At 36.0% G+C, this 60948-nt stretch overlaps 3 protein-coding genes and 1 pseudogene across 3 annotated transcripts in view; 2 read left to right on the top strand and 2 right to left on the bottom strand.

Annotated features, from left to right (window-relative positions):
• Positions 1-1773: 1773 nt before the first annotated feature.
• Positions 1774-11415, top strand: LOC125245258 (annotated as a pseudogene).
• Positions 11416-22985: 11570 nt separating this feature from the next.
• On the top strand, positions 22986-27175 carry ponzr5 (plac8 onzin related protein 5). Its single transcript, XM_048155829.1, has 4 exons — positions 22986-23163; positions 24956-25067; positions 25635-25789; positions 25878-27175. The coding sequence occupies exons 2-4, from the start codon at positions 24974-24976 to the stop codon at positions 25998-26000; spliced, it is 372 nt and encodes a 123-aa protein (XP_048011786.1). The 5' UTR covers positions 22986-23163; positions 24956-24973; the 3' UTR covers positions 26001-27175.
• A 27579-nt stretch (positions 27176-54754) lies between these two features.
• On the bottom strand, positions 54755-57517 carry LOC125245287. Its single transcript, XM_048155824.1, has 4 exons — positions 56348-57517; positions 56145-56232; positions 55641-56036; positions 54755-55226 (listed from the first exon to the last, which is right to left on the bottom strand). The coding sequence occupies exons 1-4, from the start codon at positions 56492-56494 to the stop codon at positions 55210-55212; spliced, it is 648 nt and encodes a 215-aa protein (XP_048011781.1). The 5' UTR covers positions 56495-57517; the 3' UTR covers positions 54755-55209.
• A 3399-nt stretch (positions 57518-60916) lies between these two features.
• LOC125244472 (gremlin-2-like) overlaps positions 60917-60948 on the bottom strand; it is a 532-nt gene continuing 500 nt past the window's right edge. Inside the window, exon 1 of the mRNA XM_048154550.1 lies at positions 60917-60948. This exon is cut by the window's right edge and continues 500 nt beyond it. Coding sequence (XP_048010507.1) covers positions 60917-60948 — 32 coding nt within the window.

The raw sequence follows: 60948 nt of genomic DNA, 5'->3' as shown, positions 1-60948 counted from the left end.
CTTCAATGCTTCATGAGGCTTCATCTCGCCATCACTACTTACCAGCATATGCTGGAGATGAGGAGGTTGTGGACATGAGCAGCCGGGCACACACTTCGGTGATAATGGTGGAGCATGGAAGGAGACCAGGGAATGAAGATGCTGGAGACACAGATGATCAGGGCGATGCTGGAGACACAGAGGATCAGACCAGACAAAGTGCCAGAGTGAAGTGTGTGCTTAAATGCTGCTTGTGCGATGAGGTGATGATGATCAGGTGCGAGTGATTGCTGAGCATGAGCAGGTGAGCAGAAGGAGGGATGATGGGAAATGAAGTTCGGGGAAGGTGAGAGAGATGGTGGCTGTGACACTGGGTACCTGCAGTGGAAGACCGAAGCCCGGTTCCCAATTGGGTTCCGGCTCCAGCACTAGCCCCAGTGGAAAAGTGGTATCAGTTATTAATATTTTAATGGTTCTCTATTTGCATGTGTTTTTAATTTATTTGTATGAAAGCCTGGCCAAAAATTATATACGCACAATTTGGCATGTTCCAATGCATTATCACAAATAAAATAATTGACTTCAAACACAACTAAGCAGTATATTTATCTTTAACATATTTTTATAATATTTGAATAAAGGGTGAAGATGTCAATCTTATTACTGTATTCGAATATAATTTTATTGAAAAATGTTCAAATTTGGGATAGGAGAAAAAAATATTTTTCAAAGCTTTTCTGTTCTCTCACAAAACCCACTGTGAGATCTGACAAACACTTCCTGTTTATTTACCTGCTGGCAGTGGTTCGGAAAGCTCTATACGTTTACAATGGAGCAGTTCATAGATACGAGACCGGTGTGGCACTCAGGTGACACTCATTATCAATCATGCCACTGTCCTGCTTGCCACACTGACACTCTCCGGCGTATGGTTCTTGTGCTCACTCCCAGAGGTTTTGCAACTCAGGGCACAGGTAGAGACATGGCTATTAGTTCCTCAGTACGTTCCTCTTTTAAAAATATTCTTTGCCACCCAAGCTTATCAGATGCAAAGTCTAGAGTGTTGTGTGTACACAAGTGATAGTGGTTGATCTCACAAAATCACCTGTTCAACCAGTCCATCCATTACAGCTTGACAGTGTACTTAAAAAAACTAGCAGCTGGGAACAGGCAAACTCCAAAAAACCTTGTGTGTCATTTAGACATTTGTAACAGTTTATTTTTTAATAACACCACCACAAGGTATGCTCTACTATATGGCATTATGGCAAGTTGTCAAAAACAACCAGAAAGAATCATATTTCCTTCCTTGTTCATCACTTAAAAATGTATGTCAAGTATATTGATTTCACTGTAAATATTCTGATAATCCGAGACTCCAAACTTTGATTAAATGTATGAAAACATGACTCACAGCAAAAATAATCCCTATTTATCATTTAAAAGACTAAATATTTAATGATACTCAAAGTGAAAACATTCACAAGGTATTAATGTCAGAATTAAATATAAGTTATGATAGTAATTTCTTCACAATTGTGACATCTGAGTGAAACAGCTTCTGGATCAAGAACAAATGAAGGGCGGGGCTTGATTTTGTCCATGGGGAATTGATTGGATGGTTGTGGTTTGTTATTGGTGGATCTCATGTGAGTGACAGGTTGCCCCGCCCTCACGCCGGTAAACACATCATCAGAGAAGAGATGTCGCTGCAAGAGGGAGGGAATGTTATTTTGATTCAAGATTACAAGCACACATGAATTTAACAAAATGATGTGCATGAATAAATCATTTATAATAAATACTGCGATATTCAATAATAAAAAAAAAGATTTGGCAAATTTGATTTCATTGTGACTTTAAGGAACAATAATTCTGTCTTACTTCTCTCTAACTTACAGTGTTTCTGAGACTGATTAAACACAATGTGTGTGGAAACACCCATGAAAACCAGAAACTTAGCAGGAATGAGGCTCTTCAGGACCAGGAATGAGGAAGCTGCTTTACAGACATGCCTGTTTTGCACACGTCACTCAAACACAGAACCAGGAAACAGGAATCACATGAGTTTAGAGAAAGAGAAACTTAAGTGTAGTTGAGCTGTTGTGTGTTTGTGTATCTGTGTTCATGCAGTAAAATGGCAGAAGCCAGAATTTCTCAGGATGAGTTCATGTGTCCAGTGTGTCTGGATCTCCTGAAGGATCCAGTGACCATCCACTGTGGACACAGTTACTGTAAGATCTGTATTACAGGCTGCTGGGATCAGGAGGATGAGACGAGAGTCTACAGCTGCCCTCAGTGCAGACAGACCTTCAGTCCAAGACCTGCTTTAGCTAAAAACACCATTCTGGCTGAAATGGTGGAGAAACTGAAGAAGATTAAACTTCCTGCTGACTGTTACGCTGGAGCTGGAGATGTGCAGTGTGACGTCTGTACTGGAAGAAAACACAAAGCCGTCAAGTCCTGTCTGGTGTGTCTGAACTCTTACTGTCAGAATCACCTTGAACAACATGAGAGTTGGTTTAAAGGAAAGAGACACAATCTGACTGAAGCCACTGGACGACTGCAGGAGATGATCTGCCCGAAACACGACAAGATCCTTGAGGTTTTCTGCCGCACTGATCAGAAGTGTATTTGTCTGCTGTGTACGATGGATGAACATAAAAACCACAACACTGTATCAGCTGCAGCACAGAGGACAGAGAAACAGGTATGAACTTAAAGAGTCCCATTATGATTATTTACAGGATTATAATTTTGTTTATGGGGTCTACTAGAATACATTTAAATTACGTTTAAATCGTTTAATGTCTGTTTACACCCTCTGTCTGAGCACTGTTTTAGTAAACTGTTTTAGTTTCAGTTTCTTTAAAACCTGTCTTCCAAAAATCACAGTCTGCTCTGATTGGTCAGCCGGTCCCAGTAGGTTGTGATTGGTCTACTGCTTAGCTTGTGTGTGAGGAATGTAACACACTTTACCATAACCAGCGATGGGGAGGTGGAGGAATGCTGGAAGAATTGTATCCTATACCCTGTTGTCACTGGGACGGCACAATGACTGATGATTAATATTCTCTCATAATGATGATTGACAGGACTGAATGATTAGGCTTCTTAATAGGACCCCTTTAAACCAGATGTTCACATTCATCATTTACAATTGTTATTCCAAACTGGAGTGACTTTCTTTTCTGAGGAACACAAAGGATTGTATTTTAAGCCTTTCAAGTTGTTTGGGAGGGTTTAAAGAAAAACCTTCTCGCTCATGCAGAAATAATCTCCAGCATATTCAGTCGTCAGACAAGACTGGAACTTCAAACTAAAAAAGAGCTTTGGGTTGGTTTGGTGCCAGATGGGTTTGGTGCACACAGGGATAAAAAGTACCCCATGCCCACGGTTAAATATACTGCTGGATCTTTAATGTTGTGGGCCTATTTTTCTGCTGGAGGTCTTGGACATCTTGTTCAGATTCATGGTATCACGGATTCTATCAAATACCAACAGATAAAAATCAAAACCTGACCGCTTCTGCTAGAAATCCAATAATGGGCTGTGGTTAGATCTTCCATCAGGACAATGATCCAAAACAAACATCAAAACCAACACAAAAATGTGTCACTGAGCACATAATGAAGCTTCTGCCATGGCCATCCCAGTCCCCTGACCTGAACCCTAAAGAAAATGAGTGGAGTGAACTGAAGAGAAGAAGCACCAACATGGAGCTGGAACCTGAAGGATGTGGAGAGATTCTGCATGAAGGAATGGTCTCTGATCTCTTGTCAGGTGTTCTCCAAACTCATCAGGCATTATAGGGGAAGACTCAGAGCTGTTACCTTGGGAAATGGATGTTGCAATAACTGGGTTTTGAAATTGCAGATGAAAATAACATGGATAACACTGAATAAAGATCTTTTTGTCAGGTTATATACTGATTATTATTCATTGGGTGCCAATAATTGTGGCCAACATGTTTTAGAGAAAAACATTTATTTCATGAGCTTTTTCCCCCATTTTCAATTGTTTTACTTCGATGAAAGATTAGAATATTGTGAATTTTTTAATGAAAGATGAAAAGGATAAACAATGCAGATTTATTTTAATTTATTTAATTTAATTTCCAACTGTTTCAGGGAGAAATGTAGCAGCAGGTTGATCTGCCAGCAGTGTGTCTTTCACAAGTAGACTCTCCTCATGTGTTTGCATAGTGATGCATTTAAAAGTTAATGACAAATATATCATTACAAAAGTTCACAATGCTGTTGCAGATGAAAAATAACATGGATAACATTGAATAAAGATCTTTTGTCAGGTTATATACTGATTATATATGTGTTATTACTCACTCAAACATATTTATCTAAACCTTTCTACTTAACCATCAGACTCGTCCATCCACCATGTTTGTAGTTTTTTAACACTTTTTATTCATGTTTTTTAATTATAATCAAATCCACATCCATCACACAGTGGGTTGTGGTCAATATTATCCATTAGAGTTTGCGCTGATCTTCACTTTGGACTCTAAACAGTAATAGTAGATCATCCTCTTTGGAATAATCATACTACGATTTGGGACACAGTAATTCTAATTTTGAATATTATTTAGGACCATAGTATGCAAATTGAGACAAAACATAAATCTTCTTAAGTGATAGGAAAAGTAAAATATGTTTGCATGTTTAGTCATGTGAAATGCATGAGCCAGTGAGGTTTAATGTTATTGACGTGTCGCCATATTTGATTTGGGCTCTAGAAACAGAGACATTATTCAGAATATCTTCTTTTGTGTTCTGCAAGAGAAAATCATACAAGTTTAGAAAGACATGAGGATGAGTAAACAATGAAAGAATTTACATTTCTGGGTGAACTATCCCTATAAAACTAGACATTGACGAAATAATACTGACACTTATGACTGAACCTATAATCTTATCATGAAAGATCTTTAACCCTCAATCTCAGCACTTCACTGATACTGGATTCATATCTGTTTACTTGATGATTTATGTGATGTTTCTCCTGTCATTGGTTTGTCCTTTAGCACCAGCTGAAGGAGACGCAGAGGTTGTTCCAGCAGAGGATCCAGCAGAGAGAGAAAGATCTTCAGCAGCTGAGAGAGGCTGTGGAGTCTCATAAGGTGAGTCTGGAGAAGAAGAGAAGTTTGAGAAGTCTCAGTCAGACTCACTGAAGCCACTGTGTGATTGTGATGTGTGTCCTAACAGCGCTCTGCACAGATAGCAGTGGAGGACAGTGAGAGGATCTTCACTGAGCTCATCCTCTCCATTGAGAGAAGCCGCTCTGAGGCCACACAGCGGATCAGAGATCAGGAAAAGACTGCAGTGAGTCGAGCTGAAGGACGACTGGAGCGACTGGAGCAGGAGATCAATGATCTGAGGAGGAGAGACGCTGAGCTGGAGCAGCTTTCACACACACAGGATCACATCCATTTCCTGCAGGTAACAGAGATCTAGAAGAACAGGATCATAGTGGACTTGAGCAAGAGACTCACAGAGAAACATTTCATGAGAGCAGAATGAGCCGTTGACTGAAGTGTTGATCTGTGTGTTCGGTTATTATATAATCATCAGTCAGACTCTCATCTGATCTTCTTCTTTTGAAAGAAACGCACTTACAAATGCAGTTCAGCTCTGGAAATCTCTTAATCTCTTAAATTATATTAACTTTCAGAAAAAAGTTTCCTGAGTTTCCAGACGACAACAGTTCAAAACGTCACTAATATTTTAAATATTTAGTCCTCAAACAGGAAGTAAGGCTGTATTTTACCTCTGCTTTAGCGTATTTAAACCACACAAAACCTGACCTTGGGATCGTGTCCTAAGAGTCCTTGTGAATTTCAGAGCCACTAACTGCTCAAAAGTTATAAATAATGGTCAATCTACTCGTTGATTTTGAGCTGCTTTTCCTGATCAAATCTACTCAACCCTGTCATGTGACTCCATTGATGCTCTTGATCTGTTACATTCATGTTATTGGCAGATGTTTGATCATCAAGTGTTTTCCTGTTCACATATAGTGTAAGTGTCAAACACTAGATCTTACAGCTCTAACGTGATATAATGAACATGAGAAGAATGAATCTGATTCTGTGAAAGTGCTGGATTGAGGAGAGTTACTAAAGATCAACAAGAGCTGCTTAAATCTGACAGTAGTACAGGTTATTGGATGAAGTGTGGAGGTGATGAGCTTTGATTTCTGTTTTCTGTAGAGTTTCCAGTCTCTCTCAGCTCCTCCTGAATCTACAGATGTAAATGACGATCCCTTCAGTTCTCTCTCCTCTTTTGATGTTGTGAGAGAATCTGTCCGTCAGCTGAGAGACAAACTGGAGGATTTCTGCAAAGAGGAGCTGAAGAAGATCTCTGACAGAGGTAAAGTCCTGGAGATTCATCTGCTCTCAGAAATGATCCTCCATCATCTCATATCATGTAGAAGATCATATTAGAAATGTCTTAGGAACGGATGCAGGGATCATTTTCTCTTGACATGATAATCACACTCTTCATGTCTGTTGATTTCCACAGTCACTTTCACCAACATTGTTCCCAGAACCAGGAACGACTTCCTACAATGTAAGTCACTGAGAAAACAAGCAGAGAAACTCACTGAGTGTGTTTTTGTTCTTCCTGTAGAAAGAGAAAGAAAACATGACAGAAGAGTTTTATGAGTTTTAATGTCAATTAGTGTTTCTTAACGGGGCGTTCAGAAAACATCAGCGGTCACTGAAATCAATATCTTCAAAAGGTGTTGAGGAGTTTAAGCACATAAAAACCAACTACTTACAAGATGAAACTTGTTATTTCTTGCAAAATAAATTTTGGTAACACTTAAAGCCCTTATGTATAATGCATTTTAAATTTATTTATAATGTATATAATCTTTTCATAAATAATTATAACCAAAGTTAAAAGGCATTATAATATTTGCAGATTCTGAAATTGGTTGTTTGTCATGTGTTTTAAAGGCAGGGTAGGTAAGAAATTTTGTTCCAAATTTGTTTAAACTTTCTATATATATACATGCATAATTAAAATGTAAGAACTCTGATAAAAAGAGTATAAAAATCGAGTGACTCTAGACCGTTTAATCTGTATTAAACACAGCTCATTATTTCCATCCGGGACGAAACATAGGATTGGCTTAGGCGGCTGTCACTCTCTCGCAACCATGGCAACCACCCTTTTGCCACACATGACCTGCCCACTTGCGCGCGCACGTTTGATTTGGGGAATCCAAGAGGCATGGATCCTAGGAGAAACAGCAAGCTAAATTCACAGTACCGGCCTATGCAGTTAGTGAAGGCAAACCAGGCAAAAAAGGAAGACAGTAACAGTACAAGAAAAGGCAATGAACAAAAAGTCTTTGGATAAACAAAGAAATAAAACGCGAGTTAATATCGGCGTGGCTCTCCAGCGATGGCGAGAACTGAGGGAACTCAAGGGGCTGAAAAGTGACTCCTTGATGGCTTTATTTCTGCTGGACAGGTAAATCTTTCTTTTTGTATTTTGATCATACATATTTTTTTTGTTTATTTTTTCATGAAGCATGTGTCATTAGCACACGTGCTGCGTAATATAGCTAACATAACATTACTTAGCGAGCCGTAGTAGAGACGATAAATAATGATAGCTATAGTGTTGAATTGTGCATAATTTTACCCTCTGTCTAACTATTTTACCATGTTCACCTGTAAGTTTACCTGCACGTTTTTTTCGCCTTTGTTTTGTTTTTATATTCTCTACCTATGTTTACTGATGTCTTTATCTTGTATCTGTGTGTGTCGTACACACTTTGTTGTATGTGTGTGTTATTATTTTGTGTCTGCAATGCAGTTGTGAGTTGATATTTGAGTGTATGTTACTCTGTTGATCTGTAGAACAACGTATATGTTATGAATCTTACACGAAATTCATCTTCATCACAGTGTAAATGATGGTAATGGAAAAACGTGTATCATGCAACCTGTTTTTAGCTTTGCCTTATAGATAACTAGCTCGTTAGCAAATCAAAAAATATATATTTTAAACTTTACCAATATCATTATGCTAGCTTGATAGTGAGTACTAAAATACATCTTGTTTGTTTATCTTCATAATTATAAAGTTATTTTTATTACATGTGATTCTGACATGATGTCACTACATGCACTGTGCTCCTTCCTCTCCGCTCGTCTCAGGTAAATAATGCGTCTTCCAGCTCAGTGGTCGGAGTCGCACGTTCATGCGTTTTGGGGGCGTGGCTTTGGAAGGAGCCCAGAAGGGAGGGAGTGGAGTGAATGGAAATAATGAGCTGTCTTTAAAACAGTCGTGAGAGGTCTACAGACACTCGATTTTTATACTTTCTTTTTCAGAGTACTTACATTTTAATTATGTATTGATATATAAATAAAGTTTAAACAAATTTTGAAAAAAAGTTTTTTATACATTTTTTTGCCTACCCTGCCTTTAATGCATTATACTTTCTAAAAGTCACCAATGAAATCCAGCTAATTGAGTAATCCACATATAAAGAACAGACCCAGAATAAACGGTGTTTCATTTCCATCATTACGACTATTTACTTCAGTGTTTCTGTCAGCTTTCTACGGTGACCGGGAGGGGACATGTTCGGTTCACTTAGTTTTGTCGTGGCCACGACATATTATCACGTTCCCACGAGTTTATATGTCGTGGCTACAAGATATTATTTCGTGGGAACGTGATAATAAGTCGTGGCCACGAGATCGTTTTGTCAAGGTAACGACATCCTTATGTCGTGGCCACGCGATGTAAAGTCGTGGCCTCGAGATCATATGGTGAGGCAACGAGATATTTTTCTCGTGGCCACGACTTCATTATGTTGAGGGAACGACATCTATTTCTCGTGGCCATGAGTTAGGCCTACATGTGTAAACAACGCGCGCTACCATAGCAACCTGAACTATCAGAAATGGATAAGATTATAATACTATTTATTTTTAATTAAGAAAAAGCTCGGAATTAATAAGTGATTATTAACATGTTGCCCATTGTGTTGTGTGCGATGCCTACAGCAGAATTCTAATGAAGTTTATCAATAAATATTAGAATATGCCGTGTATATTTTTATCACATCCAACAGTCTTTTAAATCCATTCACTTATTGTTAATTTTTTTTATTTCATATTTTTACATCATTTATTATTATTATTAGGCTATCATTATCAGTTAAATGTTTTTTTATTCATTGTTATGTAGCCCTGTTTGCTTTATTTTCCCCTTTTCGTGTATCCTTTCTGTAGGCCTATATTATGTTGTTAGCTATATTTTGTAAATACTTTAAATGCCAGATCATGCCAATAAAATGTGACTTTATGACTGTATTGTAGCCGTGAATATAGGATAAATGAGCGTCTGTTATCATTTGTAGACCCTCGTGCCCATCACACCATTTGAATGAAGTTCGAATAATTTATTATTATTAATTGGTTGTTAAAAGAATATTTAAGCTAAAAAAAAAATAAAATCCATTCAGTATAGCCTAGACAAAAACTTAATTTTGTTCATCATTTTATTTAGGTTTAATAGGCATATTAATAATAATAATACTAATTATTATTATTATTATTATTATAAAGACACGATCAGAAGGCTGTGAGATGGGATGGATAAATGTTCATTATCATTAAATAAAGTTTGTTATCAAATTGATAATAACAAACTTCATTTGAATGCTATAGTGGCAACATCTCGCGCAATATTATAGCTTACATTGCGCGCATTCAAATAATAATAATTTCTTACTTCCGCACTTATTTTATCATTCTTAATTCCAGGTTGCTATGGTAGCGCGCGTTGTTTACACATGTAACTCGTGGCCACGAGAAATAGATGTCGTTCCCTCAACATAATGAAGTCGTGGCCACAAGAAAAATATCTCGTTGCCTCACCATATGATCTCGAGGCCACGACTTTACATCGCGTGGCCACGACATAAGGATGTCGTTACCTCGACAAAACGATCTCGTGGCCACGACTTATTATCACGTTCCCACGAATTAATATCTTGTGGCCACGACATATTATCACGTTCCCACGAGTTTATGTGTCGTGGCCACGACAAAACTAAGTGAACCGAACATGTCCCCTCCCGGTCACCGTAGCTTTCTGTAGCACAGCTGCTGAACTTCCAGTGAAAACAATTTCTGCATTTAGCATTCAGACACAATATAACAATATGTTTTCAATATGTTTTTTCTTGTTTTCCATTGGAAAAAAATATTATGAATGCTTCCTGTTTGCTGATTGGCTGCAGTTTGTGATGATCTACGTAATTAAGGTTTCAGTGCCAAATTTCTAAAGCATTTATTTAACATTCATAAATATAATTTTATTCACTTGGCTTTTTTTTATCCTTGGGAAACTAATGATAATATTTAAACTATCCAGTCAAATCTGTTATGTGGCATTCAGTGACATTCACTTTAAATGATATATAGGTGAATAATAATAGTAATCACACAAAATTAAATATTATAAAGAAAAAAAATATATATTATATATCATGACAGATAAACATTTTTTTTAAAAAAATGTTTTTAAAAATGTTTTTTTTAATTAAGACTCTTCTGCTATTTGATCCAAAATAGGCTACATAAAAACAGTAATATTGTGAAATATCACTATGATTTTAAAGAACCATTTTCTTGGGTTGGGTAAAGGACCTAGATGATGGATAATGATAATGATTTGTACAGGATATCAGACAGATTGATAATTCCTGATTCTGATGTGTTTTATCTCCATCAGATTCCCATCAACTCAATCTGGATCTGAACACAGTGAATAAATATCTCCGTCTTTCTGAGAGGAACAGAGTGATTACTGCCACTAACACCGTCCAGCCATATCCTGATCATCCAGACAGATTTGATCAGTGATGGCAGGTGTTGTGTAGAGAGAGTGTGTGTGGACGCTGTTACTGGGAGATTGGGTGGAGTGGGAGATGTGCGTATATCAGTGTCATATAAGAGCATCAGTAGGAAGGGATCGGGTGGTGAGTGTTTGTTTGGATATAATGATCAGTCCTGGAGTTTGATCTGCTCTTCCTCCAGTTACTCATTCTGGCACAATAACATACAGACTGAACTTCCAGTAAAGCCCATCAGCAGGAGAATAGGAGTGTATGTGGATCACAGTGCAGGAACTCTGTCCTTCTACAGCGTCTCTGGAGACACAATGATCCTCATCCACACAGTCCAGACCACATTCACTCAACCGCTCTATCCTGGGTTTAGTGTTTATACTGGATCAGTGAAACTGTGCTGATGAATCAGAATAGACTGTAGAGATTCTACCCATAATGCTTTGAGCTCATGATGAATCAGTAACAGTGAGATGTTATAGAGTCTCTTATTTTCTCTTCATTACATTAATACTACAGCTGAACTTCTGTCAGTGAAATAACATGAAGAATAAATGTGTGTAATGAATCCTCATATAGACAGTGTGTGTGTGTGTGTGTGTGTGAGTCTGTGTGTGTGTGTGTGTGTGTGTGTGTGTGTGTGCGTGTGTGTGTGTGACATATCAGGGCACAAATGTGTATAATGACATGGGTATGACATAGATATTACAAGGAGAGGGTGACTTATGAGGACATTACCCCATGTCTCCATTTTCCAAAAGGCTTATAAATCATAAAAAATGAGTTTTTGTGAGAAAGTAAAAATGTGCAGTTTCCTGTGATGGTTAGGTTTAGGGGTGGGGTAGTGTAGGATGATAGACAATATGGTTTGTACAGTATAAAAACCATTACGCCTATGGAATGTCCTCACAATTCACAAAAACAAACCTTTACATTAAAAGGATACAATAATATCATAGAGTGTAAATGATTAAATTTATTAAAATTATTAAATGGATGCTGCATTATTGGGTGAATAAAAACTCTTCCCACACCTTCCCCAAACTCTACCAAATAAACACTTTTAATATTATTAAACACTCACTCGCAGTTTATTTCCACTTTTAGAACATTATTTACATTTTTATTGAAAATAAATGCGAGCTTGGCAAAAGGCGGATTTGAATCTGCTTCGATCGCGTTAAAAGCCGGATCTGTGAGACTTACTCGCTACTGCTGCACCACAAATGGAAGAGAGACACGAAATGGAGGTGCAAGTAAGGAAACATTCTGAAACAACTCCATAGATATAAATAGATAATGTGTAAACTGACTTTAATATCATCTGTAACCCCCTTTTTTCTTTCTCTAATAAAAATAAAATATGCTTAAAAAAACAACAAATTTTATGTCACATTTAAATATAAGCACACTGAAACAAAAGCAATAGCTCCCTATGTGATAATACAGTATTATTGTAGAAACAGATTGGCAAACAATATTTTTGAGTCTGCAGAGAACGTGTTACTTCCTGGTTTCCTGGTTATTTGGATCCCCGTTAGCCATTACCTAGATAGTGGCTACTCTTCTTGGGGTCCCAACAAGTAAATATACATTATTCAACAACAATAAAGTCAAGTCAATAAAACATACAAACCCAAAATTCATTCCAAATATCAAAATTAACAATTTTCTATGTATTGTGCCATTACATTTTCCTATAATGATTTTATTTTAAATGCATTATACTTGTTAAAAATAATGTAATATCTGATGGCAAATCATTCTATATTTTCAGTCCTCTTTACATTACAGTTTGTTGCTTTGTATTAGTTTTTGAAACAGGAAGTGAAGAACATCCCTTTGATGCATGCCTGGTGTTAAAATTATCACTAGTACTGCTATACAAGAATTGACAGTAAAGGATTAGGACATTAGGAACTAAAAAAAAATAAAAAAGGGAAATTCATGTCTTTCTTTCTTCAGTCGAAAAGAAATTAAGGTTTTAGATGAAAACATTCCAGGATTATTCTCCTTATAGTGGACTTCAGTGGGCTCCAGAAGGTTGAAGGTCAAAATTACAGTTCCAGTGCAGCTTCAAAGGGCTTTAAACGATACCAGAATAAGGGTCTTATCTAGAGAAACGATTGGTCATTTTCTAAATAAATGTAAATGTATATGGTTTATATAAACAAATGATCGCCTTCCAAGTGGTTCCACCTCCTTAAGCTCAAGTTATCTTGAATAAAGCAGCTAATTTTTCATTAAGCACATACAAAAGACCTAAACCAGAAGCAATCTAATCTTGTTTTACCGAAAACGGAAGTTAGGTTGCGCATAACACTCTTTACAGACATAATTAACTGTGGTTTGAATTTTAATTTAATTCAAATTTGATCCAAATACAATGCTTTTACCACAACAAAAGAACACAACAAACGGTGCTAATATACACACATAATGTGGTGTAATTACCAAAAAATTATAATCATAACCTTTATCTCCATACCATAATCCCAGATGGCCAGACAGTGATTCATCTTATAAATCATTAAAATATTAATGTCTGTGACACTGTGAGCACAGAGACTGTTGTGTAGACTGTATTTTAAATGTTTAACTTTTTAAAAATTTAAATAGCACTCATAGAGACGGCATTCTCAAGAGAAACGAGTCGAGTCTTGGACCCAGAAACGGGGTTCCTTAACAAGCAGGTTGCACATGACGCGGATTTGAAATGCGTCTTTACGTTTATTTAAGACTTATTTAACTGCTCTTATGAGTATACTTGACAAACTTGACATTTTGGAATAATTGTGTGCGTTATTACTTGTTCAAGCATGAAAGAGAACTTGATTCTGTGCATTGTGTGTGTGTGTGTGAGAACATTCACACAGCGTGTTCTTGTTTGTCTTGTCGCGCTTAAATGGTTTAAAGGCCCACTGAAGAGTGTTGGGATGCGCAGCATTATTCAATGTGTTGACATAATTTCAACTGAAACAGGAAGACAGGGCGATATATCGAACAGCCTCACCCCCTTTTTTTCAAAAAGCCAATAGCGTTTCGTTTATGTTACAGCTCGCCAGAGCCGTTAGACTCAGTAAAATCTCAGTTTCCTTCTAATCTCTAACCGTTTCTCCTCATAATGTTCTTTATATCGCTTATATACAGCATTCTGTGCAGAATTCAAATGGTCCGATACCTTTTGTGGTCTGAGCCGACTCGCGCATATGATCCGCTCTGTGCTCTCGTGTCTCTGGACCAGGAGCAGACTGTGCTGCTCGCATTCATGTGACACTAATGGACTTCATTTGCATCAAAGGAAACCATATTTACACTGTCTGAATTGTTCTGTATCCTCTATATAGTGCACTATGTGTCATTCACCATGTAGAAACTAGTAAATGTGTGAACAAATGACCGAATTCATCCGCAGCTTCAGTGTAGGAGGAGGCGGCACTTCAGATTGTAGAGAGCATTTGATTGGACCGAAGATTTGATGCGAAGCTGAAGTGTGATGTGATGTCATGAAAAACCGTGATCCATTTTAGCAAAAGTGAGAGACTTTAAGTTTTGAATGTTTATAAATGTGAATTTTGTCATTGTTTTGGAACACACCAGCTTATTCATAACCTTAAAGGATTAGTCCACTTTCAAATTAAAATGTTCTGATAATTTACTCACCCCCATGTCATCCAAGATGTTCATATCTTTCTTTCTTCAGTCGAAAAGAAATTAAGGTTTTTGATGAAAACAGATGATTTTTCTCCATATAGTGGACTTCAATGGAGCCCAAACAGTTGAAGGTCAAAATTACAGTTTCAGTGCAGCTTCAAAGAGCTTTAAACGATACCAGACGATGAATAAGGGTCTTATCTAGAGAAACGATCTGTCATTTTCTAAAAAAAATTAAAAATGATATACGTTTTAGCAATAAATGCTCATCTTGAACTAGCTTTCTTCTTCTTCTTCTTCTTCTTCTCTATTTGAATTCCAGCAGTGTAGATGCTGCTAAGTGTATTACTGCCCTCCACAGGTCAAAGTTTGAACTAATTGTTATATACTTGCACTAGCATAAAATATATATGACAGTTTAATTCAAACTTTGACCTGTGGAGGGCAGTAATACACTTAGCAGTGTCTACACTGCTGGAATTCAAATAGAGAAGAAGAAGAGAGCTTGTTCAAGATGAGCATTTATGGTTAAAATGTATAAAATAATAATAAATGATTTTTTTACACACATTTTAGCAATTTAAAAATGTTTGAAGGAGTTTTTACACAGCTCCCCGGTTGTGAAATGCTGCATTAGAATACAAGTGGCATGAGAAATCTGTTCATTCATATCAGACTGGAGTCATATAAAGTGATGATCTGATTTCTTTCTTTTTTTTATTACTATTTTATGACAAACTGCAAGTAATGAATGACTTGTTTTGTTTTTTAATTGAAACTGAATTTAGTATTGAAATAATCTGGATGGAACAAGGTGCTTTGTCTCAGTGAGTGAGTGAGTGAGTGTCTAAGTACAGTAGTGTCTAAGTACAGTAACAAAGCACTTGTTTTTTCATCTTGCTGTTAAAGATTCGACAAAAGACTCAACATTTTTTCCCCTTATTATTAGCGACCATTATTGTTGGTGGCCATTAAGTGAAATATATCTTTGCTGTGATATACTGTTAATGATATACTGTTGCGAATTTAACTTAAGTGTGAAATGAAAAAAAAAAAACATCACATAAAATGTTTGTGAATAAAGCAGCATTTCCAATAAAAATCAGATTTTGATCCACAGTGGTTCTTTTTTCATACATTATAAATGACTTGTGTCTCAGAGCACAAGGATAAAACAATAAATGCTGCATTGTTATCTTGCTTTTAAAGGTAGATGTTTGGGAACTCACTCAACATTTTGCAATGTGACAGAGACGCTACTGGAGAGAATGAAACCAAATCATTCTGATGACAGACTTTGGTTCAGGCATTTCAGAATGACCAAGATGCTGTGTGATTGTTGCAGGTATGACAGTTAATGTAAAAATTAAAGTTAATGTAAATCTGGCATCATTCCAAATCTCTTACTCTCTCTCTTTTTTTCTAGGGTGATGTGTGCAATGACTGTTTTTATGGCTGCTTTTGCTGTTCGCTGTCCTGGTGTCAGATCTGCCGTGAGATTAAGGGACGGGCATCTGTGCATGCCAATGGCAACTCTAAAGCCTATTAAACACTGCTGTATCTATGATGTGCATCACATCTAGTTCCCTGAAACCTGTGATTATATGATTCCGATCAGGACAGATTGATCTCAGTTCAAAACATAATGAAAATAGTTACTAAACCACTTAAGATTTCAGTTAAGCCATCATGAAGATGAGTTCATGAAAAGGTCATGAGATGTGATGAGGGATTGGTAGGGGTGGAAAAACTGAAGGAGCTTAGCTTTTAATACTATAACAAGTCTGACCGGTTCAGTTCAGATAAAAACAATTACGCTAAGCAATTTGCTCATTATTGCCCATTCCTGTAATATGATTACACCAATCTATTTTTAATTTTCCACATTGTCAATACTTTTTTATGATAGTATCAGTAGGAAAGATTAATTGAAAATATGAGTATATAATCAAACTTTTTTAAAAAATTATTTTTTTCTCCAAAATTAATATATTAAAATCAAAACAATGATTATGAATTTTACATAAAACTATAATAATCAAAATAAAGAATAATATTTTTGTATTATATTAAAATGGTCTTCTGTGATATACTGTTGTTTCTTTTGCTTCTATATTTTGGGAATTCCATTAGAGTTTTGCCTTTTATGTGTTCTTTTTTATTTTCTATTTATTGCATTTGATTTTATTTATTTTTGCGGATGTGTTTTGAATAGTGTGTTCTTATAAGACCTGGGGGCTCTTTACATAAAAATTCAACTTAAAATGGCATTTTGGCGGCCTGAAAATGCAAACTTTTGAAAGTACAAGGTTTTGAAAACAACCGTTATTGTCTCCATGTAAACTACAAAAACACGAATTTGCGAAAACAGTGACGTCATGCGTATGCTTTTAACGTGTACAGTCTATAGGTGCGTATTACTTTTTTTGTGATGTTGTTGTTAATAGGGTTGTATACATGTGTATATTTGTTGATAAACCTACTAAATAAAAAGTCTATAGGCACATAGTTTCTTTACAAAGTGACATCGCCATCTACTGGCTGGCGTGAATAATACAGCTTTTTTTTTTTTTGCCATTTTTGCGGATTGTTTTGATATGTGAAACTTTTCAAAAAACGTTAAAGGAAATATATTACCATCTTTAGTACATCATTGTCGTGTAAACGCACCCTAAATTGTCCAGTGAATTTTTTTAAAAAACGAATTAAACATATGGATAGTTAAGGTTGAATAGGTGTTAAAGACAACATTTTTTTAACAAGACAGACCCCCAGTTTCTCTTGCTCCAACTTAAGTGTCACACTGACTACATAGTGAAAGATTTTTAAAGACAAAACGTCTGGATTTTAGCAATAATTATTTATAAAAAAAATATTTTGTGTAATTTAGCCTATTTCGCTGTCTGCGACAAGAGATGTTTTTCCTGAGTTTTCAAGCCTTTTCCTAAGTTTTCCAGTTCTGCGTCCAGCAACTTCTTTCTGCCTTTGGACGGCAGACTGCCTGAGTTTATTATTGAACAGAATAAAACTTATTTCCTGTACCTTTGCGTTTGGGTCCTCTGTCCGTTTCTTGACATTTATGTAATTATTATACCTTTAATTCTTTTCACATTTATTATTAAGAAATTAGTTTAAATCTTTATAAATATGTACAGATAATATTTAATATAAATAAGCTAACAGAAAGCTTTAAAAATGACGACATGTAGGGTTTACATGTTAAAGTCTGTGTGTGTGTTATATGATCAACTAGGCCTATATAAACTTGCACTTATATAGCAAGATGTTTTCATTTAGTTGTCCTCATTTTAAACATATACAGATAATATGTCATATAAATAAGCTTTATAATTAATAGAAAGCTTTAAAAATGACAGTAAAAGGCAGATTGTTGCTCTTGGCTGAATTTCAAGTTCACCTCCACAATATTGCCCTTTAAGAAAAAATGCATTGTTTACATGCATATTTTATTTGATAGTCAAGAGGTTTCTGGCAAACCTGTTCTCTTCATTGTAAGTCAAATGAGCCGGGTTACTGAGGCTATCATCTAGTGCCCTGTACCAATCTTTAAATTGGTGGCCATTGTTCATGATAAATGCTTTATCTCTATGATAATGAAGTTGAAGTTATAGTGATTGGATTGAGACTGATGAAACTACAGAGTCTGGGCAGGTTCTAGATTTGCACAGGCTGTATTTCAGAAACTCCTAATCTTAATCTTCGATTTAAGATTGTAAAAAGTTCGAAATTGCAATGGTTATACCTATCAGATATAGGATCAAATTCTAAGTGAGGATGTTTCTGTAATATAGCCTTTGACTGCAGTGCCGCATTCTCGATTAAGAATCCTGCTGAAGATCAGAGATGGGCGTAAATACATGGAAATGTATTTAAAATACAAATACAAAATACTGTGTGGAAAAATGTATTTAAATACAAATACAAAATACTGTGTGGGAAAATGTATTTAAATACAAATACAGCATTTTGTATTTTGAAAATACACAAAATACATGTGAAATTGAAGATTCAGTGCAGGTATCCCTATTAGGCTGAAATCTATCTGGGCCTATTCTGAATGCCAAAAAGCATTTAGATGTGTGCAACTACTTAGAAACTTACCTCATTTCTGCTCTCTCTGTCATCTCTCTCTCTCTCTCTCTCTCTCTCTCTCTTTCTTAAGTGCTTGCTTCCTTGCTGGTAATTACAAATAAACATATGTAGTGCAAAATAGCAGCCATTTACTGTATATACTTCTGACAAGGTTACAATGTAGTCTATTACTTATGGTGAACACTACTAAAAAAAACTGTAAAACTGTGGGAATCTTTTCTGCTATGTACAAAGAATAGGGATGGGTGATATGACCAAAATCTTAATTTTACTTCACAGTAACAATATATGGCATGGTTTCACAATTATCAATATCAGTTTTGATACCACAGCAAAAACTGAATTTCAAACTCTTTTGATGCTTTTTTTTACACAAGTAGTATAGTAACTTTTATATTTATTTAATGTAAAGTTTATTTGTTTCTATATACATAATTAGAAAATATAAAGTTTATCTAAAATAAAAACTTTTTTAATTAGAAATCATTTGGCACTTTTTTTTTGGTGAACAATAAAACTAAAAGTGTAGTGTATCTTTCATCATTTTCATCACAAATGCACACAATCACTACACTAAACTGATGGAGACAGACAATGATTAACCTAATTATTTCGTCTCTACATAAACAAACATTTGCATAGATGGGTAAACACAATCACAATTTGGAAATGTGTCCAGTTACATTTTCATAAAGCACCATGTTTGTAAAATATAAAATGATTACATTTACAAAATAAGCCTGCATAGCAGAAATAATGAATAAAGTAATGGTTGTGTTAAATACAATCGTTAATTGAAATAAAATAATTAATGAATTAAAAAACATATATAACACAGTATTGTTCAATTTAGTGTTATACATATGTTATCATATTAATATGTTTTGTTCTAATGTCACAAGTCACAATTTCAAGTTTACTGGGTTTAAAGGGTCATGAAACCCCCCTGTTTTACCCTGGTCGTTCACACCTCTGAGTTTCAAAAACTCTGTTAAAATGGGCGTGTAAAGCTCTGGAAAAGTGGGAGTGTAGAGGGGGAGAAGAGGGGAGAGAACAACCAATGAAACAGAGACATACAACACACTCATTATACAGAATAATGAATATTAATATATATGCACGGAGAAAATGTCAACAAACTCCCAAGCCCAAGGGAGAAATGCGAAAGAATATTTAATAGGGCTAATAATAGGTTACTTTGATTACGTTTACGAGCACTGCAGTCTCAAAATCAGTCTTTTAGAATAATCGTGTCGTCACGTTCAGATAGGCTACACCACTGTATCAGTGTCCAGTTTGCACATATAATTCATTTGAAGAAGACTTGATGAAATATGTGTGTATAACTACACTGTGCTGGTTAATGTTTGGTGCAGGAGAATGTGTGAAATAACTTTAAACACGGATACTTTATTCTGTATGCGCTATGTGTCACGTGGCTAGTGTTATTAAACTCATCGCGGAGCTCCGCGCTGAAACCGATCATATGCGCTCTGCATGTATAACATAAAAACAATCGTATTTTTCATGTGTTCGTATTCAAACTCCAGTTCTGACCGCATCGTGAGCAAAATACAAACAACACATGTGCTGCTGTGCTGAGGGAAACAGCCTACGGCTCGCGTGTTTGAACGCAGCTAGAGCAGGCAGAGGAGAATGAGCTGCACTTTTGTGTTATTTGAATTCTCTGCTGTAATGCGATCTCTAATGCGAACATATTTTCCATTTGTGCTGGTACAGCTACAGCGCAGTGATTGGATTGAATGAGCTTTATGTCATGAATATATGTTGAGAATCGCTCGAAACGGTCTACATCAGCATGTTCGAAAGTACACGATGACGTCATATTTTGTGACGTTGCTCCGACTCGGCTTTTCAAACAGGAAGACAGAAATCGCTCTGAAAAATGCAAAAATAACTATTTTTCACTTATGAATAACATTAATGAGTACCTTTAGTGCTTTCAATGATGTGCAGCCTATACATATCTGTTTACATCTCAAAAAAAGTGTTTTGGGGTTTCATGACCCTTTAACTTGATTATTTGGTTAGGGTTTAAAGCTGCTGTAGGTAACTTTTGTAAAAAAATATTTTTTACATATTTGTTAAACCTGACATTATGTCCTGACAGTAGAATATGAGACAGATAATCTGTGAAAAAAATCAAGCTCCTCTGGCTCCTCCCAGTGGTCCTATTGCCATTTGCAGAAATGCACCGCTCCCGGTAAGAAACAACCAATCAGAGCCAGGAGGAGTGTCTTAGCAGTGTCAATCAGTCAAGCTCGCGTGCGCGCTGATCTCACCCCTCCCATGCACAGCGCCAGCGCATACAGGCTTCAAGATTACCGGTGTGCCGCAGCTTTGCTTATGGCGGAAAAACAATCCAAACTGCCAATTCCTCGAGTGGCACCTGCTCATAAAATAAAGACGGGTAAACGGAAAAAGACAGATGACGATGATAAAAAAGCCAAAAAGAAAGAATTAGATAGAGCCCGAAATAAAACGAGGGTAAATATCGGAGCGGCTTTTCCGAGGTGGAGGGAGCTATGTATCCTGAACGGATTAAAAACAGATGCAGAGTCAGCCACATTTCTGCTTGACAAGTAAGTATCCCTGCTTGATTTGTTTAATTTTTTAAGAACTACACAACTAAGATAATTTCAAAACAGGACTGACAAATTATGTATGGCATGGTTTCTTGTAGATTTCAGGGTGGTCCTTTGCATATAACATCGTTTTATTTCGCCATAAACAAAGCTGCGGCACACCGGTAATCTTGAATTTGACGCCTGTACACTGTGCATGGGAGGGGTGAGATCAGCGCGCACGCGAGCTTGATTGATTGACACTGCTAAGACACTCCTCCTGGCTCTGATTGGTTGTTTCTTACCGGGAGCGGTGTATTTCTGCAAATGGCAATAGGACCACTGGGAGGAGCCAGAGGAGCTTGATTTTTTCACAGATTATCTGTCTCATATTCTACTGTCAGGACATAATGTCAGGTTTAACAAATATGTAAAAAAAATGTTTTTACAAAAGTTACCTACAGCAGCTTTAAGAAGTGTACTAAAAAACTTTTTCACATGTGTCGTCAAAATGACCCACAATCTAATCGGTTTACATGTAAAGAAATCCATTTATTCACAAATTTCTCATGAGACGAGTGTTTGACATAGTATAAGAGGTGTTTGACAAATTATTCGGCAAACTACTTCCTCTCATCGCTGCTTTTTGGTGGTCTGGAGAACAATTACTCAGTCGCCCTCTGTCGTTTCACAGAATTATACAACGGAGAGCACGTCAAGCATAAAAGCCTCGTAGGTTTACTGAGGAGCACGCGCAGTAAGCAGGTTCATGGCGTACAGCCATGCGAATTGCGAAAGAATAAAAAAGGCTTCAACTGCACAAAGCTAAAGAGAAAGCGGAAAGTCCTATCTATGTAAACGATTTAGAAAAAGTTCCATCGATTCACAATTTATATCATCGCTACGAATCTACGATATTGTCATATGATATCACCCATCCCTAACATGCAGTAAGGTTAATGCTTCAAACACAACTAGTTGATGCATGAAAACAACACCCTGATAAAGAGGATGACTGTCTCAAAGTATTTTGAGTATTTTGAAAATACAAAAATACTCATCTTAAATGTATTTAAATACAAATTACATTTGATTTTTTTCCAAAGGCTTTAAAATACAAAATACAAAATAGTATTTTGTATTTCAAATACGTATTTTAAATACATGTATCTGAAATACTGCCCATCCCTGCTGAAGATACATGCTCTTCATTCCTCATTTCCTACATTACCATGACTAAAATTTCTTTAACCATGAATTTCATTGAAATCTATATCAAGTGAGAAAACCACTTTAACATGTTGAGAATGTGAACATTTTATCAGGCAGTGTTCATACCCAAAAACCAGTCATGGTATCATCTCAGAAAAAAACTAACTGCTTGATAGCCTTTATTTAAAAGCCTTACATGCTGAAACACATTGTCAGAAGAGATTACAGTTAAATATCATTCAAATGTTTCTCTGTATTTTGCAATAGATATGGCATCTCTTCAGTCCACAATGGAAAAGTGATGTGTAGGTGTTGATAACTGGTCCGTCTAGTTGAATTAAGAACTTGTCTATTCACACATTTCCTTCTAGCAAACAGCTTGTTTTGACCTTTATCATATAGCTAATTTCAGCCAACCAAAAATGTTTACTCAGTCATACTTCAGGCATAATACACACGTACAGATAAACAATAGAGTCTTCATCCTCCAGTGAAACTATGCCCCTGTTAAAACTGCATGATGATGGATTTTCAGGTGGAGGGTCATGGGCGTTATCAGCAGTGACATCACTAACCTGACCAGTGAGTTCGAGGAAGTACTTTAATAGAGATGCACACCTACTCGTATCTTTTTGTGAGAAAGTCTTGACACTTAATCTCCATCCTTTCGCCTCTTCAGTTGTGAATGAACAAGTCTGTCAGTCGTCTCTAGTCTCGCACTCAGGTAAGAGCAGTTTTTGAGATTATTCAATTTTAGTTTTTATGTTTTTAAGACACAGGTTGGGGTGGGCAGTGTTAAAAAAAGACAAAAATAATTTTTATTTTTTAGATAAAAAAAAAATTAGGGCTCAACAATAAGGATGACCTGATGGTCCAGGGCCACTTGACGTCTACGTCTTTTGATTTTGTGTAATATATTGAACATTGTTGTCACTGTGCTGGGTAGATTACTTACAAATTGTAGTCCATTACTGAACACAAATTACACAGTGAAAATTGTAGTTATTAATGTAATCCATTACATGACACATTTTAGGTAAAAAAAAAAAAAAAAAAACTACTACTTCTTTTGGATTACTTTTGGATTACATTTGACTTTTAATTCTAATAAACTAGTTTTTCACATAAATTTGAGTAAGATAATCTAGTACTATAGTGATATAAAATTATGTTGAAAATTTTTCATCCACAAAATGAAGTGCATTAAATGTTACATTGCATCGGTTTCCCAAACAAGGGTTTGTGAAGGAACTGCAGGGAGTTTGTAAGTTGACAAAAAGCCAATAATTAATGAAACCATAAAAATGTAAAAAAAAACTATTAACTATTAAAACGCAAAAAAGATTAAATATTTTATAGGCCGTGTGGGCTCTTGACTTGTGTAATTCCACAAAAGTGGAAGACTTTCTGAACATACTTAAGAAATGTTATCAAAAGGATGAAAATAAGGATGAAAGATAGAAAATAAGAATTATTGAGAATCAAGGAAATAATTAATAAATTACTGTGAATATTAAGTACTTATGTAATCAATAAAAATTAACTATAATCTGAATCTATTTATTAAGTAGAATATTTGGAATCTGATTACACAATCCAGATTACATGCAATCAGCTACTATATACTGATTTAAATATCAAGCTTAGTTTTTGTCAAAATGTCAAGAATAAAGTGTAATAGTCTTTAAAGCAACACTGGAACAAAACAATGGTTTGAAAATGATAAACAAATGACCATACGACACATGAGCATTTTTATGCTGATGCTAATGACAAATAGACAGGGCATAAACCTCTCACTCCTAAAAATAAAGGTACTTTATTGGTATATATTGTTCCATAAAGAAACTTAAACATCCATTGTGCAAAAGGTTCTGTATAGTCGAAAAAGGTCCTTTAGATTTATATTCTTCACACTAAAAATTGTCTTACTGGGGGGGGAAGAGGTTCTTTTAAGAACTGTTCACTGAAAGCCTCTTGGGAGAACCAAAAACGATTCTACTATGGCATCATTGCCCAAAAAAAAACTCTTGGCACCTTTACAGGGCCAGCATGAAATAACCTTTATTAATGATCCCTGACTGTTTTTGCATGTTCTGTAGTTTATATGTTTACACAAAATAAAAATGAATCAGCATTCTTAAATCAAGAAGCAAAATACATAAGCCTTATTTTGTGAAAATGTTTTACAATTAAGTGACTTTACAGTTAAAATATAAAGCGAGACAAATTTGAAAAATATCAACCAATGGGGTAAGAAAACTCTTTTTTTCCATTTAAATTAAGTTTGTTTTTTCTTACCCCATTGGCAGACATTTTTTCTTGTTTTAAGCATAAAGTTTCTTAACGTTGATAATTTTTTCAGAAAACAAGACTCATATTTTGAGTACTTTGTAAATAAATTTATCTTGATTTAGGAATGTTTCAATGTGGAAAACAAGATAAAAAAAACTGAGGTAGAAAATCTTTTGCAGTGTATGCACTTAAATGCCTGTGTGTTCTTGTTTCTGTTCAAGGATTTCGCAATAAACAGGATGACTTCTCAACAGCCCCGGCCCTTTGTCATGTCACACACCTCCAACCAGTGGAGCTCTGGAATCTGTGACTGCTGCCAGAACGTACCCGAGTGTGAGTCTCTCTCTTTGTTTTGTTGATTTTGGTGTGTCTATGCGGGTGAAGTGTCACTTTTGTATCTATTCAATAGTATTGCTGAAACTAGCTGTGCCAACATCATTGAACATGACTGAAATGTGTGTATAAAGGGCTCCCCGGAGGAGTGCCAGAACCATTTAAGTACGGGATAATGTGTAATCAGTTTATTTAGCTATAATTACTGGTTGACTGTACAATAATTAAGCCTGTCATAGTTTTTAAAGTGGGCACAAGACAGAAACTGCAATAGTCTTTTGTTGCCTATTGTGACATATATCTTCTCAAATAAGAAAAACTGTAGGGCAGGACGTGATACCCACGAATGAATCATTACAATTATTTAAAAAAAATGATGATGACGTACGATACGATAATTCTGATAACATGTGAAGGCAGCAGAAATCAAGTGTTAGGACAGATAATTAAAGTGGCGTTGCTGAATGCAGCAGTTTTTTTCCAGAGAGTCATGTCTTTAAACAATTGTGAATGTCAATGTTGCTTACATGTACAACTCTTTCTTGATTCATTCTCATCCCTAACTAGGTTGTTTCTCATTTTGGTGCTTTCCTTGTTTTGCCTGTTCGACGGCTCGCAAGCATGGCGAGTGTCTGTGTCTGCCTCTGCTCGATGGATTTGGATGCATTCCTCCAATAACAATGGCCATGCGGGTATCTGTGCGCACTCGCTATGGAATCCAGGTTTGGATAAACGGGAATCTATTTAAAAGCCAGTTTTATCCAAGCGATATCTTAAATCTGGGTACTTATAGTGTTTCTCTCTCTTTAGGGTACTATCTGTAATGACTGTCTTTACTCCACTTTCTGTGGCGTCTGCGCCTGGTGTCAGATGTCTCGAGAAATGAATGACCGTGAGCAAAACATCACACTCATCAACAATCGAGCAAAATGAATGCCCTGAGCAACAACTTCCTCATTATTTTCAGTATTCTGCACTAGTAACAAATGAAATGACCATCATTCTTCTCAGGCCTCGTTTACACTAGTGCGTTTTTGTTTTAAAACGCTTACGTTTTGCTACGGTTACGCCTGTCGTTTACACTATGCACTATACTATGACTTTCGAAAATGCTGTAGACCCCATTTTAGTTTGAAAACGGATCAAAACGGAGACTTTTGAAGTTGGCGTGGCTGTCCATGTTCGCTCTGCGTATTCTTGACCACTGTGTAAATAATAACATGGAGACTGAACTGCAATCTTTGCTGGCTTTGTTGTCATTTTTAGCAGCCATTGTGCAGTTAAACTGCTTTTTTTAATACTGAGGCAACTGTTTACACTTGAACGCGCAAGCCCAGTGTGCATTAATGGTCATGTGACATGCGTTTTTCGTCGTTTCTGAAACATTGTGGAAATGCCAGTGTAGACGAGGATCGTTTGTGTTTTAAAATGGCGTTTTAAAACGAAAACACACTAGTGTAAATGGGGCCTCAGTGACATTAGATCTGCATCATTGTACTTGTTTCATTAATACACTTAAGGCAAAACCAAAGTTTTTAGGTCAATTTTTAGATTTAGTCCTATTTTGTGGAATATACTACTGGAAGGAAAATAAGTGTTTATTTTATGGCATTTTATCAATTTGCATGTGTAAATTTAATTTACAATACTTATCTTTAAAGGCTGTTTTCTCCAAATGATTTTATTCTCATATAGTCAGAATCTCCATTTAAGCAGTTTTGTTCCTTTTTATATTCTGAAGGTCTTTATAGAAGTTTTATTCATATAACATTCACCTGATTTATATAGCATTTTATTCCTTGAAAATGTTTTTTTTTTTATGGTTTAATTATTTTTTCTGGCTGTTCACATTTTCTGATTTATGAATTGATGAAAAGAGAAATCACTTTGTAAAAAACTTTAACTTCTAATGTGTCAAGAAAATGTTCAGAATTGTAAGCAAATGAATGAATATTTAATTAGATAATGCTACATTTGTGTATTTAAAGAAAAAAAAACTGAAAACTTATACGTAATATAAAACTATTGTTTTAATGCACTGTGATTAATCAGCTGGTGAAAGTATGATGATATTAGTTTATTGCCTTAATAAAAACAGTTTGATGGTCTTCTGGTATGTCTATATTTTACTATATTTACTTAGAGGGACATTTCACCCAAAAATGAAAATTCTGTCATCATTTACTCACTCTCATGTTGTTCCAAGCCCCTTAAGGCTTTCATTCATCTTCGAAACACAGATGAAGATATTTTTGAAACTCTGATGGTTCAAAACATTCATAAAGAGATTGTAAAATGAACTGAGCAGTTTAATCAAAGTCTTCCTAAGAGAAACGATCGCATTATATAATGAACAGTTGTAATTTAGGCTTTTATTCACAGCGAACGTACATAGAGCACTCAAATATGGTAAATGTAAAGGTGCGTCCACACCATGTTGTAATTACTGTAATTACGTAGGTCCTCGTGAAGTTCATAATTATAACTTGTATGCTGGGAATTTTCAGTACTTGCACCACCTGGATTTATTTTACAATCACTTTATGAACATTTGAAACCATCAGACTTTAAATGGAGGGACCAAAATCTAAAATATCTTCATTTGTGTTTTGAAGATGCTTTGAAAAGACATAAGAGTGAGTAATTAATGCCAAAATTTTCATTTTTGGATGAACTAACCAATAACATTTTGTACAGCTGCTTTGTGAATATTACTATAAAATATGTTAAACATTCCAAGTCTTCTGCACTAAAATGTGAATTCCGCTTTACTGGATTGTTTTTAGAATAACCACACCTCTCCAAAGGCCACAGAAGAACAAATATCCACACTGCACCACTTGTCACATCTTGACATTTGATTGGCTGGGAGCAGAGAACAAGCCATTGTCTCAGACAATGGGATATCATAGTACTGTTACAAAAGCAGCAACTTTATTTCTTTTATTGGTGGAGTTTATTATGTTAGGGGTTCACACTCAAAAAAGAAAAAAACACTGTTCACTTTAACAGTTTATTTTTATTTAACACCATTTTATCAGGTTTCTGGTACAATTGTGATGGCTTCATGTTAAATTGATTTGAAAGGTTACTCTTTGACTTAAAGGAGTAGTCCACTTTTAAATACACTTTTCCTGATAAATTTACTCACCCCCATGTCATCCAAGATGTTCATGTCTTTCTTTCATCAGTCGAAAAGAAATTAAGGTTTTTGATGAGATTTTTCTCCTTATAGTGTATTTCAATGGCTACCAACAGGTTGAAAGTCCATATTACAGTTTCAATGCAGCTTCAAGGGCTTTAAACGATACCAGATGAGTAATAAGGGTCTTATCTAGCGAATCGATCGGTCATTTTCGAAAAAAATACAACCGTTTATGCTTTATAAACAAAATATCGCCTTGAACGTACTTTCCACTTCCGCATTCTTCATAACGCTTATGCTGAATGTCCTACGCCTTCCCTATTCAAGTTACGGAAAAAAACGAAACTGGTGCTGCATTCGTTCCGTAGGAAAATAATCCTGGAATGTTTTCATCAAAAACCTTAATTTCTTTTCGACTGACGAAAGAAAGACATGAACATCTTGGATGACATGGGGGTGAGTAAATTTATCAGGAAAAGTGTATTTAAAAGTGGACTACTCCTTTAACATGACTCTTTTGAAATAACATGGGCAATACCACTTATTTTGTTTTTGACTTTTATTCAATTAATGAATTACTAAGAGTAAAATGGGTTTTGATACCCACTTAACATTATATTTGAAAGACATTTTAACATTCAATGTGCCTTAATTGCAGTTTATTAGATTATATTTTAGTTTACACATGGTTAAAATGTTTACTTGGTAAATCATGGAAGATCTACAAATAAGCCTAGCTGAACTATGGTCTCTGTAGTAATGGTTCATTTTTATAAGCTGCCAATGACAGGCTGTTGCACCCATAAAATGAAACATTTGTATTCTGACAGAACATCAACTTTTAAAGTTCAATTTAAATTAATATAATTGCACAAACTATGTAGGCTCCTATTTCATTTTTTTTATTGTGAAATAACTAATAATAATAAGAAGAATGTTTTTCTGTCTTCTGTTAAGCATTGTTGTGGGATGCGTTTCCCAAAAGCATCAATGGTTTCTTACGATACTAAAGGAAGCCCTGATTGAATGTAGTGTCGGCAGTGAGCGGACACTCTCTGTGATTGATTGGTTCTGACTTGCAGCATTTGCGTGTGTTCAGATGAGCAGGAAAATACTACAAATTATTCGCTAACATAGGTTATTTGTCCAATTCAATGCATATTGTATGCATTAAATTTATGGTTCAATAAACAAAAATAACTGGTAAAAAACACACACCTTAGTATCGATAATTTAACATGAGTATCAATACAATACTCAGCGTCATTATCGATATATCGATACTTCATAACAATCTGCCCGTCCCTACTCCGGATGAAACCAGTATCACTTCTGAAGTGCCAACACCAAACATCACATGTGTAAAGAAAAGTTAAAGGTGCCCTAGAATTAAATATTGAATTTACCTTGGCATAGTTGAATAACAAGAGTTCAATACATGGAAAAGGGTCCGTGTATCTTTTGGTCATTCGTTTTTTGATTTAATAATGAAATCGGAAAATGAAAAACGGCAACTTTTTCGTTTTTCATTTTTTTTCAAACAAAACGAAAAACAAGAATTCGGCTTGATTTTTCGTTTTTCGTTCAGGGGTAGAAAATAAATAAACATCTTGAATATTTGATCTCAACATGTGGGCGGGAATGAAACGCCCTTTCCGCTGATTGGTCAAGCAAACATTAAACTGTGCCGTCATCAGTTCTTCCGCATTTCAGAGCAGCAGAATAATAGTCCTTTGAATAATGGATTCTAGTTAGTTGTACATGGTTGATTCTATTTGGTTTGACTTTGTTTCATGTTGAATCACTGTCCATGATTGAATCATATTCAGCCAGAGCCAATTTTTTTGAGCGCAGTCTCCAAGGTGTGAAACTTACTTTCTGCAATTAACTAAACCATTTTCATCTGAAAGATCTAGTGTAATTTAATTACTTTTCCATTAAAAAAGTAAAGTAAGGGATTACTCAATTTTTTTGTAATTTTATTACAGTTACTACTGATTTAATTGCATTCAATTTTTAATGTAACCTTCTCCCTTAAAGGGAACCCCTGGTGTTAAGACATGTATGGCTTAATATAACATAAATGATGTATCTTACTGAAATATGTAATAGAAAACTCATGAAAGATTTATGTTATTTAAAAAATCCATACATATTTGGACAATGGGCGGCACCATTTTGTTTGCATTTTATGTCAATGACGTCAAATGTTGCACTCACTGCTCTACTGACACTGTCATATTGCTATTTTTAACGCAACACAACTCGAAATATAATATACGATGCCACACTGTGCAGATTTTGGTTGTAATTTTGAGTTGATGAGCCACAAGAGAAGCGATGTAAGTCTTTACTAGCGAGAGAAAATAATAATAATAATGTTGTTCTGACTTTTATTATTATTATCTATGGTGGGATTTAAACTTAAATGCAAAGTGAATTAGGAAACAGTTCTGTAAAGTTAAAAAAGCTAGTTCTTGTTTATCCACCGGCAAGTGTTTTTGGATCAAGTCAGCCAACAGAAACCTGTGCTGAAACACTGTAGTAGCACACAAGACAAAACCGCTACCTTCAATTGAAAATTAAAAGAAAAGGAAACGTACAAATGACCTGGATGAGGACATAAACCATAGCTGCTGTAAGCTCCTCAAACTTGAATGTGCGAATGTAGAAAAGGAGATCTTGAAAATAAAAGGTGAATGCAAAAAGCTAGACCTAGAAAATGTAAAATTAAACCTAGAAATCATTAAATTGCGAGTAGTTAAAGTCTTTTGGCTACTCCTTCAACTTTGTTAAAATGTATATTGAGTTGTCATATTAACAGTTTAATTTCCAATTGTTTGTTTAAGGCTAATGGTTAAAGTTCAGACCCATTATATTTATTATTACATTTAATAACTTCAGCACAATATTTGTTTTAATATTTATTATTGTTTAAGGCTTAAAGTATGTGATTAAGACCTATACTGTTAATTATTACATTTAATAACTTGTTTGCAGTACTATATATATATATATATATATATATATATATATATATATATATTAGATTTGAGATATACAATTCACAAGTAAGATGAGTAATACAATTATGAATTTGTATGCTATCGCTTACTAAGTTTTGCATCAATCCAGTAGCAAAATAACACACATTTCACTGTTCACACATGATCTCTTACCGGTAATTTACTAAGATTGTATGTGTGAAAGGGGCTAGTGATCATCAGAAGTTAGATTTATTTACAATTAAAGTAAAATACACAAGTAACTTTAAGTTACTTTTGTTTACGAATAAATTAAGCAGTAGTTGACATCATAGTTACGAGTCTGATTTGACTTATGATTTCATAAAAAGATATGTATATTAGTATTTGCTATCAGCCAAAATGAGTTGAAAAATTTAGGATATTGGGAAAAATCCAGTAGTGTACATCCCTAGTTCTAGAGAAGCAGGTAATGTGTCTTACATTATTACATTTGTGCACCTTGACAGTTGTGTATGTCGATGAATTGAATAGAGTTCCCCCGTTACCACTGTCACAGATGAATGCCTTGAGGTAAGTGAGCTCCAGCTCATCTCCAAGGTAAAGCTCACACAAGGCTTCAGTCCTCCACAGGGAAACGTCCAGGAGTTTCTGATCACACCTGAGACACAGGTCCAGGATGGGGACTTGGCTTCCTCGGACCTCTGTCATCCTCAATGCTTGTACCTGCAGAATAATAGCCCAGAAATTACATTGTGTTATGGGTAAGATCGCCCTCATTAAAAATATACTGATTTGGGTGATTCTAGAATCATGGTTCAGTTGTCTAGATTTTTGGAGTTGTGTTTTTCTTTTCTTTTTTTCCCCCTAATCTCTGACTGGATAGTCCTTTGTTTGATATACAATTTATATGGTTTTATTTTAACTTAATTTGTCTCCTCTGACCGCTGTTCTATCTAATCCGGGACTGTCTCTGCTCTCTTGGCCGAATATCAGTCTAATTGTATGGCTGTGGTCCGTCATATGAGTATCCATAAACATTTACAATTTTCTCAGCGTCTGAACTCTCAATACAATCACTCCCTCCCGTTACATCACTTCCGGTTTGGCTTTTTTCAGATACAGAAGCCACGATAGCGTATTTATAAGTATATTTTAAAGAAAATAGAGTTCCTACATTATTTTTCTACACTTTGACTCATGGGGGCTCTAATCTTCAAAATGCTCTTTAAGAAACTTAACTGTGCATGGCTGCTTTAAAAAATAAAAATAAAAACTTATGTCACTTCCACACTTTCTTTTTGACATTTTTGTAGGGTTTTAACATGTATATTAAAGGGAGCAGCATTTACAGTTAAGCCTTTACATGTGGGGTGGATGAGAAAAGAAATAACACAATTTCATTTATTTCAATATTTATTTAATAACGATAGTTAAAACAATTTAAACATGAATAAACTTTCATTCATGTTTTAAACCAGGTTAAATTATTTGATTGGATGAGCAAATGTTTTGTGGGCGTTGTCAGATGTAATGACGTGACGTTAATTCCATGTTCGTCATCACAAAACAGCCAACCGCTTTATAAACACGGGATAGGCAAACTACATCTCTCAGCTGGGTAAAGAAAAAGTGTCGCTAATAAAGTTTCTTGATGGATGACTATTGTAATGAAGGTAAAGACGATTACAGTGACATACAGGAGTTGTATATTAGGCACGCGCGAGTCCGTTATTATTGGCGCGCAAACAAACCGTGTATGTGCTCAGCTCACTGATCGCTATAACATTAATGTACAAAATTAATGTACTGTGTGAGTGTTGTATAATAGATTCTCGTGTTTTGGAGAAGTTTGTGAGGGTGTGCTTATGTTACGATATCATAGATGATATCTTATGGCACTCCGAATACTGAATAAACAAACAAGAACAGATAGATAGAGGGTAGTACACATAATAAAACCTACCATATATACAACATCAGCATCATCATCTCATAAAATCATAATAATGACAGTAGTTTAAATGTAAATCGTGTAATTCATGATAGCTGTAAGTTTGCTTTTGATGTGTGTGAAGTAAACATGGCCAAGAAAAGCAAAAAAGGTCATTATAGTAATATTGAAATTGTTAATAACATTATAATTGGGTGATTCTCCAACTATGGTACTTTTTGGACCTGGACATTTTCAGAAAATGAAACATTTTTAATTAAAATATTACTGGCATATAATTTGTTTCCCCAGTATGCTTAGATACCTGCCCTGAAGTTGGCTGTGCTGATTTTTATGAAATAATATGTATTTTTTTTTTTTTTTTTTTTACTTTTTTTCCAGACATCGCAAAATAAATAGTTATTTCCACAACCGAACAAAAACATGTGTTTTCAACCAAAAATGTTGAAATATTTGTAGTTATAAATATATTGGGTTACACATCACACTTGCATCTTTCCAAATTGTAAATTGATTTATTTCTCTGAAATGCAACTGTTAAGATTTTACAAAGTTAACACCAAAAAAAAGGCTGACCACTAAGCCACTGAAACCTTTCATTCATATTTCTGACATTTTCAAATCTGATATTTTTCAACTCATATACAGTACATATACTTTACCCTAAACTGCTAAATAATCAACACCACCACCATCATTACCTTAACTTTATTTTTTTAAAATGTTTTACCAAAAAAATATTTGTGGTTATGGAAATGACAAGGGAGAGGCGGGTTATGGTGAAAATAACATTTCAGATATAAAACCTGTAGTAGAATTATAAATGATGGAAATGCAAAAGTGAGTCATGACCTCAATGTGTTGGACAAAATGAATCTCAAATTCAAGTTTGAAGTTTATTCTTATTTTTATTTCAAACAGGGATAGTGTATTGATGAACAACTGGCCTAACAGCAGTAGTAATAAAAAAGATAACTCATTCCATGTGTCACAAATTATTTGAAACAAAAACAATATCATAAACACAATCATCCTCATGTTTTCATAAAAAATCAAAATGATCATTTTCTTACGTCTGCGTCGTTGTACAGTTCGCCACTGTCTTCTGATTTTTTTTTTTGGTCGCTTACTGACATTTCTTTGACAGACTTAATAAGTCCTTGCTGTTTTTTCTGTTCATATCTTTCTCTGTCTTTCCTTAGGAACTCAGCATATTTATTTGGATCAGATTGTAGTCTTTCCCTGAATAGTCTGGACTTCTCTGCTGATGTTTTGGGTGCCATCTTAAAGAACAACAGAGAGACTATGTCAGATTTAGTTGTAAACAATAAAATATCTCAATTTAAAACATTCTCTATGACATTATATGTAAAGTTTATGTGTTTACACTATATTTTTAGTACTATAGGCAAACTACTTTGCTTTTAAGCACAGACAATGTCCTTGCCAAGCCAGCCTGTCTTAATCACTTCCATGGAGACAGATGTGGAAAAGACGGTTGTGGAAATGACATTTTCCCCCTTTCCCTCTAATATCTCATGTTTAACTAGCCTGTTAGTGTTAGTTTTAGAGTTAGCATTAAATAATCTCAAATATCACCTGATGAAATTGTAAAAATCCAGAAATGTTTCCGTCGGAATGAATTATGAGCGGTTCAGAAATGACATGCTAGGGTTGTCACGATACCATAAAAATGTCTTACGATACTATACCAGCTGAAGTATCACGATACCAAGTAGTATCGCGATACCATGCAGTATACAAAATGAACCAAACTTTCATAAAAACATGAAAACAGACCAGATTTTTCTCTGAATACTTCATTAATGAGAATGAATAACAGGCTTTTATTACCAATCAAATGAATCATTGTAAACAAAATTCATCTTAGCACTGCACAGAAGCTGTATGAACTGACATTACGATGTAGCATTTATGCATTTACACTTCAATTACAATTGCATAAATAATGTTATGATATTAATGTTTCAAATATAAAAATTTGAATATAGAAATAAAAATGTTGGTGGAAAAAAATGATAGAATAGACCTAAGAGCGAGAGACCTAAGAGACCTAAGATGGTAAAAAATGATAGAATAGACCTACTTTTAGATGGGAGACTAAAGTCGCCAGTAGGTGGCAGCAAGTGTTAATGATTAAGTCAATGAATCATTCAACTGATTCGTTCAAAACGGCTGATTCATTCAGGAATGAAGCAAATGACTGTCTTAATGAATGGATTAGTGAGTCAGTGACTCGTCCAATTTGTTCAAAAACAGATTCATTTAGAAACGAAACAAAAACAGCGCTCTTGCTCATGTCATGAACTATCAGGAGCATTTTTGCCAGCCTATCTTGAAATATCTAACCCTGACTGGAGAGAAGTATGTATATTAAAACATATAATACATTTATAATTATAAAATCACGATTGATATGATTGATAAGAACCGAGTGCAAACCCGCTATAACTTATTGATGAATGGAATTGCATTTGTCTGAATCGTGTTCGCAAAGATGTTTCTAGAAACAAACTATTTAATCTTTTCCAGAAGTAGCCAAATGAGCAACGGAAAAACTGAGAATTCATTCTTATATAAAGATTTTATTATGTTAATTAAGTGAATTTCAGACCCTTTCTCCAGATAAAATGCACTGCGAACAACAACGTGCAAGCGCAACTTTATCTCATTGCAAAATTAACTGAAGCATCAGGAAACAATAAGGCGCTAATTCTACAGAGCATTTACACAGGGTACAGCAGACAGTCAACGGCAGTCTCTTGTAATGTTTTTGCAGGCACGTATGTTCAATTGAAGTGTACCTGCCGCACATACAACATTCCTTACGGTACTGACGATACTACCGTTTAAAAAATACAATGGCATCGCCAATATTTTGAAGCTTTAGTATCGCGATACTACCGTAGTACCGATACACCGTGCAACCCTATGACATACAATAAACATACTCGCAGTATTTCTCATATTTAGCTTGACATATCTCCAATTTATTAACCTCTGCTGGGACCATTCTTTCATTCAGCCATGTGGTTTCCTCTGGAGTGTCAGTTACTATGGTTACTGAGTATACAAATCTAGAGCACTGAGCCTGGGATTGCATTTAATGCAGAGGTGTGGAAATGACAGTGAACCCAAGGGACAAGTGTTCAACATGTTTAAAATATGTCAAATTGAAAAGAAATATAAAAAAATATATATATTAGATTTGAATGAATTAGGTTATAATGCATACTTTCTGTTTGAGTTTAAAATTATATCAGTATTAGATTTTAAGTGAGATAAGGTTGAAGACCCAAAGTCTGGCCTAGGGACAGAGGCAAAATAGTAAAAAACGCATATAAAATGCCTCCTATTTTATATAAAACAACAGAATTGAACAAAGATTTTTTTATATATAGGTTCCCCTACACATGTAGTAAGTGTGAAAAAAAAAGAAAAGTGGAAATGTTTTTTAGTTTTTTTAATATCTGTCAAGGACAGAAAAAGTACCATAGTTGGAGAATCACCCAATTATTAATTATTTGTATTATATTATAGTAACAATATTAGGGCACACACACACATTTAAAATGTTTTATTCACATTGTTACCACCAAAATAATGAACAAAATAAAAGATCACAAAATTACCAAAAACATGAGGAACAGAGTTGACTTCAGCTAGTTATTGTAAATAAATAAACTTAAAAATATAAACAAATGTAACCATATATAAACTATAAATGCATTTACTTAATGTATGAGGATGTTATTGAATTAAACCATAGATGCCACCAAAAAAAAATATGAATTACAAATTTACTTAACATTTCATTAACTTCTCAGTTAAACATTTCACTATTTTTAACAAATTATTTTTTCAATAGATCTTGTGCAAAAAACTTTAAATGAATTAGAAGTTCAGAGGAGCTCCTCTACACTTTTTTTCCTCAAGAAGCTCAACAGGTGAATTTGTTAAAGTCTTAATTGATCATCATGACTTCAACATTGTCTTCGGAGAGCCCAACAACCTTGATTTCCTCTGCTGGTCTCCTTTCTCTACGACCTGAGCTGCAAAAAAACAAATTTAGGATAAGTGATAATGAATCTTTGATGCTTTTCCTTTGTTTTGTAATTATAGTTGTTATTTTTACACATTATGCCATGAAAGACTGTGCTGTATTATCAGTTTTGTCATGGCTGAAGGTTGTGAAGCTGTAGCTTTATTCATCCCACAGGTTTGAGAGTGTTTTTAATTTGATTTTAATTTCATAATTAACAAATGTTTCTATTAGGACTAGGCAATACAGCTAAAAAAATTATTACAATAGAATGTTTCATATTATTCGGTATTGATAATTATTAACTTTTATAAAACAAAATATTTTTATAAAATATAAAACTTCTAATAATTATATATATATATAAAAACCTTTTTTAAACAAAGACCAGTAGAAAAAAGTTTGTTTCTTGTTTTTCACGATTCTGAATGACAATTAAACAAAATAACATGAACTAGAGGTTCTGACAAAATATTAATTGATGCAGTCTTTTATAAAATGTTAAATTAATGAGATTTTTTTTTTTTTTTTTTTAAATCTGTGATTTGAAGACTATGATTCAATGACTCAAAAATACTCTTGTTTCATTACTGGATGAATCAGTGTTTTTTAATGAATCTCTTGAATAAACGATTCAATGACAAATACATTTTAGTCATTTTAGTATTCAATAAATGCATACTTTTAAGTGCCAAGTTTCTTTCAAAAGCTGATTTGCTCAATTTCAGTTGCTACCAGCATAGACAGCAATGTTTATATCTGTACTATATACTTTTATCTTGTGATAATTTGATCATTTGTTACACAGAAATAATGACACTTTGTGGCTGAACTGTTTGTGCAGCTGTTTCATAACTATACATGACAACAGCTCTCTCAAGTCAAACTCTAAGGTTGATCAACATCTGTAAGATGTAAGAAAACCAAAAAAATCACCACATGGCAATTTGGTGCAATTTGGTGCAACGCTGCTTGTTTGCTTGTCACTCGTAGCACGCTGCTTTAGCAAGGTGTATGATAGGCTGTTTGTGATCCAGGGATGGCGCACACTTGAGGGCTGTTCATGCAACCGAACTTAAAGTCTATTTGCATTTTAATGCATTTAAGTCAAAGTATATCAAGCTTTATATATAAAAAAATTATATTGTTATCAATGAAGGCATACTGTCGATAAGTATCTATTTTATTTTATCCCCCAGGCCTAGTTTCTGTGCATCAAAAACAACTATAAGACACACTTGAAAAATCTAGCCAAAGTCTTCTGGAAACATAAAAGCAGATGTTTTTTTGAGAACAGAGGCTATGTTGTGTGTATGTTGTATACCTCTATGGTTGTTTAAACCGATGAGTTCAATTTAAAGTCCTTGATGTTCGCCTTCAGGTGAGTGATGTTGAGCTTGTCATTTAAGTGGATCATGCTCAGGGCCTGGTCACACCACAGGGACACGTCCAGGAGTTTGGACCCGCTTTGGATGACCAAGTCCAAGATGGTGACTTTCTGTGCTTGTCACAGTGGTCATGAGTTTGGTAGCTGTGTTTGGTCCGAGGAACAGATGATCTGCCCTGTGCTGGGAGGACACTGTGATTTTTCACAAAGTATGTCACACCCTCTTCAAACAGAGAAGCGTTTAAAGCGTTTCATGTTTCATGATCTAGTTAGCAATGTAGTACTCCCTTTATCAAAATGAGAGAGACAGAACTTAAGGATACGTTTCATCCATAGCTTTTGCTGGAGCATTGCATGTAACACATCTCAGGATGTTTAAATGCTTGCCTTCCCAGGTCGGACTGTTCTGCATTAGTTCAGCCAATTCTGAACTTAGACTGCAAAGTCTGGAGTTTTGGGTTTGGACACAGCAGTGGCGAGGCAGAGGGGGAAGATGCATGCTGGTGACAAGTTAATGGAACAAAGAACTGGCCAGAGGGCCAAGATTGAGCTCTTGAATAATGGCAGCCCATCAGTGTTTATGGACAGGTCAAGTGACTGCAGATGGTTTGTCACAGCTGCGGGATATCTGCTCAGATGGTTTGAGAGCTGATCTGCCACAAACAGTACACTCTAAACACTATCTTTGGTAGTAAGTTTATAATGGTTCTCGGTTACAAAGAGTGTCCTTGCTGTATGGGGAAGTTCATGCCCATGTCTTTTAAGGATGTTTGAAACATACATGCCCATTCTGAAAGTTCTTCCCTGAGTGTGGATATAATATCTTGTTCGCTCTCAGAACTTGACAGGGCTGGATCTGAAAACATGCCAAGATTTTCCTCCTCAAAGACCGTCACTATCAGCAGTGCTGACCATCTCAACTGAACTGATCGTTTCTATGTTGGCTGCCTTCTTTTGTGGCCTTGACACTCAGCCCAGATCTTATTGTACTGTCTCTTACGCACTTTGGATGTCATCAAGCTACTGTACTGGTGTCTCTGCCAGTAATTCATTAAATTACGTTTTTCAGTACATTTCCAGATTTAATCTTTTATTTTTTTGTTTTCTCAAACAACCAGTATCAATCATATATCTTGATTTTATACCGAACTTGCCTTTTTGGAGATCATATGTGCCAGAAGGCTGATAAAATGTAATAATAAACATAAATGTTGTTCCTCAGATGTTCCCACAACTCCCTATCATACTGTTCAAAGTGCTTACCTGGAAACAAAAGATGGCAGGATAAACTCAGGCAGTGGAGGATGATCTGAAATCTAATAAAGAAAGAATAGTAAATGTTACTCACAATTGTTGACCTTACAGTACACAACATTACAGTACAGACCTTACTGAATGTTAATTCAGTTAATATGTTAATAAATAGGATTATGTTAATATGAATATCTAAGATAAATCCATAGTCAAACTTGAATCTGCCTTACAGTTAAAAAACATCTTAGGATGCCAATGATCTGTTTGGAGACAAGCGAAAGGGGGCAAAAATATTAAATAGGTCTATATTGTTATGTGACCCTGGACCACAAAAACAGTCATAAGGGTCATTTTTTTAAAAAAAAAAAAAAGGTAAATAAATAAGCTTTCCATTGATTTATGGCAATATTTGATAGCCGAGATACAACTATTTGAAAACGTTTTGAAAGTCAACTTTTTGAAAAGTTGCCTTTAAAGTTGTCCAGATGAAATCCTTAGCGATGCATATCTGCTCACAAAAATACATTTATGATATATTTACTGTAGGAAATTTACAAAATATCTTCATGTAACGTGATCTTTATGTAATATCCTAATGATTTTTGGCATAAAAGAAAAAGGATAATTTTGACCCGTACATGTATTGTTAGCTATTGCTACAAATAAACCTGTGCTACGTATGACTGGTTTTGTGGTCCAGGATCACATATATATATGTGCGCAATAACTTTAACTAGAATAACTAGTCATTAAAGAACCATTATTTACACATTATTTATTTATTGACGCTATGAACATGTTACATTTGAGATTGTTACAGGATCATAAATTTAGTGCCTTTATTATAAGACAAAGATGAGTCTGACTTGCTGCATGATGTAGCTTAAATTGATCTAAAATACTAAGAAGGTGTCTGACAGTCGGTCAGAATACTTACAAAGCCAAAGATACGCTCCTTGCAGTGGCTCTAAAAAGAGAGGGGAGAAAAAGAAGAAACATGACAGAATGTGAGCAAGATATTGCTAATGTCTGTAGAAGTAAAAAAGCAGATGATTTTTTGAGGTCAGAGGGCATGTGTGTATGTTGTATACCTCTATGGTTGTTTAAACCATTGAGATCAATTTAAGGTCCTTGATGTTCCCCTTCAGGTGAGTGATGTTGAGCTTGTCATTTAAGTGGATCATGCTCAGGGCCTGGTCACGCCACAGGGACACGTCCAAGAGTTTGGACCCGCTTCGGAAGACCAAATCCAAGATGGTGACTTTCTGTGCTTGTCACAGTGGTCATGAGTTCAGTAGCTGTGTTTGGTCCGAGGAGCAGATGATCTGTGCTGGGAGGACACATACCCCACCCCCACCCCCACCCCATCCAAAAACAACAACAACAGAAAACTATAAATGCATAAATACGTGAATAATTGAATAAAATAGGGGAAAGAAAGAAAAGGAGAAAAATAAACTAAATAAAAGGGAGGGGAAGAAAGAAAATAGATGTGTAGATTACATATATACATACAGTGGTACTATTATAATTGTAGAAACAGAATATATAATTAAACTATACATTATGTCAGTAATGTAGATCAATACATGTTTACACATTCACACATACATAAACACACATACAAATATTTACACATCTATAATGTGGGTGGTTTCTTGAGTGCCTGGCCAAATGGCACCATCAGTAAGCTGAAAGTTTAGGGTTTTTGTTTTGTGTAATTCATCACACATTTGACACTGCTGGACCAGGGCGGCTAACCTCATGAATAAATTAAGATTTTGGCTGTTTTCTTATCAGATCCATTTGATATTATTCATCCTGCCTTGTTTTCTTAAGCACAGTCTAGACTTTGCATAATTTTAGTTTTGTGGTTAAAGTTTTCTTCTCCAGATAGGCTTGAGTCTTGTGACATATTTGTTGATTTGTGGCATTTGTCATAAAGTTCTTTGTGTTCAGACACCAATGAGATCAGCAGCTCTACATTCATCTTGCCTCGTTGCATCTTCTTCGTCTACTTACTTCCTCTTCATCATCATCTTCTTAGGTATAAATGTGTGCTCAGGAAGACCGTTTTGTGTTTGAATGCCACCAAGTCGTGTTTTACTGTAACTTCAGCACCTCCAGGAACGTGAACAAAAACAAAAAAAGCAAGACGGGAATCGCATGCCGTCATCAGATATGGCTGTAAATTGGTGAACACTGTCCACCTCACAACGTTCTTCAGGGCTTAAAACACATTGTTTGGGCCTTTCAATGACACCACTTTTTTCTTGTTTGCTAGCTTTAGCTGTGATGTTTCCTCCTAACGATTTGCTACTTCATTTAAGACATTTTTCCTAGAATGGACCATTTTCCCTGTTTAAAACACCAGCATATGCTGGTAAGGTAGGGTTTGAAGCTGGGATGCTGGTTGGTCTAGGACCAGCATAAACCAGCTTCAAAACCTTCCTTAGCAGCATATGCTGGTTTTTTAAACAGGGTTCTTCATCTGATGAAGCGAGCTCTCAAACTTAAATGCACTGCAGTTGTCAAGGAAGCCAAAGTTTTGAGCATCTTCTGAAATTTGCAGCTATGAATGAACGTTGTACACTAAACATGTCTACCATCCTTTCTCCACAAAGTATTGCAGAAGTTGGCTGGCATAAAGCCCTTGTGCCTTTGTAAGTTCTGGGCTCACTAAGATGCACAGAGCAGTGCTAAAACACAAGAAGTGTTGGTATTGTTGTGCTCCCTTCGAAGCGATCTTCCCTGTGTATAATGCAAACTGTCCGAATTCGGTTCCTTTCCAATGTTCAATTTCTTGCAACACACTTGGCTTTCTGGTAAACCAGTCAGGAATGAATTTCTTCAGTGTCACCAGCCTATTGCTTACACAGGCCACATCTCCTAATGACATGCAGTGCTCTGATCTACCTCTTGTCCACAATAGCAGCACTGGTGCATAAAATCTATGGGGAACGATTTGATCATGTCAATTGGGAGGACAGAAGGTGAAATCTCCTCTTGATGGTGTTCTAGTTGCCAAAACTCCCTGAAAGATTAGTCTTTCCTCAAGGTCATATTGCCAACTTCAGGATACGGTCCATCCGACTATCCCAGTATCCACTCTAGTGCATCTGTCACACCCATAGTAACCAGAGAACTGCTTGACACACTTGACCATAGCTCTTGCTGGAGCATCGCAGTGTAACACATCTCAGGATGTTTAAATGCTTGCCTTCCCAGGTCAAATCCATTCTGCATTAGTTCAGCCAATTCCTAAACTGTCATTGACAAAGTCTGGAGTTTTGGGTTTGGACACAGCAGTGGTGAGGCAGAGGGGGAAGATGCATGCTGGTGACAAGTTAATGGAACAAAGAACTGGCCAAAGGGGCAAGATTGAGCTCTTGAATAATGGTAGCCCATCAGTGTCAATGGACAGGTCAAGTGACTGCAGATGGTCTGTCACAGCTGCAGGATATTTGCTCTGATGTTTTGAGAGCTGATCTGCCACATTAAACTGTACACTCTAAACACTATCTTTGGTAGTAAGTTTATAATGGTTCTCGGTTTTCAAAGAGTGTTCTTGCTATAAGGGGAAGTTCATGCCCATGTCTTTTAAGGATGTTTAAAAGAGCATCCACATTATTATGTTGAACTTGAAACATACATGCCCATTCTGAATGTTCTTCCCTGAGTGTGGATATAATATCTTGTTCGCTCTCAGAACTTGACAGGGCTGGATCTGAAAACATGCCAAGATTTTCCTCCACAAAGACAGTCACTATCAGCAATGCTGGCCATCTCAACTGAACTGATCGTTTCTATGTTGGCTGCCTTCTTTTGTGGCCTTGACACTCAGCCCAGATTTTACATTTACATTTACATTTAGTCATTTAGCAGACGCTTTTATCCAAAGCGACTTACAAATGAGAGTAGTAGAATCAATCAAATCAACATGAGAACAACAATATGCAAGTGCTGTGTGAAGTCACAGTAAAGTGCTCATAGCAAGATCTCAACATAACACCGACTGTTACGTAACAGTTGGGATCATTAATATGTACGCCCCCAATATTTGCATATGCCAGCTCATGTTCAAGGCATTAGACAAGCCAGTATTAACGTCTGGATCTGTGCACAGCTGAATCAACAGACTTTATGCAGGTAAGCAAGCAAGAACAATAGTGAAAAATGGCAGATGGAGCGATAATAACTGACATGATCCATGATAACATGATATTTTTAGTGATATTTGTAAATTGTCTTTCTAAATGTTTCATTAGCATGTTGCTAATGTACTGTTAAATGTGGTTAAAGTTACCATCGTTTACTACTGTATTCATGGAGACGAGAGGCGTCACAATTTTCATTTTTAAACACATTTTTTAAACAATTGCAATTCATAAACACAACTTCATTCTTCATAAATCTCTCTAACAGTGTGTAATGTTAGCTTTAGCCACGGAGCACTATCAAACTCATTCAGAATCAAATGTAAACATCCAAATAAATACTATACTCACATGATCCGAAGCATGCATGCAGCATGCACGACGAACATTTTGTAAAGATCCATTTGAGGGTTATATTAGCTGTGTGAACTTTATTCATGCACTCTATTATAGTTGAGAGCTTGGGGGGCAGGGAGTGCGAGATTTAAAGGGGCCGCAGCCTGAATCGGCGCATAGTTAATGATGCCCCAAAATAAGCAGTTAAAAAAATTAATTAAAAAAATCTATGGGGTATTTTGAGCTGAAACTTCACAGACATATTCAGGGGACACCTTATACTTATATTACATCTTGTGAAAGAATGTTCTAGGGCACCTTTAAATAATTTCAAATAATGTTTTAATGTTTTATATTTAATGTCGAACGATGTCTTTAGTACCTTTCTGGACCTCAAAAGGTGCAATGATGTTGCTGCCTATGTGTGGTTCAGAAACCCTCAGATTTCATCAAAAATATCTTAATTTGTGTTCTGAAGATGAACAAAGGTCTTACAGCTTTGGGACGACATAAGGGTGAGTAATTAATGACAGAATTTCCATTTTTGTATGAATTAACCCTTTAATCACATTATGCACCAAATAGTTAGTCAAAACATAAACTTACAATGCCAAAGAAGCTTTGGGGTGTAGTTAGCTCAAATCTAGGATGACTGCTAGGTCGATCACTTACACAATCAGATGACAAACAATCAACACTGAAAAAAGAGAGAAGAGAATATAGCCTACAACAATGTAAACATGAATTAATATGAGAAAGCAAAATATATAAGGAGCCATAATAAAATATGAAATAAACAAGACATAATAAATAAGGAACCATAATAAGGAAAGCTTTTTCATTCTTGAATTAATTATAATTTTACTTGTAAATCATTTTAAATGTCTACCCACCAAAAATAAAACAAGTCATCACTTTTACCAATAACTGGAATAGAATTTCAAAAATATTTTGCTATGAACATATTTCTAACTAACTAATATTCCTTTACATTGCTTTAGTCTGTTACTATTTTAACATGTCATATTTCTTTCCCATGTAGAGTGAATCCAGCATTTGTACGTAGCTGTCACTTCAGAAACTTTGCAGCATGCAATTGACCATCAGACCTCTTTAGCAGCATAGAAAACAATAGGTTTATGGAGTTTCAGTTACATTACTACATTGAATGATTATATATAATCTTGAATATAAAGTATAATAATGCAATGGGGGAATATCTGTGGGTCCTGTTAATAATAAAAATAATAATTTAATAATAAAAAATACAGAAAAAAAACCCTCTTTATTTCGGCTTAAAATATTGCGATAAGTATCACATGGTGAGTTCAGTATCGTGATTTTATTGAATTGTGACACGAGTATATTGTGACACCCTTATGTACAAGATGTTAATCACAGAATGCACCTGATCGTTAATCAAAACATACTTAACCAGTTGCCCATCCCTGATATAGAGAAACAATATTGTTGGGATCAATTTCAGAATGATTTCTTTTCCTGCTGCTGAACGATAAAACACTGACAGCCAATCAGAATCTGTTATAATGTAAATAAGTGCTCGCGCATTTAAAATGGCAGAAGGCATTGCGTTAATTGCTGAGGTCCAGCCACTGTTTGACAAGTCAAACCCCCTTTTCAACGATACTTTAAAGAAAGTTAATATGGAAAACAATAGTATTAACGATGAGATCATTATTCCAGGCTAGCAAACAGTGTAACATAAAATTACCTCAGGTATCCAGCACTAGTTTCAACAACATTGTCTTGCTTCATTTGAAGCTGCAGCGAAAAAGACTTTTTTCTCCACAATATTGACCTCGTCAGCTAAATTCAGTGTTAGATTTGATCGATTACACTACGCTAGCTATTCACTCAAAACATAGCATGCTGAGGACTGGTTTAAGCTGTGTTAATGCAACAACAACAGCAAAAACATGTACACACCTTGAAACCACACCTTGTTACAATAAACAGACCGTTGGTGTGACACAAATATAATTATCGTTATAATTATCTTTATAGTTATTGTTCTTGGTGTGAACAATACCTTAGGGAATACTGCCTGCAAAGGAAAGAGAAACACCACAATCCACACAAAAAGAAAACACAGCAATTCAGTGTGAACACATACATAAAAAATACATTGTGTAACACAATTATTACCCTTCACAACACAAGTCTGGGCTCTGGCTGGGCCACTCAAAGACATTCATAGAGTTGTCCCATAGCCACTTCTTTGTTATCTTGGCTGTGTGCTTAGGGTCGTTGTCCTGTTGGAAGAGGAAAACTTTGACCCAGTCTGAGGTCCAGAGCACTCTGGAGCAGGTTTTCATCAAGGATGTCTCAAGGATGTACATTGATGCGTTCATCTTTCCCATGATCCAGACTAGTCTCAAAGTTCCTTCCTGCACAGCTGAATCAACAGACTTTATGCAGGTAAGCAAGCAAGAACAATAGTGAAAAATGGCAGATGGAGCGATAATAACTGACATGATCCATGATAACATGATATTTTTAGTGATATTTGTAAATTGTCTTTCTAAATGTTTCATTAGCATGTTGCTAATGTACTGTTAAATGTGGTTAAAGTTACCATCGTTTACTACTGTATTCATGGAGACGAGAGGCGTCACAATTTTCATTTTTAAACACTTGCAGTTTTAAACAATTGCAATTCATAAACACAACTTCATTCTTCATAAATCTCTCTAACAGTGTGTAATGTTAGCTTTAGCCACGGAGCACTATCAAACTCATTCAGAATCAAATGTAAACATCCAAATAAATACTATACTCACATGATCCGAAGCATGCATGCAGCATGCACGACGAACACTTTGTAAAGATCCATTTGAGGGTTATATTAGCTGTGTGAACTTTATTCATGCACTCTATTATAGTTGAGAGCTTGGGGGGCAGGGAGCGCGAGATTTAAAGGGGCCGCAGCCTGAATCGGCGCATAGTTAATGATGCCCCAAAATAAGCAGTTAAAAAAATTAATTAAAAAAAAATCTATGGGGTATTTTGAGCTGAAACTTCACAGACATATTCAGGGGACACCTTATACTTATATTACATCTTGTGAAAGAATGTTCTAGGGCACCTTTAAATAATTTCAAATAATGTTTTAATGTTTTATATTTAATGTCGAACGATGTCTTTAGTACCTTTCTGGACCTCAAAAGGTGCAATGATGTTGCTGCCTATGTGTGGTTCAGAAACCCTCAGATTTCATCAAAAATATCTTAATTTGTGTTCTGAAGATGAACAAAGGTCTTACAGCTTTGGGACGACATAAGGGTGAGTAATTAATGACAGAATTTCCATTTTTGTATGAATTAACCCTTTAATCACATTATGCACCAAATAGTTAGTCAAAACATAAACTTACAATGCCAAAGAAGCTTTGGGGTGTAGTTAGCTCAAATCTAGGATGACTGCTAGATCGATCACTTACACAATCAGATGACAAACAGTCAACACTGAAAAAAGAGAGAAGAGAATATAGCCTACAACAATGTAAACATGAATTAATATGAGAAAGCAAAATATATAAGGAGCCATAATAAAATATGAAATAAACAAGACATAATAAATAAGGAACCATAATAAGGAAAGCTTTTTCATTCTTGAATTAATTATAATTTTACTTGTAAATCATTTTAAATGTCTACCCACCAAAAATAAAACAAGTCATCACTTTTACCAATAACTGGAATAGAATTTCAAAAATATTTTGCTATGAACATATTTCTAACTAACTAATATTCCTTTACATTGCTTTAGTCTGTTACTATTTTAACATGTCATATTTCTTTCCCATGTAGAGTGAATCCAGCATTTGTACGTAGCTGTCACTTCAGAAACTTTGCAGCATGCAATTGACCATCAGACCTCTTTAGCAGCATAGAAAACAATAGGTTTATGGAGTTTCAGTTACATTACTACATTGAATGATTATATATAATCTTGAATATAAAGTATAATAATGCAATGGGGGAATATCTGTGGGTCCTGTTAATAATAAAAATAATAATTTAATAATAAAAAATACAGAAAAAAAACCCTCTTTATTTCGGCTTAAAATATTGCGATAAGTATCACATGGTGAGTTCAGTATCGTGATTTTATTGAATTGTGACACGAGTATATTGTGACACCCTTATGTACAAGATGTTAATCACAGAATGCACCTGATCGTTAATCAAAACATACTTAACCAGTTGCCCATCCCTGATATAGAGAAACAATATTGTTGGGATCAATTTCAGAATGATTTCTTTTCCTGCTGCTGAACGATAAAACACTGACAGCCAATCAGAATCTGTTATAATGTAAATAAGTGCTCGCGCATTTAAAATGGCAGAAGGCATTGCGTTAATTGCTGAGGTCCAGCCACTGTTTGACAAGTCAAACCCCCTTTTCAACGATACTTTAAAGAAAGTTAATATGGAAAACAATAGTATTAACGATGAGATCATTATTCCAGGCTAGCAAACAGTGTAACATAAAATTACCTCAGGTATCCAGCACTAGTTTCAACAACATTGTCTTGCTTCATTTGAAGCTGCAGCGAAAAAGACTTTTTTTCTCCACAATATTGACCTCGTCAGCTAAATTCAGTGTTAGATTTGATCGATTACACTACGCTAGCTATTCACTCAAAACATAGCATGCTGAGGACTGGTTTAAGCTGTGTTAATGCAACAACAACAGCAAAAACATGTACACACCTTGAAACCACACCTTGTTACAATAAACAGACCGTTGGTGTGACACAAATATAATTATCGTTATAATTATCTTTATAGTTATTGTTCTTGGTGTGAACAATACCTTAGGGAATACTGCCTGCAAAGGAAAGAGAAACACCACAATCCACACAAAAAGAAAACACAGCAATTCAGTGTGAACACATACATAAAAAATACATTGTGTAACACAATTATTACCCTTCACAACACAAGTCTGGGCTCTGGCTGGGCCACTCAAAGACATTCATAGAGTTGTCCCATAGCCACTTCTTTGTTATCTTGGCTGTGTGCTTAGGGTCGTTGTCCTGTTGGAAGAGGAAAACTTTGACCCAGTCTGAGGTCCAGAGCACTCTGGAGCAGGTTTTCATCAAGGATGTCTCAAGGATGTACATTGATGCGTTCATCTTTCCCATGATCCAGACTAGTCTCAAAGTTCCTTCCGCTGAAAACATCCCCACAGCATGACGCTGCCACCACCATGCTTCACTGTAGGGATGGTACTGGCCAGGTGATGAGCATTGCTTGGTTTCCTCCAGACATGACACTTGCTATTCAAGCCAAAGAGTTCGATCTTTGTTTCATCAGACCAGAGAATTTTGTTTCTCATGGTCTGAGAGTCCTTCAGGCGGGCTGTTATGTGCCTTTTAAGCCGAGTTCAGACTGCACAATTTTCAAAGTAGGTCACTGTTCTTTTCACACTGCATGACTAACTTGGCCAGCATTCAGTCACTGCTGTGTTCACACTGCACGATGGATCGGCGACAGAAGGTTTCACACTGCATGACTTTACAATAGGAAGAATAGCCGACAACTCTGTCTGGCACGTAGTTTTCAGTCAGAACACTTTTCACACAGCAGGATTTTGAATCGCCGACAGGTCCAGATATTTAGCATGCCAAATATCTCACGGGTGTCGGCGATTCTCTCAGATGGCGTCTTTGCTCATTCACACTGCGTGATTGTCACTCGCATGAATGAACACCGATTTGCCTGTGATTTCGGGCATTTGACGCCGATTTCTCAAAACCTGTCGTCATCGAGCCGAAATCAGGGCTAAAATCGTGCAGTCTGAACTCGGATTTACTGAGGAGTGGCTTCCATCTGGCCACTCTAATATACAGGCCTGATTGGTGGAGTGCTGCAGAGATGGATGTTCTTCTGGGAGGTTCACCTCTCTCCGCATTCTCTGTGAGAATGACCATCGGGTTCTTGGTCACCTCCCTGACCGAAGCCCTTCTCCCCGATCCCGGTGGTTCCAAACTTCTTCCATTTACAGATGATGGAGGCCACTGTGCTCATTGGGACCTTCAATGCTGCAGACATTTCTCTGTACCCTTCCCCAGATCTGTGTCTCAATACAATTAGTGATGGCCGATTTTGAAACACTGCTTCATGAAGCTCCGAAGCTTCATGAATCTTTTGTTTCGAACCAGTGATTCGGAGCGTGTATCAAACGGCCAAAGTCACGTGATTTTAGTAAATGAGGCTTCATTATGTCATCACTGTTTCGAAACAGTTCGAAATTTCAATGGTTCAGCGGTAGAGGGCGATGATAAAGTGAAGCCATGAATCATGCAGATTCACTGAGAACTATTGAACAAGTGTCTAGATCTTTACCCTATGGTTTTACCTGATCTCTGATCAGTTTTATACATTTGTAGATGTTTTAATTAGATATTAGAATAATTAAAATGAATAATGGTAGTTATTAATCTCTTATTGGCCTGTTTAGCTTGAGCCATGGAACAAAGAAACAAGCCTTGAAAATTAATAAAAGAACACAAATTATACAGACATTCTATATTTAATCTTATTAAATGATTAGTTAATTGCATTTGATTGATTTTACTGTCAATAAAATTTTTGCAATAGATTTGTTAAAGGGTATTTTTAATGCATGTTTGGCCAGAATTTGTTGCATTTACACTGTTCTGACCACTAGGGGTCACCGTGGAGACAGGTGTCATATTGTTTCGAAGCCTCGACACATCACGGCACATTTGCTTCAACTGCTTCAGTGTTTCATGAAGCCTCGATCTGCCCATCATTAAATACAATCCTGTCTCCTCAGTCTACAGACAATTGCTTGGACTTCATGGCTTGGTTTGTGCTCTGACATGCACTGTTAACTGTGGGACCTTATATTGACAGGTGTGTGCCTTTTCAAAACATGTCCAATCAACTGAATTTACCACAGGTGGACTCCAATCAAGTTGTAGAAACATCTCAAGGATTATCAGTGGAAACAGGATGCACCTGAGCTCCATTTGAATGTTATGGCAAAGGCTGTGAATACTTATGTACATGTGATTTTTTTTAATTTTATTATTATTATTTTTTTAAAATAAATTTGCGAAAATTTCAAACAAACTTTTCATGTGACTCATATTTGTTTTCTCAATGACAGTGTGACAAACCACATAGAATCTGATCTTTTTTTTTTTTTTCAGATTTGTGCCACTTCCATATGTAGTACTAAACCTGATACAGGTTAGATGTTTTGTGACCGCAGTGTGAACAGTCATATCCGAATTCATGCGATTTTTCTTTTCTTTTTTTTTTTTTTACATCACTCGAGATCAACATTCGTCACGATTCTGCACCCATGAGAGTTTATTCAAAGATTTTACATACACAACGTTATCAAGACAGTTGCGAAAGGTAGTCAGTAGAGGGGCAGTGATGTGTAAGAACTCATGTATTACAGAGACGGCTCTATAATACAAGTAAAACATGAGGGCTTGTATCATAAGTGTTTCAAAACTCTGCTCTCTTTTGTCACATCATTGCCTTTATTTTTCATATTGGCTGTGCATAATTTCATTGGCTTCTGTGGCAAATCACACTATAATTAAACACGTAATCACTTACTTGGATCCAGCCTCTCATGAAGACTTCAGATGCCTCAACACCTGTGAAGAGACGACCCTAACCTCTGCGAGGACGTCAGATGACACAAACTCTGGATCAACATGCACCATTTCAAATTTTGCTATATATCCTAAACATTGTTAACATTTATTCATTACTTCAATGAGCTCATTGTTTCTGTCATAAATTTATATATTGCTTAAACAGATTGTTAGCTAACTGTTTGATTGGTTATGTATATTGAAATTACATAACTTGCACAGTCACCTCTGATAACAGATTACTCTAAATTGTAATGTTGACATGCATTTTCTGTAAAGCTGCTTTGAAATTATATGTATTGTGAAAAGCGCTATACAAATCAATGAATTGAATTGAATGTCCTCCATGTTACTTCCGTAAGACAGCGCACTGCGTGTGATGCCAAGATCGAAGCGAACACACTAACGTGATATTTAACCCCCGGAATGTGATCGGGATAGGTTTGGACTAGTTTTGAGAACCAATTGAGTGGATTTTGTGGTAACTTTCGTGGTCTCGCTAACAAGAAATAACATTTGAAATACTTTTAACGTAGCCTATGTTACCTTTCCTTGTTACCAAGTTTAAAGCTGTTTTATCTGCAAAAGTTGAATGCAGTGTGACGTATGTTAGCATGAAAGTTGGCCTGTGTGAAGCTTGAATTTCTTTTATGTTTGAATGTTTGGCAGGAGCAGGAAAAAATTCACAATATAATGATTAATAACTGCATGTGCAGGTATGGTTATGAATTTTGATGTGTTTTTGTAATTGAATTGGTTCATTCATATATCAAATGTTATAAATGTGGGTGATTGAAGAGGTACACTGTGAGTTTGAAAAATACACGTGTGATACTTTACATACTTGGTGTCAGTGTATATTTTGATATTTTATTGATATTCAATCACTGTTGACTGCATTAAGTGAAGTCTTTTATATAAACCATTTTCTGCATATGGGTCAAAATCACCACCATACAGTGCCTTTGACAATTCACAATTCACACAAGATAAGATTTTCTATTTAACTTCATATTTGTTGTATTAAGGTGACTTTAGAAATGCATGTTGGTCAAGCTCCAGCACTTTTTATAAATTAACTGCAAGCAAACAATATACGAGCAAACCACAAAATATGTCCACCCTGTCATGGACAAATTCAAACTAGAGTAAATACATTTTCAGTGCATACAGTGATTATAAAATTTTTCAGAAATATATTTAGTCACTTTCTCAACAATACATTTAAGTTAATGGGAAAAGTTTTTTTGATAATAATGAAATTAATGCAAAATATTTGCTTCCCTATAATATAAGCAATGGTTGCACTTTCCTTTCTAAATAACATCTTTAACAAATTTATCTGGTCAAACTTTCAAACAAAATTGGCCTCTTATTTATAAAAACACAGCTTTTGCTAATTTGTAAACTTTTTTTTGCTTATTTTCATAAAATATAAAGATGACAGGGTAGGCAACAAAAGGACAATTGTACATAACTGTAAATGATACTCTAAATATATTGATTCGTTAAACACCACGGATTCATTCAATAATGAAACCCCGCTGTGTGTTGCTCTGAGATGCACAACAGTTCTGCTGTGGCTTTATTTGGAACTATTTCTGTTGGTGAAATGGAGCAAAAGCAGACAATATTGTGTTGAAAATGTAACACTATATTAACTTAGATATTCAAGGTCATTTGATTGCCCCATACAGGGGTGTTTTGCCCACATATGTTGAATTTTAGGTGCATCCTAAATGCATTTTTACAGGATACATCACACAGTGAGTTATTGCCTTGCATTACGTTTATCACTAAGCGACTGCATTGATGTAAGATGGTGTGGTGTGGGGATCGTTAAGTGTGTTAATCATTTCAACATTTTATTTTTCCCCCATTATTTCAATAAATTAACGTTAAATCGACAGCCCTAGTGAAAACATTACCAGAATGTAGCAAAACCTATGCACATGTCCTCTCTGTCATGTACAAACCATGTCCACCCTGTCATGCACTCTGGTTTAAACCACCCTGAATGAAATTTCATTTGGATTTGGCCAATTTCGATTGTGTCTGTGTAAACACAGCTAATGACATTGACTGGCTAGAATGTTATGTTTTAGCTCATGGTTTTTACTGTCATATTTTGCTGTTTGTTTGTTTTGTTTTTTTTTCACAAGTTTGAATCAAGAAAACAACAATGAAATTCAGCTCTGCGAGTTCTACATGAATATCATTTAACATTTTGTTCTGATCTACAACTACATAATGAATAAAAATCACAAAATTACCTTTTATAAATAACATTTAATGATATAGTTGTTTTAAATGGATTAGGAAAATAGGGTAGCATAATATTTCTATTCAACAAAATAGATCTTCATAGTTAGTCCCTATTAATTAATGCAAATGCATGATAAAACACCTATATGATTCTTAGAAATTAATATTTTTACTATGAAAAATATATTTAATGTTTTAGATAGTAATGTGTATAGTCATGAATTCAATGTTATAACTTTACACCATGTTTCATTTCTTAGAATGAAGCATACGTGTGTAGTTTTAAAAATACATAATGAAAATAATTTTTCATAATTTTTTAAAGTATTTATTTTATTATTACTATGTTTTAATAATAAATGTAAAAATGTATTTTTATACATGTTTTGGATGGCTAGATATAGTTGTATATATGTATATGGCCTTCTCAATCCAAGCCATTGGTTTAGTTTACTAGCCCCACCACTTATAAAAAGCTCAAGGCAATCAGCTCATGCTCGGTCTAGATCAATATTATTTGCAAGAGCATTTTATCTGGTTCATTTTGCCTTTTATGAGGGAGGACCAGGCTTGGATTTTATGATTAAAGCATTATGTTGAACGTTCGCTGGTTTCCCGCCTTCTTCTTCCGCGAACTTTAAACAGAAGAAAGGAGGAACGCAACTGTGGGAAATCCGCTGTGCCAGCGAGCGCGTCTGAGCAGAGTCTGCTGCAGTGGACGCTCGCGGCGGTGGGCTGGAGTAACTCGCCAGGGGAACGGACGAACTCGCTGCCAGCCGCCTGGGTTGTGGAGGGGCGGCTGTCGTCCGTGAGCGAGTGGAGGAGCCTGAGGCCGTCCGCCATGATGAGGAGGAGCCCGTTTTCATTCATTATTCACCATTTCCAACTGCTTGAGGGGGTCGTTCAACTTGAGCGTACTGGAGCGATTTTACTCGACTCCATTTCCTGTAGAACAAATGAATAATCTGTAAATATCAGTGTTTATAAATGTCTATGTATGTATTTTTTCCTTTCTTCTGCTAAAACATGCCATCTTTCTATGTTAATGTGAGTAATGATGGCTCAGTTAATGTGAAATTATTTAAGTAAAGTTAGACTGTGGCTTTAATGCTAGTTACTCTAGACTAGTGGGTGGTTGTGTATTAGGAGAGTATTTTTAGATATCTGTTCTGGATTTTGAAAAGAGCAGCAGATCCCAATAACATATAATCTTTGCAGACATCTTCAGGTGAATACTATAATATTCTAAACTATAGTACAGTAAATCTGCTTTTGAAGCTACACAAGTGTTCAAACGAACTCATGTACCATGTTAAACTGAGTTCAACTAAAAGCATTCATGCATCTATTGCTGTTTACCTTGTTTCCAGTCGTTGTGTCGGTGTACAGCCCTCGCTCGAGCGTTGTGGTGTTGGTTGAAACGACAAACCATGTCTTTCTCCTGGATCCTCCTCCTCTTCTCTTCCAGAAACTGGGTATGTTTCTGACGCACATGATGGACGTCCTGTTCCAGCTTGGCTCTCTGTAGAGCGAGAGCTTCCTCCATTTCCATCTTTTCACGCCCATGACGCAGACGCACTTCTGTCCTCCGAGCCTCTATGAAGTCGTATCTGCGGCCTTTGGCTACTTGACGCTCAATGTGCTGCTCGGATACCTTCTCTGCAAGGTTTCTCTGCAGTCTGGCCTTGTCAAATGATTGATGGCATTGAACTGAAGGCGTCGTCTTTTCCTGAGCGGGTGGATTTGGACACAGTCCTGAATAATAAAAACACACGTCACATTTATTTCATGTTAATATGGTTCTCATGAAGGATCTTGTGTTTACTTCATACTCAAGTGATGTTTTGAATTCAGATCGCTCACCTCTAACATAGGAAGTGCCAAAGATGGGAGGAAGCTGGACAGACTGCGGACGACTGGAGACACTAATACTGTTCTGGCGAGTGAGCTCCTGTTGAGGATAAATAATAAGAAAACGCCTCAATACTTAGTTCAACATATGAATGCAGGCTTAATATTAATACTGACGAATTATGGTTGAATAAACACATTGATAAGCTTCTTACCGTCATCGTCGCAATGCCTTTTGGGTTCCTTTTCGGCGGTGGTTGTGGCTGCAGTCTTGGCCTGTCTGCGGCAGTCAGAGGTGGTGCGGTCAGATCAGGACTGACACACGTCGGGAGCCGGAGTGTGCGAAATTTATTGCTATACATTTTCTGATCTGTAATGGTACACTGATCCAAAATCTTTCAACCAAGTAATATTTTATGATCCGAAACCGCACACAGATCAGAAAGCTATGATGTGCAATTCAACTGTACTAATACACAGATCTGAACACAGATCGAGATGGATATAGTACACTGAATAGAAAAATGCAGATTCACAATCAGACGCTGACAGGGAATCGTACACTTAGCATTCAAAATTGCACACTGATCACAGCTGTAGACTGATGCAAATAATCGTATATCGACACTAAATCGCATATACACTAACAGCAACGAGTCAAATGCGAGTTTTTCAGCGAGAGCGGCACTTTAAAGCCTCCCGCGCTGACTGTGACGTCACGAATAGAACGAATTCCGATGTCGTCAGCGCTTCAGTGCAGGTGACAGGATTATTGTTTTGATTTAAAAATCACAATGACTTGAGTTTATATGCTTCCCACAAGAAGCACAAGAGAACAATGTAGATTAGGCTACTTGTGGTTAATAATGCTATTAATATCTTGTGTCTACACACACATAAAAATACACGTAGTTTGTACTTTGTAGCCTAAATGAATAATTGCCGGAACAAAAACGGCAATCAAAAGGCGTCGTGACCGACATTTTAAAACCAAAAGAGACCAAAAATCATTCAGTTGAACTGAGACATTCTCTCACCGACGACATCGTTGCTTTTTCCGTTTCATCGATTTCTGATTCCGACTGATATGTCCCGCTCGTGTTTCCCGCTGTCCTCAGTTTGCTGAGTTGTACAATGTTTTTCCTCAGTAAATCATTACAAAGAAAACGCCGAACGATTTAGCGCGTCGAGTCGAGTCAGTCTAAATAAAATCAGTCACTCAGTAAGGATGAAATACATTTTTTTTTAAAAATGACATAAAAAGTAAATAGATATAAAATAGTACAAATACTAAAAATAACGCCATATTTCCAAAGATCTGAGCGATCCGGTGCACTGCTGAACTATCGTCTCTGGAGCCTGAAGATTTGAAAATAAACCGTTGCAACCGTCACCTCAAATTAACTTATGTAAGAGGGAAATAAATTTATCATATGAGATGGGGTAATGTGAGACATCGGGTAATGTGAGACACCCCCTGTATCTCGGCAACGGAACACATTTGTGGTTATGTGACAATTATGTTTTCAAGCCCCTCACATTTCCCCATGACATCTTCTAAACGCTATTTGACATCTGAAGGAGTCCTAGGCCTCAAACAACCTAAATAATACGTCTTCCAGTAAACACACACATCAAATAGTTGTGCTAAGGGTATGTTTTCAAGCCCCTCACATTTCCCCATGTGAAGGAGAGGCCTTTTTTCACATGTTTTTTTCAAAATATTTTTTTTTTTGCATGTAAAAGTAAATTTTCTTGCGGTCAACTTAATCAACTGTTGTGCCAAAGCAAAATGATTCAGGTAGAAAAACTTATACATGTTGATGAACTATCAACATATAAAACCATGTGATGATGCTAGCTGAAGATTAGCCTGAATTGCTAAGAGAGATCGTTTTTTTTCTAAAATGTAGTGGTGGGGTAAAGTGAGACAAATGCTTTGGGGTAAAGTGAGACATGAGGCACAAGTTAAATTTAGTCTTAAAAATATTTTAATGTAATATTACATTGCATATGTTTCATTTTTAATGTCATAAACATTGTAGAAAAGCCATCATGCCAAGGAAAACACCAGGAAAGACAACCTGGGGCAAAAAAATCCTCGAGGAGAATGATGTGGCACATGTTGTGGTAAAGAAGCTGCCTCAACCTAAAAGGCCTGGAGAGATGGAGAGAGCAACTCCTCATCTTTCCCTGTAACCTTCAGGGCTGGAATATAGAGTAGGTCTAGTTGTAGAGTATGACAGTAGGCTGATGTTCTAATGCAGGTGGGTCTAGTCCTGTGTTCTGAGTCCCAGGCTGTTCTAGCTGGTTCTGATTGTGCTTTGCTCTGACCTCCAGACACTAGCTGGCTCTAAGGGTCCGTTCACACTTGTAGTTCGGTTCGTTTGGTTAATTTGGTCTGGACCAAAGAAGAAGAAAAAACATTTAGTCCTGGTCCAATTAGCGTTCAGATTGGCAATTTTATCACCGAACCAAAAGATACTGAACCTTGAGGCACAGGGATACATTCACAATGTGATTGGTCAGATTTTATGACGTATTGCCTATTTTGAGACGGAACTTAACAAAAATCCCAAACAATGCTGTGTGCTGAGGTAAATGCGCTCGTTGTGTGTGCATAGCAGCGCATAGCCTGCATGTGATGGTATTTTGGCCAGCTGGGAACTCGTGAGCTTATAACGTGTAAAGTAGTCAAAACAGCGGCAGAAATCCATCCGTCACACACACAAACGAGATGTGCGTCTGATGCCTGTGATGGGCAAACTCGCAACTATGACAAGAAAGTCCGACATGCGTGAGGATTCTGTCCTTTTTAGGGTCTCTTTTTAGGGCAGCGTTCACATTTGTTCAAATAAACCCCACTAACTGAGCAATCGCACCAGGGTTCGTTTTAACTGAACCAAACATGACAAGTGTGAACGTACCCTAAGGGTCCTGTGTTCTGACCCCCAGACTGTGTTCTAATCTAACTGGTTCTATCTGTCATTTGAATGTTAATTAAAATATTTTTAATTATATTATGTTGTATTTGATTTTGTTCAGAGTTACTTTCAAGTGTTTAGAAAAAAAATGTGCTTAATTGACCAGTCCCCATGATTCTGTTAATAGTCCGACATTAGTTCTGGAATGTGTGGTTGTCAAGCTAGCTGTCAGGATTCGAGCTGTTACAACATGTGTTGTTATGGTAGTTTCAGAGTGGAAAAAGTAAGTGGATCAGTTTACCCCCTTGATTTCTCTGGTCTGTCTCAGTTTACCCCTAAGCTGAGGTAAAGTGAGACACAAGATGACTTTTTTAAAAACAATCATATTTTCACTGACCTTCGTCCTGAATACATTCTGATAATTTCTATGGCTAGGAAACATCCTGAATTAATGGGAAATGTGTAAATTTTACTGAGCAAATGTAAAAAGTGTCTCACTTTACCCCACTCTCCCCTACCAGTTTAAAACATAAAATATTTAACATAGCCTACACTTTATACTCTTGGGTCATTCTACAGAAACGTCCACTTTTGGTATGACAAAATGTCTTAAAGTATTTCTTTTTCTAACATTTAAACTTAGACCACATTATTATATTACACTTTGACTTTATGAATGCACACAAATGACACAAATTTTTTTGTCACTGGTGTTACCATAATTCTGTGGCAATTTTAACGTTTTTATGAAATATTTCTTTTTTTTTTCAGCACATGCAGTCAGAATTTCAGAATAATAACGATAATGCAAAAAATAAGAAAATTATGTTATTCGTTTTAATTAGGGTAGTTAAAAGTTAGTTAAAAGTGTGATTGAATGATGTTAGTTCATTTGCACAACCATGTATTTGCTATAACAATGAAAATATTTTTTAAATAGATAACTGCAATGATTCATAATATTGTAAGATATAATATAATATTTCATAGTTAATAAGTAAGGATTAAAAATAAACATTTCATTAAGAGTAATTATGCTTCCCCTTAAGAGATTTTTTCGCCCCTTTTTTGGCAGAAACAAGCTTCCATTAGCCTGGGTGCCAGCCCGAACCCCGCCCACATCATTTTTTGGACGGGAAGTTCGGTCTGGACTCGATCCATTGTGGAGTAATTATGCTCGGCTCCCAGAAGGCCGAGCCAATCAAATTGCCAGGGCGGGCTTTAATCGATGATGGACAGGCTATCTGCGGTTACGTAACCACCCACGTCATCAAAGAGCGCTTGGGTTGAATTGGTTTTCACCAACGATGACTGCAGCTGGAGAAGTAAGATGTTTAGGTTCTGCTATCACGTCTGTAATAAAAGAAATCGACAGCACATTCATTTTAAAAGACGAACAAAGAACCGCAATCAAGGCATTTGTCGATGGGAAAGATGTGTTTGCCGTCCTTCCAACGGGATTCGGCAAAAGTTTAAGTACAAGTTCAACATACGTCACTTACTGCGTTGCTCTGATTGGTTGTAGGTCTATCCAATTGAGTGCAGAGGTTTTTTTTTTTACTGGTTCGGTTAAGACACACCCCATAATTCAAGTGCAATGGAGCAGTATCAGACTCACATTCTGCCTAGAATATGAGTATGACGAAGTCAGGCTAAGCTTCCATAGAAACCCCTTCTGGAATCTTTATTCTTCAGAGGCTCTATATATGAAGGCCTGACAGGATCCTTTAAGGTTTTTTATAGGTTTCTTCTAAGAGAGTTTTCTGCATGTTTTCTGTTAACCAGCACTGAAGGTCTCTCAAACACCATCAGTCTTCCTCTCTCCGTCTGAAGACACTGTGGTGTTTTCAGTCTTTCAGCTCAGATTAGCAGCAGGTGTCTACGCATCGTCC

This window comes from Megalobrama amblycephala, linkage group LG14 (assembly GCF_018812025.1).
Source record: "Megalobrama amblycephala isolate DHTTF-2021 linkage group LG14, ASM1881202v1, whole genome shotgun sequence".
Classification (NCBI taxonomy): Eukaryota; Metazoa; Chordata; class Actinopteri; order Cypriniformes; family Xenocyprididae; genus Megalobrama; species Megalobrama amblycephala.
The sequence above is the reverse complement of the archived record's forward strand: the minus strand, read 5'-3'. Positions and strand labels throughout refer to the sequence as shown.

Coding starts and splice junctions, on each gene's coding strand:
- LOC125245287 (XM_048155824.1), bottom strand. CDS start 56,494: ATGTATAGCAATAAATTTCGCACACTCCGGCTCCCGACGTGTGTCAGT. Junction 56,233..56,347: donor AAGGCATTGCGACGATGACG/GTAAGAAGCTTA, acceptor TATCCTCAACAG/GAGCTCACTCGCCAGAACAG. Junction 56,037..56,144: donor TGGCACTTCCTATGTTAGAG/GTGAGCGATCTG, acceptor TTTATTATTCAG/GACTGTGTCCAAATCCACCC.
- ponzr5 (XM_048155829.1), top strand. CDS start 24,974: ATGACTTCTCAACAGCCCCGGCCCTTTGTCATGTCACACACCTCCAAC. Junction 25,068..25,634: donor CTGCCAGAACGTACCCGAGT/GTGAGTCTCTCT, acceptor ATCCCTAACTAG/GTTGTTTCTCATTTTGGTGC. Junction 25,790..25,877: donor GCACTCGCTATGGAATCCAG/GTTTGGATAAAC, acceptor CTCTCTCTTTAG/GGTACTATCTGTAATGACTG.